The 72,089-nt window shown below is 37.0% G+C and overlaps 1 protein-coding gene across 1 annotated transcript; it reads right to left on the bottom strand.

The window, feature by feature from the left end:
- Window positions 1-26,888: 26,888 nt before the first annotated feature.
- On the bottom strand, window positions 26,889-50,238 carry LOC102005121 (cysteine-rich secretory protein 3-like). The gene is made up of 8 exons (XM_005377667.2): window positions 50,152-50,238; window positions 40,781-40,854; window positions 36,629-36,745; window positions 35,306-35,393; window positions 33,539-33,684; window positions 33,061-33,158; window positions 30,921-31,009; window positions 26,889-28,164 (listed from the first exon to the last, which is right to left on the bottom strand). The coding sequence occupies exons 1-8, from the start codon at window positions 50,189-50,191 to the stop codon at window positions 28,037-28,039; spliced, it is 780 nt and encodes a 259-aa protein (XP_005377724.1). The 5' UTR covers window positions 50,192-50,238; the 3' UTR covers window positions 26,889-28,036.
- Window positions 50,239-72,089: the final 21,851 nt, after the last annotated feature.

Here is a 72,089-nt window from a genome sequence, read left to right as displayed (position 1 = left end):
ATTATATCCTTTGTGTGTGTTCAGATTGAATTTATTACAGTTTATTGGAAGAAAGAAAGATCTACACATTGGGCAATATTCCGAAAGGACAGTTTTCTCAGTAGTGGGAATTGGGAGCTTTCATAGGTTGCACAGAAGGGCAAAACGAAAAACTTGATAGGGCACCCACCTTGTTTGGGCATGGTCCAGTAAGTCGGCTACATATGATCGCCAGAAACTAGCTACTTGTTATAGCTAGGTAATTTTGAATTTGTTTATGTGTGTGTATTTGTTTGAAGTTCATTGTACTGAAACCCAAAGTGTGGAGAAGCCTCCCCTCAAGGGCTTCCTGACTATTTAATTTGGAAGTCTTCAAAAAAGCCACATACTCAGCTGAGTATGTTTCAACACCTACAGGCTTAATATACCTTGATGTTACTTATGTTGTGTAGATAGGAAAAAAAGAATGTATGTCTCTTCAGTTTTCGAAATAGTATGTTTGATCAATACTATGTTTTTGAAATAGGGACACGGTGGCTCTGACATTAAACTCTAGATTGAATGACTTTTCCCCTTGGCTAATAATTGAAAAATATATTCTCAGTCTTTCTACTGTTAGTTTAGAATCCTTCAATTTGGAGGATTATCATTTTCTTTTTTTTTTTCCCCCCCACCGGTACCTGGAATCGAACTCACGTCCTTGCACTTGCCAGGCAGGTGCTGTGCTGATGAGCTAAATTCCCAGCCCGATTCTCATTTTCATTAATTAATCGATGCTCAATTTCAGCATTGCTCAGTATATCTACCTTTTTGATAGACTATGAGGAATTCACTAAAGCTATTACCTGAGTATTGTTAAACTTTAAATTGGCATAACTGGGGGAGTAGTTAAACAAATAAGTTTAAGAGTAAGGAAAATGGGCATATGATCTTATCTTGCATTATGTCTACATAGTGGGACAAAATATGCATCTTTGGAAACATTCAAATAATTTCCCTCTTTTATAAGAAAATCAGATCTGTCTCTATATTTTGAGATTTTTAATTTACATCTAAGTGCTTGGATATCACATTCTGAAAAGATCAAGCAAACCCTGTAACTGAGCCAGAGAAATCTGAGCGGCTACTTGCTGTTCAGTATAAAGATCCAGTCTCAAGTTTTCTCCCTTGCAGACCCTGGCCCTTGGAGTCTGATTCCCCACAAAGGCGCTTGTATCTTGGCTTCATGTTCAGGTCCTCTTGTGAGAAGCAGCATCAGATGATCTTCACATTGACAAAGAAGATTCTACATTTAACTTGAGCCAGTGCCCTTCACTAAAATTTGGGACTCGCTCAGTTCCTCCTACCCAGTATCCTCTCTCAACTACAGTTTTTACTTGCCTTTGCTAACAGCTCCTACGCTTTACTGTGACACATACTAAAATATATTTTTAATATTTGAATATGTATGCATATAATCACATATAGCATGTTTGTAATATCTACTCATATCATACTATATTATTATGTATAATATATGCTTATGTGCATAGCATATTCTCTTCCAGTTGCAGGCCCCTGGGCATTCCACCTAACTCCTTATCTCAGATCATACCAGGACCTTAGCTTTTCATTTCAAAAGAAGCTGAATGATTCCATTTAACACAACAGGGTACAGAAAAGAGTGTGAGCACCATCGGTACAAGAGGATCAACATTAGAGAAAAAGATAAAGTTATATTCCTATACAATGAGTGGGCAGTCTTTACTGAGTGTCATATGATGTAGGTAATGAGCGTTCTGCACACCGTAGCAGAGGGAGCGCTGAGGGACGGAGCTTACCAGGGCCCGTGACTGAGAGGAAGCTTCGAGTTACGCTATCAACTAAAAATGAAAATTGTTTTTCTAAGTAACAATAACAAAACTTTAACAAACAGAAAGCATATTAAGAATCAAAAACTTAATTCTTAATAAATTATATACAGGGCTAATCTAGATGACAACACAACAAAGAAATTCTTTCTGTCTCTCTAACTGTAGTGATTTTCTTAGTAGAAAATAAGTTGAAATTTATCAGTGTTTTGCTCACTTCTTATTATATCGCCTTCATTTATATAATTTTGTCTAAGTAAATTATGTAATGATCCTTATGTAACCAGACTCATGTGCATTCATTGCTGTTGATGCAGAATTTTCCCATTAATTTGGGGTGAAACTTCAAATATTCTGACACAATTTGTCTAAAACATTATTATAGAATTATTTTTGGACTAAAAAATCCCTTTTAAATAATTGCATCCAGTTTCTTATGTAGTTAGCTAGCAATTTCTATGATCTACAGAATACTATCTCAGTGTGCCACATTTATAACATAATAAATTTATGTATTACAAAATCAACTATCACAACAGTGGATCTATTATATAATCACCTTATACATTTATTTCACCTTGCTCCAAACCTTCTCTTAACTGTCTACCTTCCTTGCTATAAAATAAGCCAACTATCTTAAAGAAAATCATAATTTTCTTTTTCCAGATTAAATAGCTCCCTATCTTTCAACCATGAAGAATTTACTTTTACCAGACTTTGATATCTTAACATCTGTATCAGATAAATAGTTGCACAAAACTAGAGGGTAGCTAAGTGTTCTAGTTCACTCAGCATGAGGATCATGAGACTTTTGGTGTTAAAATGTTTATCACTCATACCAGAGCAACTGATCACCATAAAGATGACTTCTTTCAAGGCAGATACTGAAGACACAGTTTATCTTGAGGCTTGGCCTCCAATAAATGTGCCCCTGGTCACAGTTGTAATGTGTTTTCATCTTCTCTATTGACTCTCTTGAGGGCCCAGCCCTGTCTGACAGCCTGTAATATTTTTACCTAACTTAGCTGTCTATAATAGTAGCCTTCTTAGAGACTGAGACAGGAGAGTATTACGTATCGGCAGAGTCTGGCCAACGTAGTCATGTGGAGAGACCAATTGTCAAAAAATAAAAACGAGTCCTAATGAATTATGTTTTCTTCTGATTTATGGATAGATATGATAGCTCCTGTAGAAAATAAATAATTATTGTGAGACACACTTGGGAACATTGAAGGACATCATGTTCATCCTTCCCTCATAATTTAGCAACAATAGCACACAAAACATCTATGAAACACTTCTTTGGACAACAGTGGAGCCATTATAAGAGCCAGAATTGATTTTTTTTTTCCCTTTGGGAATTTAAATACACACACACTGAGGCCATATTTGGGAAGACATTTATTTCTGAACAAGATGTTTTGTAGGGTGTGGGAGACAGATCCTTTGAGGATTTTAAGAGCCTTATATTTTCAGAGATCCTTCAGGGTTTCTGCATGATGCCAGGGTTGGAGAAACCGGAGACCATGCCACGAGAAACTGGAGACTCACCTGCGTCCCCTCACTGACAGCTCTGCAGCGAAGCTTTGTTGAGGTGTGTAGGGAAAAGTAAATTGCTCGGCCTCAAGTTCAAAATGGTTAGCAATTTCAAGGCAGCAACAGTAGAGCATTAAAGCAAATGCAGCAGGGTTCCTTGGACTTGAATCCAGGTAGGATTCCCCTGCCACGAACCAGCCCTGCTCAGCCTTCCTTGTAGCTTGTGAAGCTCAGTTCATCTGCACCAGAAAAATATCTAGGAATTCACATCAGAAGCTGAGCAGGAGTAAAGGATTTGCTTGTGTACAAATCATATATTTGTACTTTTAGTAAAAATATGGAAGTGTTTAATGTCATATATGAGGTGAGTTAAAAGTATCCTAGTTATAGAAAGTATTCTTCAGTAGAAGTCTGACATAATCTTTGGAAAATAACTGAATAGCAAAATCCAATTGGACAAAAGTAGATACCAATAATGCCTTGGGAAGCCATATGACTTTCTTTTGTCCCATAAGGAAAAGAGTCATGTATCATCAGCTACATTATTTGGAAATTAATGTAATAGACTTCCTGTCTGTCATGCAGCTAATAGGCTTGTCATATCCACAAGTTCTGCAGCCATGGATTCAACCAGCTGTGGATTAAGAATATTTGGAGAAAATCACATGTACTTGGCATGCAGTGACCATTTTCTTCCTTACCATTATGTGTTAAGGTTATAGCTCAGTGACTCCAAGCATTTACTTGACTCCTTAGAACTTTACTTCCTTCTCTGGAAGGAAAGAGCAGAAATTAATGTTAAAAATGCACCACAGAGGATATTCAAGCAGTGATCTAAAGTCATACACAGTCTAGGAATCTTAATGATGTAGGAAGTGATGGAAAGTGTTTAGATTGTTATTCTGCAAAATTAACTGTCACTTGGCTTCTTTGTCATTAAGTTTGTAGATAATGTGCCAAATGCAGTTTACCAATTTGCCTTTCTGGCCTCTAATATGCTTGGATAGAAATTTACCCCCTGAAAATCACTTTTGACAATTGCTGTCATAAATTTGAATGTTTTAGAAAAATTGGTAAAAATAACCATTATTCTTGCTAATGTACCATAATCCTTGGAATTGACATATGATTTAATTTTTTCCTTTTCTTCTCTTTCAATTCAGCTTTAAATATAGTGTTATTCTAAGAGAAAACTTTTTTTTATCAATACTAACGGCAAAGCAAGATCAAAACCAAACAAACAGTAACTCAGTGATCTAGATTTCTATTGAAAAGAAATGACCTATGGTTTTAAACAAGGCAGAAAAATCTGGAAGTACAGTGCTTTGTTTCTGTATTTGAAAGCTTGTTTAACCCATGTTTCAGAGAAAATATGAGAGAATATCATTGGATGCAAACTAAAATTTAATAAGTGAGAGCTCTCTAGCTTCACAAAAGTAGAAAAAACTAAGGCCAACTAAATATACCATGAGTGAAATAATTCTACATGTGAAATTTATAGTGGGCACATTTTCTTGAGAGCAATAGATTCTTTTAGAAGATTTTATATGTATTATTTTATTTTCCTAACAATAGTGGAGGCCATAAAATATGTGGAAGATTATTTTGATAAATGTATAATATATTTGAACCTAGAATAAAAGAGCAAGTCCAGATTTCCCCTTTCTTCATTAGCATTTAAGGAACTTAAAAGTTGCTGCTCTGCCTACTTAGAAGCAAAATCATGAAAAAATAGAACAAATATCTAGGCTTAGCTCTATTAGAGAAGTAAAGACAAGGAAAATTGTTACTCCTAACTTGAACATACAGAGAACAACACATTACTAGAGCAAGAAACCACCAGCATACAGCACCATGAGAACCAACAGCAGAGGAGGAAAACTGGACCTGTAAAAGAGGGTGTCTAAGAGATTAGGGCTCCAGGGGGACCCAGTCTTTAAGGGCTTTCCCACACTTGCACATCTGGGCATCTGCCAGGTTCTTGCAGTGAAGATAACAGAATCCTCTGATGCTTGCAGAAGGACATGGGCAGGAAGAAGAGATTCTAAAACACAACAGAACACTTTGTTCAGTGTCAGCTTCCAAGGCATGTCTGCATGAGGAAATATCTTACCAGAACCGAACTTTTGGAATTTTATTTTATGTATTTTTTTCTTTTAAAGAGAATAAAAAAATAATAAAAAAATTAAAAACAATAAATAATTTCAAAAACCAAGATGATAGGAATTCATTAGTGGTTGTTATATTGCATATTGCTGTCTTCAAAGTAGTTGTTCAGATATCAGTAATGCTTGTACTGTTTTTGTGTTACTTAGTAAATATATGTGTGTTTGGTATTATATTTTTGTTTTTTTAGCTTTAAAATAAAAATGCATGCAAAATTGATCAAAAAAATTAAGCATTAACTGTTCCTTTCAATAAACTGATAGAAATTAATAGTACAATTTTCTTAGCTATCTTGTCTGTATATATATAGTCTTCCCATTCAACCCAGCTATTTCTCTTCTGGGTATTTTTCCAGAAGATCTGGAAACATCTTACCACAGTGATATATGTGCACCTGTGTTTACAGCAGTGCAAATTGTCATAGCTAAATCTTGGAATTTTAGAAGACCTTAACTCACCTAAATGGAGGGAAAGACCCAACCCCAGTGGCTGTCCTCTGAAATAGCGGAGAACTTCAGAAACAAGTTGTGGGAAACATTAACTGAGAGAGGAGAAAGAAGGTAAAGCAATATTTGCCTCATTTCCTGCCTGGGGAAAGTATTCAGCCCCAGTGGAGGGACAGGGGCCTCTAAAGTGAGGAGATGCCAAATAAAACATGTTCTTTTCATGTACATGTTCACAGGCCCTCCCACTTGTCATTTTCTAAATATTTCAACTTTAACTTTTTATTGGATAACTTCGTCTTCCTCTATTTTATGTAAATGCACATTGAATTAGGAATCCCAGACTTTGCTTGGAAGTCTAGACTTCTACCAACATAAAGATTAAAATTACTTTAAAGTGATGTTTACCAGATGTCTCTACTTTTCCACTTTTATTACGAACACACATAAATTTAGGGATCTCAGAGTCTGATGCAATATCTAGCAGATCACTAACCTCCTAAGATTGGAAATGATTTAAAACTAGAATTAATGAACTTAAGCCCATGAAAAATATCACCAATTTTATATTTTACTTGATTTCATTACAGTTTGAGATGCTGCTGTTGCTTGAAATAAGTTTCTAAAATTAAAATTATTCTGTTTAAAATGCATTGAAAATAAATGAATAGTCACATTGAACTTTGGGAGTTAAATAGTTAAATTTTCAACCTGTGCAAAATGATCCTGCTGGGGTAAACCAAAACTCAAAGCAATAGTGCCATGTCAGGGTAATGTAACTTTAAGCACTTTTTTATAATTTGGTTTTAACTAATGGAAAATTACATATTTTAATGCAGAAAATTATAATTTTTCATTACAAAGCTATTACAACTACATAAAATTTTATGTGCAAGTTGATTCATATGTATTATTTATGTATGTGAGCAGTTTTACTCAATATTATAAAATAAAATGCTGAATCTTTCCTTAGTACTTTTTATTCTTTTATTTACTCCTATAACACTATTTAACATTTTGTCCTAGTAACACTGGGTCATTTTATACACTCTTTTGTCACTTTATTTCCATTTCATTTTCTTGTCTTCTTAATTTATTTTAACTTCTATTTTTTTTTTTCTTGTGGGGTGCATATTTGTTCTCTCAGGTTTTTTTTGTTTTAGGGCAAATCATCTACAAGAATACGCTCTATATAGATTTTCCAAGATAAGGTAATGTTCTTAGATGATCTTCTTTTCTGAAGGAATTTTGACTTCACTCAGCTTCTGTTCTTCCTTGTAGTGAGAGCTCTCAGTGGGCCCAGAAACAGCCAACCAGAGAACACACTGCTCAGGTTCCCTATCAACTGGGTGTGATCCTATCACTAGGTTCAGGATAACAGCATATATGTAAAGTTCATGTGTGACTTTTAATGCTCTTCCTTAAAACTAGAAGGCTCACTCTGAGTTATTTTTCTCCCTGCCCAGGTGGCCTGAACACAACAGCTGACTTAGTCTTTCTGCTTTTAGTCAGTTGCAGATGAAGAAAGAGACTCACGCTGTTAGTCTGAGCCCTTGCATAAGCACACGAGGTATCTGTTTATCTGTAAACACCATGCAATGTCACATAAGAAAGAAAACATTTTTCTATCATCTTTTTGAGAACCTATATTCTTAAGATTTTTGTTAAGATAGTTCAGCAATATCGAAGTTTCTCAACTTCACCACTGTTGACATTTTTGGCTGACATATTCCGTGTTGTGAGACTCTGTTCTGTGCATTTGAGGGTGATTAGTAGTATCCTTGGCTACCACTACTAGATGCCTTAGCGTACCACTGGATGTGACAACTCCCCTCTAACTTTAAAAATTATCTTCTATGACACAATCTTGTACCTTTGAGAAACTGCTAGCCTATAAATTTACTGTAGAAATTTTCTTCCTGCTAATCCATCTAATCTGTTTTAAAAAGAAGAATGTTACAAAGGAATAGTGTTCACTTAAGGATCAGGTAGAAGCAAATAATTAAAGAGACAATGATAGAAAGTGATAATCAATAATTTTTCTTCGGTACCATTTGATCACACTGTTGCCAGTGCTATGGTAGAAAGTAAAACATATTTCTAAGGGCACTAAAATTTCAAGGTCGGTATTCAGAAGAGGTAAAAATCAGTTTTTTTGCTGTTAACGATGTTTTTGAAAACTACTACAAGAACGAGCACACCCAGGCAAAATTAAACAATTTGGATTACAAGTACACATGAAAGAGTATTTAAAGGAAAGTTAACTTTCTACAAGAGATAACCTTAATTTGGATAATAATGATACAATGTCAGCACTTCCACAGATGAAAAGCTAGCCACCTCACCCCCACAAACAGCAGGAGAAAGATCATCACTCATGGCTTTTCTGAAAGAGCTCCTACTTTGACTTGTTTTCCAAACATATGAGGAAGCCCCAGACATGATGAGGTACACCCTGCCTTTCTGCCACTGCCTACTTTTTCAGATGCCCATCCTTCTGATGTTAAAGACCAAGGTGGGTCCATCAAAAATGCTAATTAAGTAAAAATGGGATTTAGAAAGTTAAGAAACATAATTAAAGCAGAGTTTTTTCTTTTCTTTTTTTAGAAAGAGCTTCTGTTGTGTGGAATTAAATGGAACAGAACACTTGATTCTTGAGAAAATGAAGAAACCACTTCTCTGGACTTCAAAGGCTTTCTATTGAGCAATGCATAAACATGTAGTATTTGCTTTCCTACAAGTACATCAGCAAGGAAACTAGGAAAGCTGGGATCCTCCTGGCCCCAGACCTAAGCATCTGTTGCAGTAGGTGTCCTGGACTTTAAGAACCAAAGAAATTTCTCAATTAGTCCTGAAAGGAACAGTGAATAAGAAAGTTGCTCCCGAGAACAGAATCCATCTAGTCAAGGAAACTGTTGACTGCCAGGACAGGGAGTTCATGAAGTTCTGATTGAATATGTGTTCTTTCACAATTATATTAAAAGCAAATTTTGTTTTAATATTTTCGTTGTGTTTACTTCTTGATTTCCCATCGCTGTATATTGGGTGCATAGGGAGTCGGGGCTTAGTGGCCCTGAGAATAATAAATGTGTTTTTTACTTTGCCAGACTACTGTGCTCTCCACATCACACAGAAAATGTTGGTGCATGACTTGGAGATAGCAAGACTTGAATACGATGCAGTACCTAGACAAGAAATCTGGTTGCATCTCTCTTTTCTAAGAAGGGTACGTGGATACTTGGAGAGCCAGAATGAATGTCTGTTTGAACAGTAAAGTTTCCCACAGAACTTATTTTCCTCCTACTTCCTTCTAGTAATAGATTGTATTGATTTTTGGTTGAAACAGATATCCAGCTAGAGAGAAGACATTCTAAAAACTTCCTTGTAGATTCGACTTCAGCTCACAATTAATCACCCATACAATAAGTGGCTGTGCAATCATTTGGGTCATTTAATATAAAACTGATTGCTTTTCACTAGCTTTGCATCTCAGGGTGGCAATCCCATAGCAATATCTCAGACACTTTGGACAAAGAATGAACGTCCTTACTGAACAGTAGTAGATTTGTGTCTGTTTTTTTTTTTTCCTACGGGATCTCATGGAAAAACTTAACCTTTTCGCCCGAACTTTTATGTAAGAATTTGTGTGTGCTTTGTTTTCCTACAGACAGGATCTCATGGAAATAGCCTAACCTTTTTATCTGAACTTTTATGTAAGACGGTAATATGTTTTAAACTTGTTTTAAGTACAAGAGTTTCAGTTGTCTTTTTTAACCTATTTTGAAAATTGCACCTTAACTCCTATTTCTCAAGATCACTATGCTGTTATGAAAATTCTTTTAAAATATGCTAATATTTTAGTTGTATTAAGTTTACATTTGAAGCTCAGTTATTCAGATTATGGAAGCTATCAATTATTCAGATCATGGGAGATATAATGTCCTTAAAATATGTTAAAATTGTAGTTGAATCATGTTTATTTATGAGTGTTTAATTATTCAGATAGTGGGAGTTATTAGAAAGAACAGCCGAGAAAACCGATTCTGCATTATTGATCTTAATTTGCTGACATCACTGACCAAATAAACTCTTTAACTATGGTGGAAAAATATTCTCCAATCAGCGTTTTTGTTTCTTCCTTATTTATCACTTTATTTTTCTCTTTTTAATATAGCAAAGTTGTTATAGCTCTATATTTCTAACATTAAAATACTTATATAAAAATTTATATTTATATCTAAAAGGAAATTTTAGGATTTCTTGGATTATAGTCTATTATCAAATGATATGTTATTTAAAAGAAAACAATTTGATCTTCATTTACTTCCCGAGTTTAATCTGAAGCCCCTTCTCTAACAGAGCTAACTGTATTTCCTCTGGTACATCCACAGGCACATGGACATAATTCCTTCCTTTGGTTTAACAGCTTTTCTGTTTCTTCCAAATGCCAGGCTTTACAAAATATCTTTTGATTTATCTTTTTTCATAATTAGAAAGAACTTTTTTCTTAGTAGATTTCCAATGACATTTAAGATTTCTCCTGGAATCATATTTCTGAATATTTGAGAACTTTATCATTTGTCTGTCCTTTATCACATCTCTCCACAAAACATTTAGATTTTGTCTTATTCCCTTTCAAACTGAGAAATAATAACCAAGTTGGTCTAACATGAGAAAAGACATGCAGGTTACTCTACTCACTTTGCTCACACACAACATAAGCAGCTGTTCTTCCTGTGAAGCACAATGGTGAAGTTCAAATGTGATCCTGAGGAAAGTAGGCAAATGTATGCCAGAGCTAAAATAAATTGAGTTGCTGTGTTGCTATTAAGAGTTCATGGTTTATGTAGGGTACAAGTTCCTGATTTATGCTGGATTTCATTATATAACTGTAGAATTTGCTCCCATAGGTAAAGGTACCAAATTAATAGTTACCATAGTTTGTCAGTTTCAGGGTTGTGCTTGATGGTATTGTTACTGCTAATTGGACTACTTTAGCCAGCATGTCATACTTATTGTAATCAATTGTTTACCCTTCTACAACACTATGAATATCTGGGTCATATCCATCACAATGGTCAAGTATCAAAGGACTGTGTGTTGAAACAAACAGATAGCAACTTCTCATCCTTAATAAGTTGGGAAGGTAGGATCTTGGGACTGAAATAAAGACCAAGAGCAAGGTACACCTAGAAGAAATCTCTGAGGAATAGACATCCTCTAAAGAAGCATTAATACTAGTGACAAAGCTATGTTCCATAAGAAATTTACAAGCATCAATACAGAAAACACATCAAAACCTAAAAAAAAATAGAAAATGACAAGACACAAAAGCAAAATGCAACCCTAGAACTCCAGCCTACCCAGGACAAGTCCAGGAACAAGAAGATAGAGGAAGCCAGAAGCCATCCACCTAAATTTTCTGAAATGGTAGCAGAAGTAAAAACAAAAAAACAAAAAAACAAAAAAAAACCCAACCAAACAACAGCAAATGAGACTACAGAGAAAATCAGATCAGAAATAATCTCTGAGGTATAAAAAGAGATAATGAGCACACTGAAGGACTTGTTCAATGAACCTAGAGTACACACAGATAAAAAATAGAGGAGCTTAGGAAAATGGTGGAAACCATGAATGTTGAATACAGGAAAGAAATGGATTCATGGAACAGAGTCAAACAGATATCTAGGAGAATTAAGAATTCCACTGAAAGTATATGAAGCTGATTGAACCAAGGTGAGGACAGAATATTAGATCTAGAAGACAGTTGTTGTTAGTGATCAAGAAAATAAAGATTACCTAAAAATAGTAAAGGACCATGAAAAATCAATCCAACAACTGCAAGATCATGCAAAAAACCCAACAACATAATATTGATCAGAGTCAATGAAAAAGTAGGTGGTCTCACACATGCCATAAAGACCTATTTACAGAAGTAATAGAAACCTTGCCAAGCATGAAAAAAGAATTTGACACGCAATACATGAGATACAGAGAATTCCAATTAGCCATGACCAAAGTATGATTTTTTAATAATGGTAATGGGAAAAAAATTGTTTTCAACAAATTATACTGGAATAGCTGAGTATCCACAAGGGAAAAATAATTGGTTATCTCATACAGAAAAATTGATTTAGGATGCACCATAGAAATAAGTTACAGAGAGAAATGCAGAAAAAATATATAAGATTGCTTTATGATTTGACAATAGGAAAATGTTTTTAGAGAGTCCATATGAAATATTACTAAGAAAATAAAAATACAAATATGTCCATCAGGAATAAAAACATTTTATTCAAAAGTTAGCATCAAGAACACAGATAGGTAAGTCATATACAGGAAGTAGGTATCCATAAAATATAAATGTGACAGCATAATATTATCTGGTACATTTATTTTTTATTTATTTTTTTTTATTATCTGGTACATTTAATAAGACATCTGCAACTTGAAAATAAAAGACAACATAAAAGATGTTTATCTGGTCATTATTAATCTTAGTTCTTCACTGGATTGAGAGACATCTAGAATATTAATAAAGAACATTTCTGGGTGTGTCTCTATTTCTAAGCATGATTGGCATGTGGGTCAATGAATGGAGGAAATGAATACCTTCTGTAAATGTGGGCAGAAAAATTGGATATACTGGGTTCTGACATGGAGCAAAAAGTTTCAGAAGGAAGGAGCCTACCTGTGTGTCCAAGCTTAGTTCTTTTTGAGTGGGGATAATTTTTGATGCTCTCATTGCCCCAGGGACACCAGATGCCAGTTTCTTTAGCCTTTGTATATAGACTCACACCAGTGACTCTCCAGGGAGCTGCTAGGCTTTTAGCCTAGCACTGGGGCTGCATCCTTGTTGCCTGATTTCTGAGGCTTCTAGCTTCTTAAGCAGAGCAGTTAACAGTTTCCTCCATTCCCCAGCTCAGAAATGGCAATGATTGGATTGTTCACCTTCTGACCGTATAAGTCAATCTAATAAATCCCCTCTTATGATTACAAATCCATCCTATTGGTTCTGTTCCTCTAGAGAACCCCAAGTAATACACATCACATTATTTAACCCGATATTTTAAAAGAGAAAATTTAACTATATATTTCACCAAGATTTAAGATAGCTCTTGAAGAAGTGCACAGACTCAATAATATAAAGAAAATCAAAAGAAAAACCATGATGAGATAAAATTGTATACACTTGGGGATGGATAAAATTGAAAAGTATTATTAACGCATTGATTGGTCAGATTGTGAAGAAAATGAAACTTTCATTTTAGTGTCAGGAGTGTAAAATATTATAGCCTGTAGCTACATTTCTGAAGTAATCAACAGTGGAGGAGGCAGGGCAAAGTGAATAATTAGCTCACTATTAGCTGGAGCTAGTTTGTTTAGAAGGAGTGTCAAAGGTTGCTCAATATGAATAGGTTCTATGTGTGAGCACAAGACATGGTATACTCGAAAATGAATAGGTCTACTCTATTTGATACTTACACAATTTTTCATCATTTATATCACTATGGCACTGACACTGAGAGAATTTCATAGACTTTTTTGTCACTTATAAAATAGTGCATCTTGAAATCCATGGGATGTTCTATTAGATGTGGTATGGTCACCACTGCTATTTACACCAAGGTGATCATGCTTCAGGAGCACACATTTTGAAATAGTCAAGATTTGCATGTCTTGTGATACATGTTAACAGCAATACAAAAAAAAAATCTTTGCTTTCAAACAAAGATTATTTGAGTAGTCTTTATGATCCGAAAGCCTAGGTGGCCAATGTGTGTAGGATATCCACAAAGGACAGCCTCCACGCCACTTTCACCCCTTCATCCTTCCACAGTGCACCTCTTCCCCAATCCCTAGTTAGTACTATCTAAGCTTCTGTGCGTGAACAAACTTGAATTTTTTGTCAAAACCACTTCACAAGTATGGGTCTTATTTTTGAAATTTTAAAAAATTATGCAGCCTGCACTGGTCAGTATGCATAGGTTTTAGTTGAGAAATTATGTGGAAATGTTGTGTTACATGAAAATGGTGTGTTGCTTGTATAACTGAGGTAACTCCTGCCACAAATGGTGGTATTGATCAATAAAATAGCTAGTGAAGACCAAACATTATATTGATGGATTCTTAGTGATCAATATATTATTGGCCATGAGTTATAAATAGAGATATGAAAGGTAAAAAATAAAAATATGTTGTTTTGCTTTAGCATTTTTCTATAATAAAGACATGCAGTGCACTCTTGACAAAGATAAAGCAAATGACTTGCTTTAACTTCAAACCTTCCTCTTTCCCCATGTATCAGGATTAAACTGTCAGAGAGTTGTCTTCTAAAATTAAAATCCCAATGGTGTGTGTCACTTTATGCATGGGTCCACCTGAGAAGTCTTTTAACTAAGCCCACGTCTTACCAATGTTTACATCTTGGACAGCTCTACATTCTGCTACAGTTCTTGCTCATGTTTCCTAGATTTTACTTTTGTGAATGGGATCTAACAGCTTCTCTAGCTTTTCTCATGGCTGCTAGCCTGTTTTCTCATCCTCTTCCATAGTGGTGAGAGATTGAACTCTATTGTGGAAAGATTTCATTGTAGGTTGTTAAATTTAAGAGGTATTTTAAAACTGTTTGGGAGCTCCACAGAGAAATGTCTACTACTGCTTGCATTCTGCTCTTGATGGTGGAACACCTTAGCTGATAGGAATTTCTACCAGATGCAGCTATGCTTTATTTCTACTCAACAGAAGGAATTGAGGTCTGTGGACTTCTGGTTGACTCTTTCTCGCTGGGGTGCTCAGCCTAAGAAGACGTGGAAAGAAACTGCTTAGCATAAAGTGTGCACAAAACTGGTGGGATGTTTTCCCTTTTTCCTAATGTTATTGACTTGTTATCCATGTTTTTTTTTCACTATTATTGTATTTTTGTGTTTTTTTAAATCTTATTTTCCCCTGTTGTTGTTATCAGTTTATTTTTCTGTGGTGCTGGTGAATGTGTTCAAGTCCTCATGCACTTTGCCTTAGTGCTCTTCCACTGAACTACAGTCCAGCCCAGCTAACGCCACAACTCACTCATAGTTGAATCATTGTGGACAGAAGCAAATAATAATGAATAAAAGAGAAAACATCCCTGATCATCAAACCATACGCAAGTGGGCACACCTTTTGGCTTTCTGATGTGGATATCTTTGGCCTACATTGAAGATAAAATAAAATTTCTGTTCTCATCCTCCCACCTTTGTATTGCTCATCATGGAGCAATTGACCTAAAGAGGTTCTCACCACAGCTTACATCTAAGATGGAACAGATCGCTCATGAGGAAAGCCATCAGGCACAGAATGGGAACACACACAGAGGCACAAACAAGGAAGAGTCCTGGGTCTTTAAACACAGTACCCATAGCTGTTGCTATTGGGGAGCCCATAAGGAGGGTGCCTCAATTCTTTAGCAGCTATAAACTGAACACCAATCAGATTTGATCAGTGTGTGAGGTATGGTCTCAACATACAAAGCTTCAAGTCAATAAAGAAGTCTTCTTTCTTTAATGTCTGCTCTCATTTACACATTAAATTCTCCACATATATCGTATATGCCTCGTACGTGCTCAGTTTTTTATTGGAAGCTGACTAACTCCTTTAGTTTCTTTCCTGTGCTAACCTGTACTCATTAGAGATTTTCATATATGAAAAGTTGAATTCCTATTAAAGATGATTACTTTGTATAATCTTGGAAAAATTGTCTTAGAGGTAGTCTTTAAAAACCACAGGCATGAAGCAAGCACCACTAGGAGAGTATTTTTAAGGTTTATGGACGTCTCCTTCATCAACCAATACAGCACCTCACAGGCTAAAACTATTCTCCGAGAATGAGGGCAAAATATCTTGTGGGATTATTTCCCTATCTAAAATGATATACAGCTTATGGTTGCTAATGGACTTTTCACTGTGAGGGTTTTGTTTGCTGGCAAACTCATATCCTTTTGTAGCATAAACTAGTGAAAATGCAGTGCTGATGTGGACGGAGGAACCATCTAGGGAGGGGTAAGGGTGCTATACAAAGGCTTGCACTTTAAAGCTAGATCCCACCAAGGTTGTTAGTGATAGAGGGTCTAAAAGCCCACCTATCTTAGGGCAGCACAGTCTCAGATGGCCTTTCAAGCCTGAATCTTTTTCCCTAGGGGCATGTGTGGTCCCCAATTCTTAGACTGCCATATTGTGTTCCTAATCTAATAGGCTTTCCTCAGCTCTTTGAGCAAAGTTCTACCATACCCTAATGACCTAATCCCAAGCCGTTCAACTTTACCAGGATACCCCAGTGGGCTGAAAAGTCCAGGAACTAACCCAGAGGATACTCTGTAAGTTCCCACAACCTAATTATTACTACTCCTGCTCACAGATCCATCATGGGAAACACCTCATTTATTCTACCTGACTCTCCCCTTTGGTGCTTCCTCAGGTATTGTTAAAAATTCAACCTTGTCAGGCTCTCACAAAAATAAATTTTATGTTCCTGTGTGACAAGTCATGGTTTATGTACCTGCTTGGGCAAAAAATGTGTCTGCTCCCAGTAGCTGCCTAAAATATAACATCATACTCCAATGAAATGTTTTGTTATAAGAGACCTAAATGGTCAGAGGCATCTTATGTTCAAGCCTGCATGGTTTTCTACCAATAGTCTGATCTTAGATCTACAACTCACCCTTCCTCAAAAGCTGATGTGCTGAGGACGCCCTCTTGCCAGTTCCTCCTTCCCACAGACTACCTCCTTACCACTCTGCACAGTCAGTACCTCCAGGAGAGGAAGACAGTCTGCTGAGCCCACCCCATATTAGGTCTGAGTCTGCCTACTATATGGCCTCAAACATCATCTAACCCTACCAGGTGCTATCCCTTTTTTTTTTTTAAATTTTAAAGAGAGTAGTATATGAGACACATACAAACAAAAAATAGGACAATAGCAGCATAGCAGTAGCACAAACATAAACAAACCAAAGCAAGAACATTCAAAGTGATACAGGGTTTCAAGACAAAATAATACGAATCAACAGTGGTTGTTATATTACATATCATTATCCTCAACTGCGTTGCTCAGATTACCAGATGTAAGAATGGAAGATTGTTCAAACCATTAAAGAGGCTATCCCTTTTAGAAGGAGAAGGCATAGATGGTACACTCTGGGTTTGAGTCCCTTTGTCAATCATGGATACTTAACAATGCAAAGTGAAACTGGGTACATTTTCTGAGGACCCTAAAAAGTTTGCTGCCAAATTCCATACTCTGAAAATGGCTTTGATCTGACCTGTCAATATGTGCAGTTCATCATGGATTTTTGTTGCACAGCAATAGAAAGAGAAAGGATTATAAAAGCTGTGGGACAGGCTAATGATGATGCCTACACGGCAATATCCACTAATACTTAACCACTTGGTGCATCATTTGGACCCCCAGTATGGCCCACAGAATTATTGGCCTTCTTGCCCTCGTATGGTGTAGAGCATTAGTTAAGAGAATAAGTTCTGCCTCTTGGACTGAGATTGCAAGAGGGCATCCTCTTGCTTCAATGACATCTGTTGAACCTACTGTGGTGTAACCTGTCCGCCTAATGCATCGTTTACAATGCTGCCATCAGTGGTGGTAGCCACCACTCAGAAGGGCTGTTCCTTCAGAGCTGGCTGGATGCATGGTTCTGGGCAGTGCTTTGATCATATTTGTTTTCTACCTGTTGGTTGGTTGGGAGGAGAGAAACCGGGTTTAGCACTGTGCCAGACTGAGAGAGACATTTGCGTTTTCAGTCAGGATGGCCTCGTATAGAGTGAGCATTGATTCAGTCATCCACAAATGCAAATAAAAACAAGGACGATCTGATCTTTGTTTCCTCCAGAAGATTCAAATCCCTGGGAAAGTATTTTCTGTTTGCCCTTCTTTTAAAACTGCATAAGCTACCTACATCAGTAGGGAAGTACCTTCAAGTGGCCAAATATCATTTATTCATACAAAAAAAAATTACACACCGACCATGTACTCGTCTGGAACTGAGACTCTGCCACAGAGCCCGAGGGGCCTTTCAGGTTCAGTCGTGGTGCTTTGGGGTGTACAGACCCCTGTGAGGATTAGGGAGTTGAAGAGAGGCCTAATGGAGAGAAAGAGAGGGGGACGCCCTCAGGTCCTGATCTCAGCTTAGAACAAACTTTGGGACAGCGCTAGTAGCCCTGGAGTACCCCAGCCACAGAAGGAGAATTACAGAATTTTCCAGGAAGTTACTCCGAAGAGCAAGCACCCCATCCCACTCAGGAACAGGGGTAGCATTATACTTGATTATATAACAGGACTGCATTTAAACAGTTTAAACAATCGATATTCACAATGGCTAAAGGTAATATAACAGAAAAAAAATGAAATTAATGTATAATGAATTATGTCCATTTCAAACAATTAGAGCAGAAGACTTAATGAAATTGTCAGGTGACGTTCAGCTTTATTCCATGAACAGATTTGTGTTTACAAGAATGAGAATACCATAAACTATTCTGTACAGGTATAAGAAAACCAGGCACAGAGGCATGGATGTATGTTAGAGAAATGGGTTTAGAATAGTTAGTTAAAAACCCAGATGTATTTGTATATGATGAGAGAAAGAGGAAAATAGCTTTAAACTATTTAGAGCCAAGGTGACAGGATGAACAGTATACTGGCAAATTGAACACAACAGGAATGAGAACTTCTCACAAATAAGATCGATGCTGTCCATAAATGTACTCTAAGCACAATTTCTTACACTGCGATCTGGGTGTTAGGGAGCCACTATGCTTTGAAGTGATTTCTCTGAAAATTCCTAAGTTTCGTTTCCTGTGGTTGGGGCTCTCTGGGGTACACAGTGCCGTTCAAGCTTGCCCATGCCGGACAGGTGCTTGCGCGGCTCGCGTCCTCGTACCCATTTTTCCCTTTAAGTTGGGCCTCATCCCTCTACATATAGAGGAAAACCGAGTGGTGAAGGATGATGGTAATTAAATTTGGTATCTTGAAGTCCAGCACATGTCAAGGACACTTTCAGGCTCTAGTATTTATAATAAACTTGGAGGCCTATTTTACAAGAGGTGACAGGGACTATTTGAGAGTTTAAATATTTGTTAAATATTATATTTACAAAAGAAAATGCATTTGGATTGGCTACAGAGGAATAATAGCACAATGCACTATAGAGGAGCATAATAAAATAAATCTCTAGAAAATCTCCCTGTGGTGTTTGGTAGGCTGAAGATTTAAAAGTGCAGGTGGTACGCCACAAAATTACAAACATCTCCCAATCTCTTACACTATCTTTGTGTGGATGGTAGAATCAGTGATTCAGTAGAGTGAAGTCTGATTCAGAGTTATTCTGCTACAATATTTCTTATTTTGCTTTCAAACCCTGAGCTTAATTGAGACTGTTTGATTAGTAGCATGTTCTGAGAGTAAAATGTTTTTGCACTGCTGAAAAAAGAATACGCATCATTTTTATAAATAGAAAGACATGATTTTGTTTGCATAATTTGTTTCTACCCAAATGAAAATATCTTACAAAACAGTTAAAATGAGCAAAAATGGGAAATTGAGGTGCTAAATGAGGATATGATTATCTGCAAGATATTGTTCTAGTTGTTGAATAATGCTGTTACCAAGTTTGCAGAAAATTTTGAAAGGAGAAAGACATGAAAATTGTAGGTATTCATCTAAAAGAATGATTTATGTGTCTGATTTGTTTTGTCTTTAGGATGAACAGGAACCTAAGTTCATTCTTGCTATACTTGTTAAAGATACCTATAAGCCTGAAAGCTTGTTCCTTTGGATTTCGATAATGAAGCATTGTTCCTTTGGAATTTGATAATGAATTTTTGACCACACAAAAGAATTTCTCATGACTGTTCAATTTCATACTGTATCTGCCTGTTCTCATGTCTCAGTGAATCTGGAGAGAATTTAGAGTTGTTTTGGACTGGTCAAATTTGATACCTCCAATCTAACTGCTTGTACTGTTTTTGAATATCATTTGGTTTCTAGGACACAAATATCTATTACTGAAATTAAGTGACATTTCTGCAAATAGAAAGAGTCTCAAGCTGTGAAACTGACATTGCGACATGCAGTTCCTTCTAGCTTTATGTATGTGCCACAAATTATATTTAAAATAGGAAAGGAAGTGTAAATTAAGTTTCCTTATTTAGTATAATCGTGCTTTCAGGTTTGGTTAATACTATGATTCTACAAAATCATTGTGCAAGTATTCATACAGTGTGGTTGATTCAGGAAAGAACAGAATATTTCTATTAGTTTGGCCCTCTTGGATTCTGCTACTGAAATGTGTCTTATTTCCATACTTAAAATTGTGAATAAAAAACAAAGGCAATAATGACATTATATATATGTATTAGTTTTATTACAGTATTGTGGCTATATTGATCTTGAAGCGTTGGTGATAAAAATTAAGAAGAACCTTGAGCAATAAGTATCAAATTATCTAATCAAATATTTTAAGAAAACAAACATTTGACTGGACATTGCACAAAGACTTAAGGTAGCACGTGAACAAGTGCACAATTTTAGTGACACAAAGAGAATGAAAGTTAAAAACACAATGAGATAAAATTACATAGAACTGAGGATGGATAAAATTTAAAAGTGTTATGAACATAATTGGTCAGATTGTGAAGAAAATGACATTTTCATTTTATTGTCAGATTTGTTAAATATTATAGCCATCAGCTAAATTTCTGCAGGCATCAAAAGTGAAGGAAGCAATTCAGAGTAAAGAGTGAGCTCATTGTTAGTTTGAGGTAGTTTGTTTATAAGGAAAGTCAAAGATTGCTCAATATGTATGCACAACAAATTAGGTACTACGTATAAGTCGAAGATATCGTATACCAAAAAATGAATAGCGTTTACTTTATTTAATACTTAGACACATCTTTTTAATCATTTAAATCAATATGGCTCTGATATTGACAGCATTTCATGGATTTTGTTTTCTTTATGGTGGCTTACACAATAGTGCATCTTGAAATTCATGGAATGTTCTGTTAGGTGAAATGCATTCAGCCGGGGTATTCAGTCCAAGGTGACCGTGCTTCTGTAAGACGCACCTTGAAACACTAGAAATTTCCATGCTTTGTGATACATGTTAATAGTGACAGCAAGAAGCTTACATGTTTACCAAAAAAAATATTTAAATAGTTTTTTAGGGAGAACAGCCTACTTCCTACCCAGTGTGTAGAGTATACCCATGGAGGGAGGCCATCCTGCCAGTTCTACCCCTTCTTCTTATAAAGTGCACCTTTTCTCCAATCTCTAGTTAATATTTTCTGGGCTTCTGTCTATGAAGAAACTTGATCTTTGTTTTGTCAGAACCACTTCCCAAGTATAAGATATAGTTTGATATTTTTCCCTAACTATGTAGCCTGCACTGGTCAGTATATATAATTTTTATTTGTAAAATTACATGGAAATGTTATTACATGAAAATGATGTGTTATTTGTTCAACAGGGATAATACCTCAAACAAATAGTAGTATTGATCTACAAAATGACTAAATAAGGCCAATCATTGTGGTAATAGGTTCTGAGTGGTCAATGTACCATTAGTCATGAGTTATAAATAAATATATAAAAGGTCACAAATGGAAATGTATTGTCCTGCTTTAGTATCTTTCTGTAAAATTGACTTCCTATGGGATGTTGACTAAGTTAAACCAAATGACTTGCTTTCGCTTCATATTTCCCTATCTATGTATCAGGATTAAGCTCTGGGTGTCTCATCTTCTAAAGTTAAAAATCCCAATGATGTGTATCACTCATGCCTATGTAGGTCAACCTGAAATGTCTTAACTAAGCCCACCTTCTATCAGTGTTTTCACCCTGGACAGCTGTACATGCTCCTGCAATTTTTGCTTGGGGTTTTGAGAGTTTACTTTTGTGAATGGGCTCTAACTGCTTCTCTACTACCTTCTTCTGTCATGGCTGCAAGCCTGGTTTCTTGTAAGTGGTGAGAGATTGAACTCTACAGTGGGAAGATTTCATTCCAAGTTATTAAATTTACGAGATATATAAAAATCATCTGAGAGTTCCATAGAGAAACCGTGACAACTGCCACCCACATTTGGCTCTTCACAGTTCCCTTGAGCACCTTCGCTGGTAAGAATTTCAACAAGATGTAGCTGTGACTCAGTGCTGCTTAACTGAAAGAATTGAGGTCTGAGGACTTCTGGTCAACTCTTTGTCACCGGGGTGCTCAGCCTAAGAAGATTTGGAAAGAAACTTTGCATAAAGTCTTGCACACCTTTTCAAGCACAGAACCTGACTGGATGTTTTCTCCTTTTTCTTTTGCCACTATCCTGTTATCCTTGGAGTTTCTTTATGGTTTTATTTATTTTGTTTTTTTTTTTTTGTGTATGTTTTTCTTCTGTTTTCTGCCCTGTTGTGGTTATCAGTTTATTTCATTTTTCTGTGGTTGTGCTCAAGTCCTCAAGCACTTTCTACTGAGCTACAGCCCAGCCCAGCTGAGAGGAATTCGGTCCAACTCCAGCCACAACTGCCTTGCAGATGAATCATGGTGGACACTTCAGTTTAAAGAATAAAAAAGAGAAACAATCCTAGCCACGAGCCCTTACAAATTTGAGCGTACCTGTGGGGTGTCTCCTGTCCCATTCCTGGGCAGACAAGCCTACCTTAGCAGCAGAGATGAATCATGCAACATTTGCTAGCACCTCTGCAGTTCCCCTGTATCCCTGCAGCCCCTTTTCATCAGATCATGCATTACTGACATACTGGATAGAGATGCCACTGATGGGGCGCTGTGATCGTGGTTCCTGCCTTTCCCATGAAGCTCTGGATTGACCCGAGTACCTAAAATTAGAAAAGTTCTTCTCATACCCTACTGCTCCTTGTGTCTGGAGCAGCCGGTAATAGAAACCCATTCAAGTGCTAGGGTCAATATCAGTTCTATCTATGGGAACTCCACTGCCTGACAGAGGCCACCACTTCCATTGGAAGAGAAATGACAGGGTGTATACCTTATATATTCTGCTTGATACTAAGCTTGTCAGAGTTGTTAGTGTCCCATTCTCCTGAGACCAGCAGAGACAGTAGGTCTCTGACTCTGATATTGTGCTATATGCAAATTACCAAGATGAAGAAGCTACAGAGAGATTAGGCTATAGTGGCCACCATACAATTGTACACTAATGTGTGACTGCACAAACTGATACACCAAGATACTTAGTGAGAAGAATGCTACCCACAAAGAAAGCAGCCCATTACATTTGGAAGAGATATTTATCTTAACAGATGTGCAAATCTGCTCATAGAAACACAGGAGATGCGGAAAAAACAACTAAAGTAATGTGATGCAGGCAAAAGTTCTTAGAGCTCTGGTAACAGATTCCAAAGATACTAACGTAGATGTAATGTCTGATAAACAATTAAAAATGATTTGAAAAAGATCAGTGAAACCCAGGATTATACATATAGTTACATGAAATAATGAAGACCATGCAAAATGCTAGTGAGAAATTCAGCAAAAAGACAGAAATCTTGACAATGAACCATAAGAACTCTTGAAAAAGAAAAGCTCAAAAGGTCAGAAAAAAAGGAAAAATAAAGAAAAGAAAGTTGTTGAACAACCTACCAAGGCATCATGCTATCTTAGAACAACAAAAACAAACTAAGACCAAAATGTGTAGAAGAGAAGAAATAAAAAAAGTTCAGAGTAGAAATAAATGAAATAGAGAATAAAAGAATAATACAAAGAACCAAGCTAATAGAATTGGTTCTTTGAAAAGGTGAGCAAAATTAGCAAATCAAGAGAGAGTATGTGTGTGAGAGAGAGGAGGAGAGAGAGACAGGGACAGAGAGAGGGAGAGAAAGGGAGGGACAGAGAGAGCAAGAGAGAGGACAGGACAGAGAGAACCCAAATAAATAAAATCAGAGGTGAAAAAAATTACAACGGATACCTCAACATTAAAAGAATCATTAGAGATTATTTTGAAAAACTATTTATAAGAAATGGATGCATTTCGGGGCACACATGACCTACAAAATTGAATCAAATTTCTTTTAAAAACCCTGTTTATCTCAGTAACAAGTAATGAGGCTGAGCCAGTAATAAAAATTCTCCCAGCAAAGAAAACCCCAGGATCAGATGGCATCACTGCTGACTTTTACCAAATGTTTTTTTTCAAAAACAATCTTACATTAATGTTCCTCAGGCTATTCCATAGAACTGAAAGATAGCGAACCCCTCCAAATTAATTCATCATGACTCTGGTGCCCCAACTTTTAAAGATAAATCAAGAAAACAACAAGAAAAAAAGAAAAGAAAAGAAAAGAAAAGAAAGAAGATGTGTGAAAAAAGGGAGGGAGAAGGGAACAAAGAAGGCAAAGGACGAATGTGGACTAATATCTCTGATGAACATAAATTCCAAAATCCTCAAGAAAATACTTGCAAATGGCAGGGTGAGATCAGAAACATAGGAACGTTTATATAGTGTTTGTGGGAATGTAAATTGCTGCAGCTCTACAGAAAACAGCATAGAGGCTGTTCAAAACATTAAACTGGAACTACCATATGACCCAGCTCTGATACTAATCAGTATGTGGCAAAACAAACAAAGCACCGAGGTCAATACACAAAAAATACAAATAGCAGCACAAATAAAAGGTATTTACTGTGGCACTCCTCACAATAGCTAACATATGTACTCATCAGCATATGAATGGATAAAAAGTATGGCATGCAGATACACTAATGAGCATTATGCAGTTATAAGGAAGAATGAAATCCAGTGCTTTCTACGCAAATGGACGGAACTGTAGGATATCATGCTAAACACACAAAACAAGCCACCCACAGAAAAAAATGTATCACATTTTGCCTCTCATATGTGGAAACGAACAAGAAACAAGCAAACTTCCTGATCTGAAAGTAGTGGAAGACTTACTAAGGACTGGAAAGAGCGTTTGGGGCAGGAGAGTAGAGGGATGGATGGACATGGACAATGTACCAGGGTTGTGTGTAAACATGTAGCACAGTTGTCCTAGTTACTTTTCTCATTGCTGAGACTAAATACCTGACTCCCACAGTTAAGCAGGAAAGGTTATTGAGCTCACAGTGTATAGAGGTTTCAGTTCAAAGTTGTGTGGCTTCAAGTGTTGGAGACCACTACAAAGTGGCTCTGAGCAGGATTTAATATTAACCGATTGGCTTTTCATGTTTACTTGTGAATTGTCCAAAGCTTAGGCACCTTGTCTAAAGACGGGCAGGTGACCCATAGTAAGTGAACCTCTATGAGTCATTGGTCACCGCTGAGGCCTGTATTGGCCTGTGAAGCTGTGACGCCTCAAAGGACAAGATAAGGCCACAGCTGAGGATGTCTGGCTCCAACCCCAATTAACTACAAGGAGACTGCAGCTGCAGGCTCCACACTCCTACAATAAATGTCAACCAAAAGATAAGGTAGCTGTCCTGACTGACATAATTTACTACTTGGGAAAACTCTCCCACGGTCCTGCTAGATTCTTGCATTTTCTTGAGTATCCTCCTCTTTTGTTTGTAAACCAAATAAATACAGGCTGCCCAGAGAAGTCTTGGTCTAAACCCAGAGAACATCAAAGATGTAAAAGAGTTAGTCCCTCTTGGAGCCCTGAAATAATTTAAATTGTCTCATTTATTTAAGCCTTTGCCATCCACTTGCACGTGAGATTGCTGGCCTGATCAGCCCACAATAACTAAGGGTTTTTTAACCCGATACCAAAGTAGGGTGGCATGGCAGAGGGGCATCATAGAGGATACACAATCTATGGAAAAGCAGGGCAGGCAGAAGGCAGCAAGTATCAGGCAAGTGACACTCAACAAGTGACAAGCAACTGCACTAACTTTCTTTTTGTCTCTTTATTTTATCCACCTGGGGTGGGGCACCCTTAACCCTACCAAGAACTTTTTTTTTTTTTGGCTTTTTTCCGGTACCAGGAATCGAACTCATGACCTTGTGCTTGGCAGGCAGGCACTGTGCCGCTGAGCTAAATCCCCAGCCCCTCCTACCAAGAACTTTGCCAAGACTATTAGTGACTGATATAGTAATCACACACACTTTATCCCAGCATCACACACACTAGATCCGGCCACCTATGAAAAGCCCCACTTGTGACTGCATGAGGCTTTGGGGGGACATTTAGACACAGGCCATAACAACACTGAATCACACTAATTTGTACAATTAATATGTATTAATAATTAGAATTTAAAATTATTTGTAAATTGACATTATGAATATAAAATATTACTTCTAGTGAGGCTTTGGAAAAATTTAGGTTAGCATTATTTTATCTTTCTATTGTCAATGAGTGTAAACTATGCCTTCCAGTGTGCCATGAAGTTCTGGGTGAAGAAATGACCAACAGTGTATAGTATGTGAGTTCTTGTGTCATTCACACGAATAAAAAGTAAACCACTTTCTCCTCTTGTGTTTTAATTGTTTCTGAATTGACAAATTTGATTGATACAAGCAGCAATCTACTCTGCTTGTGTTTGAAAAAAATATCCCTGAGCATTTAAGATCATTCTAAAAGACTTGGGGTAGGGACATCATATGTAACTTTTTACACAGTATAGAATTTTTTGAGGAAGACAAATGATTCCTATGCTAACTGTATATATAACTTAGCCCATGCATACATTTTAAAGTATACCTTTTATTTTGTATTTCATTCTGTATTTTTCTCCTTCTGTTTACCTATTAGTCTAACAGTTTAGCTGCATAAATTTGGAATATATTTACTGTCTTCATTTTTTATAATCATTATTTAAATTACACCAAAATCATGCAAATATGCCAAAATTAAGTTGCGTAGACAATCAAATCACAAAGAAGTAGTTTCTTGGGACTTTTTGTCATTTTCTACAGTTTTTTTATTGGGAATTAATTGAGATACACATTAAATAGAACAAACTCATGATGTGAGAGCTAAGAAATTTAATGCTATTGCAACATGGTTAATAAGACATGACAAACATTAAAAGATATCATTTAAAAAATCATCAGTTCAAATTAACATTGAGAGGATGTCCAAATTGTGGGTGCATGCACCCTGAACAGGAAAACTGAACTCTAAAAGTTACATTTTTTAAAAAATGTTATTTCCAAAGAGAACAATTAAAATCTTAATGAAAAAGACTAGAACTGGGATTACTTGGCTAAGATTGTACACGTTATCTTTCTCCAAAATGACTATTTGTTTTTGCCTTTCCAATGTCTACTGTTGAAAGTCAGTCACTAAGTTCAGTGCAGACTCAAAAGCATGCTGATAGGAACAGCCGGGCTGAGCTGAGCTTTCGCATCTTGAGGGAGAGTCCATACATGTACTATTTTGAATTCTTTACTAAGGAAGAGTTAAGGAAGAAAGATTTCAAAGGGAAGCTGTGATCATATGCTCTGTGAAATTTGTACAGATGAATGACGGAAGTCTCCATTGATTTTGACACAATGAAAGCCGGTATTTCTTTAAGAATCACAGCCGTAAGCTAATAGCAAGGATAAATTCCAAGCCTGGGAAGGAAGGGTGTGGTGAAGAGGAGTTTAAGCCAGCACATGTGAACACTGCTTTGGAGATGCTTTACTAGGCGGGGCTACGCAAAAACACTATAGCCCAAAATTCACGTGACAAGGATATGATTAGTTGTTTTATCTTAGTAATCTTAGTTCTCATAATATGATTCTCAATTCCTGTCCAGAGTTCCCATGACCCTAGTCACCGGAAAACACAACTTTTAAAATCCTCAATTTGATTAAATTCATTGAATTTGAATCACAAAAGATTACATATCAAAATTGAAAGTTATCATAGTTTTTTTTTTTTTTTCTTTTTAACCCTCTTTATAAAACAGATTTCTGTAAAATAAGAAGCAGACCCAGAAGATTCTCTACTGTTTGGAATCATATATGTAGATTCTCTATGGATTGTTTTCCTAGTAGTATAAAGCAAATCTAAGTAGAGGACGTGGCCCACCTCCACGTAGGTGAGCTCATGGGCGTTGGCAGTTAATAAATTTTGCCTTCACAGTTGCAGGAGGCCTGGCAATTGTTCTTGACCATTTCATGATCACAGGTTACCGCTTTCTTCAAACTTTCACAGTTGGAATATTTATCTCCGTAATCACAACTATTGGCTGAAATAAAAATAAAACAATTAGTCACCACATCACCGCTGTTCTCCACAGCAACCACAGTAACAATGAATTCCGTGGGCGGAGGAGAGAGATTGAACACACAGATTGACATTATTAGACGGTGATGACGTTTCGTGACTTGCACAACATGCAGGTCCCTTAATGAATTCTCTGAATGACCTAGTGCTTCTTTTTAAGTTTGAACTTTTTGAAATGTTTCTAAGGTGAACTGTCTTACTTTCCTCTCAAAAATGGTGAGTAAAATTAAATGCATCTCTCTAGAAATGAACTGTCTAAAATAGCAGCCACCAGTTGTGTGCTCCTTTTGGTTAAAATTTAATTGAGATTAAAATTGTATATCCTTAGCAGCACCAGTTATATTCCAAGTGCCAGTGTATCTAGGAGCTTCTCTATTGGACAGTGAAAACACTGAACATTTCATCACTGTGGAGGGGTTTTTAAATAGCATTGCTCTGGAATAGTGTGGCAAAGTGATGGTACATGTGCCGCCAGCGGGCAGTCATTCGAGTCGAGGCCCCAGCCATGCACCAGCAGCTGAGCATCACATCCTCTGGTTTAATTGCATCACTGGCACTTTGCGATAAATAAGAATGTTTTAACTTGGGCACTTGTTCTCTAAAAGGTTTGCCATCTCTGCTCCAGAATCTAGACTTCAATCCCACCAAGGGTTCTCATAAGTGATCTTATGGGAAGACAAATATGTAGACACATTTCTTATACATTAAAGGTGGAGAGAGTATCAACACGATTATTGGATATTTATACTTCGCTGCCTCTCAGTGGCCACAAATTGAACAAATCTCAGCCTACATTCATCATCCTACCTAAACTCTTGGCATTTCTTTGATTCCCAATTGCACAAGGCTCACTGAATCCACCCAGTCTCAAAGAAATGGCATTCCCAATTGCTAAGTCATTCAAATCGGGTACTAAGAACAGCAGAAGCTTACTTTTTCTTTGCTTTTGTTTTCTGAAATGGAGCTAAGTATGTTGCCCAGGTTGTTCTTGTACCCCTGTACTCAAATGGTCCTGCCCTTCATCCTCTCAGGAGCTGGGACTGTCGGTGTGCACCACCACGCCCAGCTCTGCCATTATCTTGGCACTCATAAACACAGGGAACCAACAGTGAATTTTCTACTTTCTTCTTTTCTCTCACACCTTTCTTCTCATTCCTTTCACGCTAATGTAGTAGAGCTGCCCATTTATTTTTGAGTCCGTGTTTCCTACCTGGCTTTCATGTAATTCTTTCTTCCTACTATTGGAGGCATCTCTTTCTAAAACACATTTCTGACCTCACCAATTCTGTTTGAAATCTTTCAACTGGTGATTCATTACTAATAGGATAGATTCCAAATTGTTTTTATCCCTCAAAGCGGTGTATTCTTGCCTTTTTCTTCCTCAGTTAAGTTATAACTTTGATATAACTTATGTGCTTTTTTAGTAGTGCATGTGAGCACCACAGAATGAAGAATCTGATAGTGGGAAATTAGTACAGCCTTCTTACACATGCTGATTGTTTTTAACCGCATCATTCCCTTTACCTTTCCTCAGTGCCTCCTCCACATCCCTGTCTTTAAACGTGTAACTTCTAGTTTCTGTTGACTCACATTAGGTTTCTTATAAAAGAGAAAATGTGGTATTTAACTTATAGGGTTTGACTTATTTTATTTAATTCAATGGTCTCCAGTTCTTTTTCCTTGCAAAGGACATGATTTCACTCTTCTTAATCACTACATGATGTTCATCCTATGCATAACTTTCTTTATTCATCCACCCACGGATGAATATCTTACCTATTTCCATAGCTCAGCTATCATGAATTGCTCTGCTCTACACACACACACAGGTTTGTATGCGCTATGGTAATATGCTCTCTTTAAAACTTTTGAGGACATATCAGGGACAGGCAGAATTGAATTGAATGATATTCATACTCTTTGCATTTCTATTCATAACACTGGAAATAAGACAGTATGATATTTATTTTATTTTCTAGTTTTGCTGAAACATTTTGAGGTTTCTGTGAACAATAATATGTGCAAATTTAATTTTTGACCTTAAAAACGTATTTATAATGACCAGCAATCAGAAGTGCCCATGGTTATTAAACTTGGTAGTTCCGGCCACAGCATGGAGGAGCTGAGAAGCTCGTTTTAATTTATTGCTGTGCAATGAATTGCAGCATTTGATGTGTCTCTCTGCACTGAGCCATAGTCTAACATCTCAAACAGTGAGGATTTTGTTTTCTGTTTTAAAAACACCAGTTTTGGCATTGTCCTTGGTGATAAGAAATTTTGCATTTCATTACAGTGAATTATTTCCCCAAAAACGTATCCATAGCTGCCGCAAGGTAAACGGCTCAGTATCATGAGAAGTATAAATGAATCACAGGTGCTTCTTTCCCCTAGACAGAGACTCAGGGTTTTTATTCCAAATAGTACAGCTATCAGGAAGAGGGTGAGATTTGTACAGCACTTAGGCTCCAATATGTAGAATTTATCTTTTGCTTGAAGATCTCTTTTAAACTGCTTAAATTCAGAAGATTTTTCTAATGCATAAAAAACTCCATCATGTTATTTAACGTAATTAATTAATTAGTTTATTTATTTATTTTTTGGTCCCAGGAATCGAACTCATGACCTCAGGCTTGCCAGGCAAGCACTTATGCTGCTGAGTTACATCCCCAGCCCCATCGTATTATTTTATGAACTAGGAAGTTAACCCGTTACACTTACTGCACAGTCCGTCCTCACAGTGATCAGGGCAGCTGGCACAGGGAGTTCCTTGCTTGTAAGGCGTGTACAGTTTTGCTACATTATTACCACTGAAATTTGAAAGGCAAAACATTAAATATAGTATTTTCAAATTTTCTGTTCAGTCTGCATGCATAACCAAATGTGTATATATATATATATATATATATATATATTTATTTATTTTAAAATTTTTAAAAAATGTTTCAACTGATTACAAATCTATCATTCCCAAAGTGTGTTCAAATGACAACATCAAATAAGAGAAAAATTCACAGACTTAGTTCTTCACTTAATCATGATCTCAGGACCTGAGTGACAGAAATAGGATAATTGGAGCCTAACATTTTCAGAGTGTATGTCAGTGTGGCTAAAGATTCTTAATTTCCCAGTAGACTTGGTCAAAATGCTAAAATGGCACATCAGAAAGTGCTTGCTAAGGATAAAACACCTTCCCTGCACAGAAAGGAAATGATTCTAGGTGACAGAGAGATACAGTAGAAAAACTAATTAATGCTTCATTTAAAATTTAATTTTATAGTTAAAAATGGAAAAAATTCTATAAGATGAAACAGTGTAAATAAAGCTTCAGTGAAATTTTGGCTTCTAGGTAGGAGTGACAATCCTTCAAGTGTTTTTGGTATATGTTTTAGAAAGGGAATTGTGTTTGCACAGGTTTGGGAATATCTAAAGGTGCTGTGTGCCTCTGTGTGTGTGTGTGTGTGTGTCATTTTCATGTCATAAAAAGGCAATTTTTTTTAAAAACTAAAAGGGTTTTATTAACAGCAGTCTGCACAGTGTACTGATTTTACATGTTCAGCTTGTCCTTCCCATAACTAGTGTACTATTGTTATTTATCATCTGAATATTCAAGGGAGTCAAATTCTTGATTCCACCAAATTGGGCAAAAGCCCAAGGAAATGCAAGTATATTTTCTCCACAAAGGATGTGCGAGCAACTATAAAAGCTATGAAATAGATACAAAAGTGTTGTAGAAATTCTCTCTCTGTTTTTTCTTTGTTGTTGTTTTGTTTTGTTTTTTTTCACTTTGACTCTACTTCAGATGTACTCAGTTTTTGACCAGGCATTCCAGTCATTCTGTTCGTGTCATTCAACTCTTTCTGCTTAACACCAAGAGGACTTGCTGAAAATGACTTCAAAAGTCATACTTCTAAAATACTTTTAAAAACTCCACATCATCTGGATTATTTACAATTTAAAAGTGGATCATATTGAGACCCTACATTTGGTGAGGTCTTCTGCCTCCACTGGTAAAAACATACATGGATGGGAAAAAAATTAAAACTTACAGCTTGATTAATATAGCTTCATTACATTGTAAACTATTATGGGAAAGTTCAAACATGCTTTGGGGAAGGTATGAGCTTTTGGTTATAAATCATAATCTTAATGAATGGTTTCTTCAGAGATTTTTTTTTATACTAAATTGTGAGAGGCACAGGCTTAAAGAGATGTCTTTTCTTGAACTTTTGAAATAAAACTTTTCAATGGATCTATTATGTATCTATTAAAAAGCTGTAAAGCCCAAGATTTAATCATTTCTTAGCAGCCAGGGTAACAATTTAATTATGCAAGAGGACAAACTCTGGAACAGGAGCTGGTAGAATCATGAAATTAAGTCATTGCTCATTTGCTCACTCACCTTTACTTTGGTCTAACAACAATATTTCACTTTCTGTGTGAACTCAGACAACTCAAATATGGAAACTGCAAAATGCATGGACCTCACAGGGTAACCCTGAGTCCAGATAACAGCAGTTAAGAAGGAAAATAAATCATTTAGCCAACAGGAAAGAGCTTCTGAAAATAACCTTGCAACTAAAAAACTCATCTTTCAAAAAATTTTGGTTTGGTTTTTTTTTCTGGTACCAGGAATCGAACTCATGACCTCACGCTTGCCAGGCAGGCACTGTGCCGGTGAGCTAAAACTCCAGCCCCTTCTTTCAAAAAATTTGAATAAATATGCCTCACCTTAGAAAGCCTTTCTAAAGATTCATTTCCTTCTCTTCTAAAAATGTTTTGTAGTCTTTTTTACAATGTAATTGAGAATTATTAACTTGCATTTTGCATTATTGTCAGTAATCTCTAAGTGGATACTTACGCGGGACAGTACTGGCAAACCATGAAGTATTCCAAAGGTGACTGGCTAGGACAATGGGCATAGGCGCATCCGACGGAGAAAGAGGAGTACCAAACAACCTGCGCACCACAAGGGCAGATAAAGAGTAGATGGGAGGGAAGGGAAATATAACAAAAGGAATGTTAGAAGGTATATTTTTGTATACACCTTATACATAAATTACTGAATCAAATAAAAATACTTTAAAATATTACATTATTCTGTACATTCACTCTTTTACTGTTTTAGATTATTAGAGAAGCACAGAATGTGTTACTTCATGAATAAGATATTGTTAATCACAGCGTATTGAAAAATAATAGCTCAAATTCCCAAAGAATGCCAAGACTATATCCAAGAGGATTTTCCACTCAGATTTGATTTTGGAATCAGCCAAACTTTGGACAAGTTTTTCTTTTAGGTTGTGTGGGGCAGGGAATATTTTATTTCTTTTTCTTACCTGTGTATAGTGTCCTACTACTCCATTGGGCGACAGTGGACCTACACCGTACTCAAAATTCTTGCTCTCGTCGTACCACTGTTGGATTGCAGATGACCACGAAGAGGGAGCGGTTGACATAAAGAGATTCTCACCACAGCTTACATCTAAGAGGTAACAGGCACTCATGAGGAATGCAGTAAGGCAGGCAACGGCACACGCACACACGCGCACACACACAAGCTAAGCAGAGCTCCTTCTCTGCAAATGCGGCGTCCATAGCTGTGGAATGCTGGGTAATCCCTAAGGAGGGTGCCTCAGGTCCTCATCAGCTATCAGCTGAGTAGCAGCCAGATGTGCCCAGTGCCTCAATCTACAAAGCTTTCAGTAGATAAATAAGTCTTCTGTCTTTAATGTCTGCTGTCCTAGAACGCATTCATTTACACATTAAATTCTCACATAAAATGTATATGCCTCATTCGTGCTCAGCTTTTTATTGGAAAATTACTAACTCCTCTAATTTCTCTTCTGTTCTAAACTGTGGCCATGAGAGATATTCATATATAAAATCTGCATTAATATTAAAGTTTATTATTTTGTATAAACTTTGAAAAAAAAACTTACAGTGAGTCTCTAACGTTCCCCAAAACCAGAAGAGAGAGTAATTTTGAAGTATACAGTTGGCCCCTTAATCAGTCAATCAATCAGAGCATCACAGGCCAGATGCTCCCTCACAATGAACAAAGAAGTATCTTGCAGCACAAAATTATTCCAATATTTTTCAAGCTGTACAACTATTATTTTTATTTGGATGTTAAATGTAATATCTACGTGTTGCTTAAAGAAAGATTAAACTCCTTCTTTCTGTGCCTTTTAAACACGTGTATACTTTAAGAGAAAAAGCAAGAAACTAAGATTTTTACAGTAGACTGAGATTTTAAAGACCAATTCTTATGATCTTCTCTTAACTACAGACACCCATCTTAATTGATTATAATTATTTAATCAAAAATATAAACAATAATGAAGGCATTTTCAAAACAGATTAGTTATTTATCACTTTTCAATTGGGATTGACTTTATGACATTTTGATATTCCATATGTACTTTAAATTTCATTTATACTATATTTTGTCATTGTTTTGGTGTTCTTTGATGTAAAGTTTATCTTTTATAGGTTAACTTTTACTTTAAAATAATGTGCATTGCAGACATCCAAAGCGTACAAAATTTGTCATCAAAATTAAAAAGGAAATAAAGATAAATGTTAATTTTAACTATATTTGAGAAAATTCATGATCAATATGTTTTATAAATCCCAAACTAGTTTTTAGTTGTTTTTTTCTCCGGTACCGGGAACTGAACTCATGACCTTGCGCTTGCCAGGCAGACGCTTTTGCCGCTGAGTTAAATCCCCAGCCCCCTAAAACTAGTTTTTAAAACACAAGCACGCTATCTAATATCACAAAATGGTGAACGGGTTAAAGTCAGAAGTTCTAGTTTTTTAAAATCCTGCATGTGATCCTAATTGCCAATCATTTTCCTCCAGGTAAATTGTTTTCTAATCTTTAGAGATAGAAATGATTCACCCTACTTTATTCATGAACTGCTTGGGAGGTACAAAGGCGATACTGTGTGAGATAGCTTTTACAAACTACAACACAATACACACAAGGTGGTGATTCTCAGAATTACTGTACGTCTACACTCAGAGCTTCTTAACTGGGAAAAGGCAACCCTAGAAGCAATATTTATTTACAAAGCTCTGATACTCGTTGATTGACATACTGAGCTTTCGGTCCTCACTGGAACTGTGACTGTACGTGCACTTGCTCGCCCAGGCTTGCGCGTTCTCTGCTGCTGCACTGCTCCATTTCTGGGGGAAGGAAAGAAGAAAAGACGTTCACTCAGTGCTTGAAAGTCAAGACACAAAATGTACATCAGATTGATAGGTTGGTTTGTACCTCTGTGAAATTTCTGTAAGTGAAGGTGAAATAGTTCATAGTTTCTCCTATATGAGAAAGCCAAGGTCTGAATGAACAGCGGAATAAAAGAAAGATGCCAAGCTGCAGGGAGGTAAACAGCGGGGCTAGGACAGGAATCTGAGGAGAGGAGAACACTGGATGGGAGGAGGGCGAGGGAGGGGTAAAGAGGATTAAGATTCCATACCGCTCCCCATACCAATACCCCATTGTGAATGTACTTATTATATGTCCCAAACGTGTCAATAAAAAATAAACGAAACACACTTTCTTCAAAGGTACTTTCCAACTTTTTAAATCAAAAGCAGATTATATCTCTATCTCTATGTATCTTTATCATCCATATCTATATCATCTATTTTATATCTGTATCATCTATCATCATCTATGTGATTTTTTTTTTTTTTTGGTTTTTCTCCGGTACCTGGAACCGAACTCACGACCTTGCGCTTGCCAGGCAGGTGCTTTTGCCGCTGAGCTAAATCCCCAGCCCCCATCTATGTGATTTTTAATAGTATGTTTACCATAGGTAACTAAAAATCCAAAATAGTTATGGTTCAATTATTTTATTTTATTTTATTTTTTAATTTATTTTTTGGGGGGGCGTGTAGCAGGAATTGAACTCACAACCTCGCGCTTGCCAAGCAGGCGCTGTGCCGCTGAGCTATATCCTGACCCTGGTCCAATTATTTTAATGGCACAGTAGGCACAACTAGTGATTTGTAGCAATTGTCCCACTCCAAATACTGTATCACCAGTCCCCCTCCCTTATCCAGTACATGTGGGAGATGTTGGCCATTGGTGGTGGAACCAGAGCACTGCACTGTTAAGGACACTAAACAGTACCAATCCTCAGGGAGCATCTTCCTGGCACTAGATTAGGAGATAAGAACAGAAAAATACAAACACGGTTCGTTGGATGCCTGAAGATATCCTAGTTCCATTGTCGTAACTTAAACAGTCCATTAAACTTGACGTTATTTAAGCATTATCAAGAGAAGTTGAGAAACTCTGCCCTGACCATCAAACAAATCAAGTGCAAATTCAAGGCTCAACTTCTTAGGCAAAGTAAGATGCCCCTTGCCAGCTGCCTGCTTCTAGCCCACCTTCCCTGCATTACGGCCCTCACCATCTTCAGCATGTCACTGGCACTTGGCGACACTGCTCTCCTCAGCTCATTGTGTTTATTTACAATCTCCTCTTGGACTTGCGGAAGGGTGGTTGACAAAACAGCAAACGCTGGATCCTAGGGAGAAATAAAGTGAGGTTTATTTTTAGTATATTTGAAAATTGTAAGTGAATAAGTCTTTGATCTTTCAAAAGATCAAAGACCATTTTGAAAAAGTGTTTAGTTCAAGCTAATATTATTTGTTGAACAGTGCCAATTATTATAAGACAAATCTATGACTTTTAAACCCACAAGTGGTAGTCTAAAGCTTTGAGAATAGGGATGTAATCAGTGACGGCAAACTAAACTCTCCTCCTAGGCCACAAATGCTGCTTTTGCTTTCAGAGCAGTATTACTATGATTTTTCTAGATGTAATGTACTAGTGATAACACTGTACAATGACAAAGGTACATGGATGGAACTAGTAAGAGAGTCACACTCAATTAGCTTACAACAAGGGACTGTGAAGGTCCAGGCACATACTGTACTGTGGACTTAAGTGGGATCAGTCTTCTGAAACAGTATCTGATATCTAGAGAAGGAATGCTTAGTTCTGGTGCATGCGCATAGTCCATAGCCTAGTAAAAGAGTGGTATGTGTTAGGTAGCAGATTTTATGGAATCACTCATGGAATGGTTTTATGATTAAAAAAAAAAATCCTTAACACAATTTGAAGAAAAGAAGTCATTAAACTAAGGGGCTCTTGCTGACTGTACCTTTTCAAAATGAGAATGGTGAATGATAAGGTACTAACTCAGATGGTAATATTGGAGCTTATGCTTTTGTGCCTGTGTCGCTCTGGAGGGTTAACCTTGGTTATGTACACTGCTGGCACAAGAAAAATAAGGGAATTAGAACGTGTTATATGCATGCACCAACTCCACACAAGAAATGTGAACGTCTTGTCCTGCAAACATGTATAGAACAAGAGAAGGGGATTATTACGTCTTATATCTAGTAGGAAGGCAATTGTTGCCTTATATCTAGCACTGTCCTCAAAGCCTCATGTATACATAGGTGCGGCTTTGGGCAGGTAATCGGATCATGGGTGTGTGATACTGGGTGATGTGTGATATTGGGTTAGTCCACTGATGGGTTTATCTCTGGCAGTGATTTTGGGAGATGAAACCGAGTGGGAATGGCTTGGAAGTGTGCATATATCCCTCTAACGGCCTTGATGCCCACTGTTCCTTGCTGCTGTGTCATGAACAGTTTCTCCTCCGCCATGCCCCTCTGCCGCCCTGCCTTGGAACCAGCCAGTCATGGACTGAAACTACTATGAGTTACAATAAACCATTTTTCCTTTAACTTTGGATGTTGGGTAATTTGTCCCAGCAAGGGGAAGTAACTGAGACAGGAATCAAGAGATGGGTGGAAGGGAGGAGGGAAGGGAAAGGAGATGAAAAAAAGAATTAAGGGGTATTACGTACGTGTATCAACTTCCCACAAGGAATGGAAACACTATGCACTACATATATGTACCAATAAACAATAATAATGATAATAATAATAAAATATGGATTAAAAAGGATGAGTATTTTATTGATCTAAATTTATACAAAATATGCAGTTTTATAGTGAGAAAAAAGATTTTATACTATAAGTGTAAACTGGCAAGACCCTTGTAAAATTTGTCTGAGAACCTGGGAAAGTTATCTGCCCCTCCCACCTTACTGAGTTCCCTCAGGACTACTAATACTGTACTTAGAGGTCTGACCATGATGCATTAACATTAGCTACTGTCAATTTCTTCCTCTTGTTTTTAGGTTCCTAAGAACAAGGATATAGTGAGTCCTTCCGAGTGCTCGGCATGGCCCAGGAAGTTTGTATTTGTAATCCCATGAAAAGTTATTGGAATGCTAGTGAGTTAATTCCAATCTACCCCTTCCAGTGCAACCCATGATGAGAATAAAGACACTAAGGCATATTTGTAGTAATGGGGAGCCAAGGGGTTCTAAGTCTATCCATGATGATGGCCATCCAGAACAAAGGCCTCAACCCAAGGCTGAACACAGGTTTTATTCATTCATGAAGAAGGGAGTGGCTTGAGGATGAGTGACTGTGAGATCCGTGGGAAGCAGGTGAGCACTGTGAGCTGGGCTAGGTAGGAGGCCTGAAATCACCTATGCCAAATGCAGAGCGAAGGATCTGCAGAAACAGTAATCTGCATAACACAACTGAGATAGTATCTAATGTTTTGGGGTTGGTGCTTCAGCTCTGATGTGTAATCTTTGAAGTGCCAGGAAGTCAGAGCCTCTATCCTAAGGCTGGATACCAGCCAACAGTGTGGAGCATTGGCTCACACATCTCGCCTTATCCTGGTTCACTTGTGGGAGCAAGAGGAGGTCAGGGAAACACGCCTGCCATCTCCAAAGATTACCATCAGCACCTTGGGTAGACTGATATGCATTGCTTAAAGCCAACTAAAGGGGTAAGGAAATGTCCCAGCCAGCTCTGTACATGTCAATACTTGGAAACAAGGCCAGGCTCTGCCAGAATGGAGACAACTGCTCCTCTTTCAAGGAGAGTCACCTAGGTGGTCCTCCACACAAGGACAATTATTAAATGTCCAATACCATTAGATTTAGCACAGGAGGTTGAAAAAAGGTAGATGCTAACCATCAATAGTGACGGAACTCTGCATTTCACAGAAGCTAAAGTAATATATCTAGATATTTCCTACTGACCTCAAAGACCCACTTAAAGTAGTTTTATTTCAAAACACAGTCAAGTTGGTTTGTAAGAGAGAAGTAGTGCTTTTCTGCTGTTTACATATTTATTTGTAGATAAAAATTCTCCTGAAGAAGAGGTATATTTGGTTCATTTTTAAAATGAACATCGATAAAGGTTTATTACATGACAAAAATATTAAAAGTATTGAAAGTAAAATATAGTGTATATGTTCAAGAGATTATATTGGATTGGTACATGACATAATTAATCCCAATCCCAGGTAGCAAAACTGATCGAAGGGATTCTATGTAATATAGAAGTAGTGGTCAATCGGAGATGTTCAAGGTCATAAAGGCTCAACAAAATGTGATTATAGATCTCTCCAGTATTCAACTTTTAATAAATTTATCAATAAAGCTAGGAGACAGACCAGAGGATAACAGATGAAAAGGGAGGCCCACAAATGGATTCTGTAGAAAAGTATTTGAAAAGAAAACAAATTACATGAATGAAACCCTAAGTGAGGAATAAATTGTCTCCAGGTTGATAATTTAATTGTGGTAATATAATGCCTACTTTTCTGTAGACAAAATTTTAGCCGAGTGCTGGAGTTCTCTAGTGCAAAGAAGCCTATCTACTGTACGTCCAAAGCTGAAGCAGGGTGTGGTAACCAAAAGCAATGCCCTAAATTTCTGACATTCAGAAGTTTTCTGGACAGATGACAAACACCTTCCTTGGGCACTGCACACCCTGTCTTTGAAAAGGGTGATCAACCTTTTTCCAGAATTATTTGAGGAAAATGCTTACTAGAGATAATTGGAGAATGGTCAAGGTATCTACTTAATAATTTTAGTAAATTTTCACTTAAAAACAAGTATAATTGTTTTCCTATATTGTCCATAAAAATTAGATATAGCAATGTCTGTGAAGCCATGATAGTAATTTGCGATTATATATCAATATATTGTTAATTTTCTGTGTGGATCATGTTTAAATGAATTAAATAAAACCACAGCAGCTCTTAGGGCAGGAGAAATTATATTAGCTTTAAACTCATAGACTTGTGTCCACTCCTCAAAACACAGTTCAAATACCACATGTAATCTCAATTTTAAGGTGGCCAATTTAGAAATTAAAATTATTATGAGATAGTCTGTCTCTTTTTGTGGACTATCTTTGAAATCTTCTGTGTATTTTAAACATACGCCATGTTGATTTAGATAACCACGTATCCGCTGGTGAATACATTCACATGGCGAGGGGCCACCACGCTCGTTCACCAGAACTGTGAATGTGTGTCAACTGCCCAGCGCTTCCAATGAGTACTTCGTGATGTACCAGACACTCTAGCCCTTTTCAGTTTTGAAGGCTGATCTTGCAGCTTGCTCTCTCTCAAGGTTCCCTGAGCTGTCTGAAAAGATTTTCAAACATAACCTTACCTCATTCCCATTTACAGGGAGAGATGGAAGCAGTACAGCGACCAGGAAGAGGATCACTGGGAACAATGCCATTGCTGGGAAAACAAAACACAGGGAACAAAGACTGCATTAACCTGTTTCATACCTAGAGGTGGAGGCCTACAAAGCTCCACTATCCAGATTCACAACGTGACAAGAGAAGAACCACCACATGGAACAGCAGAAGGATGGTGGCCTGGGCTGCAGCAGGACATCTCCACAGAGGCAGTAACAAGTGGAAGCGCTAAACCTGAAAGCAGCTCCGAAGCACACCTCTTGGTGATGAGGGCCTAATGGCCTTTCTTCCCAGCACTGCGCTCTGATCATGCAGCTGCTCTCTTTGGTAGGAGGACTGGCACCTTCACCTTGCCCATTCAATAGTAATATCTCTGTTATGGTTTAGAGCTAGATGTCTCACAAGAGCCTGCTGCACTCATAGGGGAGTATTGGGAAGGAGATTGGATTACGGAAGCATTATAGCTGATTTGCTGTCGTAATGTAGTGTCCAAGCAGGCAGGTCGTTAAGAAAGTATCATGGATGTTTACCCGCCTCCCTGGATCCTTTCTTTACTCTCTGCTTCCTGTCTCCATGTCCCTGTGACGTTTGTCTTGCCTTGGAGCCAGCATACTGTGAACAATAGTTGAACAAAAATAAATCCTTTTTCTCTTAAACTGTGCATGTCAAGCATTTTGTCTCAGCAAAAAGAAAGTGACTAAGACGAACTCCCAGCCAATGCATTGTAAGTCCTACTGCGTTTAGCCCTTGCTGGCTACTTACAGCCCTGTCTGTATCCTTTAAAATTACCATTTCCTGCCAGGCATGGTGGTGCACACCTGTAATCCCAGCACTCGGGAGGCTGAGGCAGGAGGATCGTTGCAAGTTCGAGACGAGCCTGGGCTACAAAGTGAGCTCAAGGCCAGCCTGAACTGTATAGTGAAACCCGGTTTCAAAAAGATCACACACAAAAAATTACCATTTCTTGAAATCAGAAGATAGCAAATGACGTTTATCTTACATCAGGGCTCTAGTTTGTTCTGAAACAAACCTTCTGAAAACTGTTGCTCCTTCTTCTGAAAAGGATCTGCTGTTTTTCATACTTTTTAACCAGTCTGCTCAACTTTATTCACACAGTCAGGGCTGTGACTCATTCTCTGTCAAGACTTTGTCTTTAGTACCAGGCCTCAAACTCCCCCAAACCTAATCTACCAAACAAACAAACAAACAAACAAACAAACAAGAAAACCACAATGTTCTCCTTCTAGATCATCAAAGAAAAGGTTATAACTTGATTGATCCATTTTAATAGGTTGCTAACAACATCTTTATGAATATCTCTGATATGTTCACAAAATTTGTTTTACTACTTCACATTGTTGTGCTTCTAAGAAAATAATGTTTTGATGAAAGTTTGAGGCCTTTACATTGAGCTACACCCTGAGACTTTTATTTTGGGATAGCATTTTGGGAAGTCACTAAATTGCCTAGCTTGGGCTTGAAATCGCTATCTTTCTGCCTGAACCACCCAAAATGCTGATAAATTTTCATGATATCATTACATGTAAGGATAAATGCATTATTAACTAATGGCATCTTCAGAAATGGATAGATAAAATGCCTAAATAAATCAGAATACTTCCCCTTATTGAAGCATATGAGAAATAAAAGCCACTATACATTGATGGTAGTTCTGTAGCTGAGAGAGTTAGGCTTTCTGTTAAAAAACTGAACATTAAATTGTAAGTTAGACCTTTAGCCTGTTGTTATGCACTGCATGGGTGGGTCCCTACCACCCTCAAATTCATACGGTGACTCACCCATCCTGGATGTATTTAGATGAATCCTCTGAGAAAGTACTTGATGGTCAATGATTTCATAAGAGAGGGACCCAGATCCAATAGAATTAGTGTCCTTATAAATGATGCCAGACTGTTCCCCCTACCGACTGCCACACACGCACGTAAACAGAAGAGACCATGTGAGGACACAGTGTAAAGATGGCTATCTGCACACCAGCAGGAAAGCCCTCACTGGGAAATAACCAGGGCATCTTGATCTTGAATATCTAGCCTTCCCAACTGTTGGAAATATTTTTTTCCTTATTCAACCATGTGTTGCTATATTGGCTGACCAAACAATAAACATTCCCCGCTTTAATATTTGAAACCTAGGTTATTTTGAGTGAGCTCTGTGAGATGGAGCAGGAATAGCAGGGCTCCATTCTGGCAGGTGGGTCAGAGCCAGGCGTTGCAGGAGCAGGTTGCAGCTGAGGCTGTCTAGCACCCAGGTGTCAGGGAAGCTGTGATTTCTCTCCTTTGCTGGACCCCAAGAACTCTACGAGAGAGAGGTGCTGTGCTATGTGTAGGAAAGAGTCAAAAGGTGTTTTACTGCAAGGTGATAGTGATTATTGTAGCATATAAGGCAGGCTGGAAATGACATATTTTGATTCTACTGGAGAATAGTCTTAGAAACAGGACCTCATCTCTTCCTCTTATGAAATTAATGATCAGACAAAATGCTAGGCATAGAATGAAAGAGACTGAGAAGAAATCTAAGAGAAATAGTTTATCTTCATGTATAAATGCATTATTTTTACCTAATTTCAAAAATAGGGCAACATTGCAATGCAGTGATTCACAAAGGAAAAAGTTTTATAAAAGGAGATTAACTCTTGGAACTAATCCCGACTTTGCAAAACTAGTTATTTCTGTTACTTTTGCAACATAGTGAAATTTATAGTTTAGGTATTATATGACTTCATGGTTTCATGGCTATTTAGTCGATTGTAGGGAATGGAACCAAGTATTTTTTAGTCTCAGTAGTCACTGCTTGATAATTATGTCATACTAATGCTTTTGATCATGTTAATTCTTGGAATTGATAATAGCTACAGCCTTCAACAACATGTCTAAGTCCCTCTCCTCAAGGAAAGTAATAGGCTAATTATAAGAACATTTGTCCCTGGATAAAAGTATTTAAAGTCTACACAATAAACTGCATTGTGTTGAATTTTTCATATCAAAGTGCAGTTCATTATCTCTACAAATTTGTTCATGTGCATTTGGCTTTTATCCATAACTATAACATACTTTATGAAAAAGCACCATGGCTAAGGAGTATTCATTTTATATGAGCCAACTGGTCAACCTACAGAGACCCTTTTTGTACATCTCCAAAAGACTTGCTTTAGCCTAGTTCCTCTGGGCAGGAAAATCCCCTGGCAATGGCTCCCTATAGGTCTCTTGATCAATTTGTTAACAAAAAAGAAAAACAGGTTCTTCTTTGTTTTCAAATCAGAAATAACAAGGCTAGTATTGTCCTTGTCTTTGACAGTTTTGACTGTGCAAAACCTGACCATGTTTTGCATACTCCATTCAGGATAGCCTTTTAGTCATTGCTGAGCATGATCATGTGAACAAGACACAACATCTCCAGAACCCTGGCAATCATTAGGGAGCCTATCATTCACATACCCACACCTGAGATGTTGAACTTTCCCCATGTGTGCAAAAGTGGATGATAAAGTTGTATTTTTTTTTTTTTTTACCCTGATCCATTCTAGTGCTTTCTAGAGAAAGATGTTGACAAATCTAAACTACTTGGGGTCGAGGAGGTAAACATTTCAATTGTGGTGAATAAGACAAAGATTCAACAACATCATCATCATCAAAACATTTAGCTTCATTACACCTAAGGGCTTCCCTAAGTGTTGCTGTAAACAGGAAGTGTACATGTGGGGGAGAAATGCTTTGGGAAGAATTAGGAAAAACAGCTGTCTGTAATCCTGTCATTCACCTGATGGAGGCATTTTCTAAATTTGTGGAGGCAATTTCTAAATTTGTGCAGTTACACACTTCCTCTACTATTTCCTAGGAACAAATTGTGGCTGAATTTAAATCCACTTATCTTAAAAGAATTATTTTGCTATATGCAAATACTTTAACTTTCCATTCTTCCTTCTGTACTTTTCCTTTTTTAAAAACAGTAGAAATTTTCATATGTGAACAGAGAAAAACCAAATGCAGAAATATCAAAGATTTGCAATTTCAGGTTCTTATGATTTGCTACTATTTAATTATGAATCTACAGTAGAGCAAAATCTGTCTTTCTAAATGTAAATGTATGCAATTTAATTAAACTGCAGTATATACTACTTACTGATGTTAAGACCACTATTGTTGCAGCATTTTTGTGAAAATGAAAAAAGTTTTCTTACATGTTATCATTCTACATTAAGTGACAAACACATCCACAGAAATTTTACAGGTATGTCTTGTCTTAGAAGTCCATTTTGTGGAAATAATGGTTTCTAAATTATAATAGGAAATTTTTTGTTAAGTTGCTAAAAGAATCACTCAAATTATTTATTTAAAAAGTAAACTTTTCACATGTCACTATAGCAATACTTTTTTCCTGGCAACAGAATTAACTTCAAGGAATTACAGAAATAAGAGGGAAACATGGATTAAATTAGTACCAAAAGCTAGCAAGAAAATTCCATGGCCTTTGGTATGTGTAGGTATGTTTCTCTTTGTGTACTTGCATATGACTATATGTGTGCCTTACTTACTTTCTCATCCCTGGGACAAAATACCACAATTTAGAGGAGAAGAGGTTGACTTTGGCTTACAGGGCAAAAGTGTCAGTCCATGGTCTGCAGGCTTAAACACAGAAAGGCAGGGCGGAAGTGTTAGGATGGATGAAACATCCTCACCTCACGGCAGCCAAAAAGCAAACAGAGGAGTAAAGAACCAATAAAAAAGGTACACTCATCCAGGCCACGCCCCCAGAAGCCTGCCTCTCTGACCAGGCACCACCTCCTTATGGCAAGTCAGCTGCAAAGACCCCGTGATTCCATCCTCGCTTATGAGCACGGGAGGCTCCTGGGAGCTTCTAGATATAAACCCTAACAACATGGGTGCTGAAGGTGAAGTGAAGGGGAGTGTTACGTCATGGGGCCGGGGCTGGTGTGCGGATGTAATGAAAATAATGGTTTTTAATTCCTGTGCTTACCTCAGGACAGTTGTTCCCTTTTTATTCATGGAAAAATCCCGCAGCAACAGAACAAACACTGTTGACATTTAGTCCTGATGCTAAATGTCAACATGATAATATCCGGAAACATAGGAACCATTGTGCATAAAGAACTAAGGAAAATCAAGATTAAGAAGGTCATCCGCTGAAAGAAACAAGGATACCTGTAGCGAGACTCTGGGGCTGCTGCAGTTAAATCTTTTATCCCTCCCAAACATGAGGGCTGTGTGATTAAAAGAACCTGTGTATTTGCCGTTGATTCTTAGTATATATTGCTACCAAATTAATGATCTCTTTTATTCTGGTCTGGTTTTTTTAAAAAGCTGTCTGTAGGGACTATATTTAATAATGTCTGTTGCATGATTTCTTTATTAATGTTAAAAAATGTACCACTGTGTTTTATCATTCTGAATTATGCTTGAAACCTTGGCATAACTCTGTTAGATTACACTTTTACCATACATTTGAAATTATTTTTTTGTTAGGAATTTTTGCTTTTCATTTATCAAGTGGGTCTATTATTCTGGGTGTGGTAGTGCACGCCTATAATCCCAGCCTTGAGGAGGCTGAGGCATGACAGTTATGAGTTGAATGCCGGCTGGGGCTACACAGCGAGTTGAAGGCCAGCATAGATTACTTAGAGCCAGTGTCAAACAAGCAGGCCAGTTATTACTCACTATTTCCTCATCTGTTTTGCAATCAATCCCACCTCTTTTCCATTACTGCCATTCTTCAGGTCACACTTTATGTGGAAGGAGTAGTGCTGGTAAGCTACAAAGTGGGAGCAAGTGCAAATGATTCAGACTGATCCCTGCAAAAGATGAGGATGTCATCCAGACATCGTTTGGCCGCACAAAAGTTCACGTGTTGGGAGCTTTGCTGCCAGGGTGATGGTTTGGGGAAGCATTGTTTAACCATTTTGAGGTGGCGCCTGGTACACAGACCTTAGGTAAGTTGAGATCACTTTCCTCAGAAGGGGTTAGGTAGCCCCTTGGAATTCTTTGGTACTTTTCAGAAGAGAGTACACAAACCTAAGCCTGGCCCTACCCAGCTCTCTGGTGTCCTGTTCGGGAAGGTGACTGCTCCATCCTACAGGGGGTCTCAGCATTATCACCCACCACACTGTGACAGAGCTGAGGTGTCCCCAGAGCTATGTCCTTGAGCCTCCCAAACTAAGAGAACCTCTCTTCTTAGTATAGCTAACCTGCTCCTGGTATTTCAATGCAGTAATGGTGAGTTAACATGAGGAGCAGAGTATTTGATTCGTGGGTCTATTTTATAAATACAATGCAAAAATTCTACCTAAGCTCTGATTTATTTCAAAACTGCATTAAAATAACATGATCCAGCATAATCATAATAGAACTGTAAAGGGGATTCAATGTTAGAAAATGCATTAGTAAAATTTGTCACATTGGTAAGCTAAAATAGTGTATAAGAAAAACATGTTATTAAATCCAATCCATACCTGTCATTTTAAAATAGAATAGCACAGATAATTAATTTGGTGTCAATAATCTACTAAATATCTGTAACAAGTAAATGGTTATTGAAAAACTCCAGTTACATCCCATTTAGTACTGTGTTGGGGATAAAAAAGAATGACTAATATTTTTACTTAACATGTTTCTGAGAGATGATAAAGCCCTTAAAGGGAAAGAATATATGTGATTTTGGTAAGTCTTGTAAGGGAAAAGGTAGAATTATGAGTTTTTAAATATGGTCAACTGTCTAGAGAATACACTGTAATGAATAAATTTGCTGCATAGACTATTGTCTTATTGTGGAGAGCAACACTCAGGCAGAAAAAAGATTTCAAAAAACAACAAATAAGAGTAACAACACCTTAAAGTGTTCAACAAACAACAAAAAACATCTTTTTAAGAAAACTTAAAACACTCCATTAACAAAAAAGACCAGTAAATTAAAATTTTTACATCTTAATTGACAATGTACTAACATGATAATTAATCTTAATGGAACTAATTTATAGTTACTTACCATTTGAATAAAAACTCAGATTAGTTCATTAATAAGTAAGTAACTTTTCAAGCATGTGTTAGCACAGGTCTGTAATACCAGCACTCTGGGAGACTGAGACAGAAGGATGACAGATTTGAGACCACCATGGAGAACTTGCTTACTCAGCAAGGCCCAGTCTCAAACTGACAAAATAATAAAGGGGAGATAGCCCAGTGGGAAGGCTCTGGGTTAAATCCACAGCAACGGGGGGGGGGGGGGGGGGGAAACAACCTGAACAAATTTCAAGAGAAGTAATTGAAGCATCTTTCCCTAGTTTTTCATAGTGGTTACTAAGATAGATACCAAATGTTTGTCGGTGAAATTTAATATGATTGTAGAATTTAGATTTTGAAAATGGCCTGATAGAGGTGATTAGAAAGTGTCAGTGACAGATCAATCAAGGTAGCATTAAAAAGTGGCAGGGCAAGGACAGATTATATAGCATATCATGTTGAGAAAACTGGCTCCTTATAAGGAAAAAAATTAATTATGTCCTTTTAAGCATTGTCTTTAAAGGTAAATATATTTGGATTAAATTTATAAATAAAATAGGTTACGTGCAAATTTCATGGCAAAATCCCTTTACCATAATTTAGCTATACATTATAATGCATACATAGTGATTTTGTTTTGTGCCAGGCACTGTTACTCTCCATGGATTTATTTCCAGGTCAAGAAAGCAACATGGCAGACACTGTTACTCAGTACTACAATTTACCAACGGCAATCCTAGGATGAGAGAATCAATAGAGAGAAATCATAAACCTTCGAGTCCAGAACCACCTGATCAGCCCAGCAAGTTTGGTTTCAAAACCCTCACTCCTATAATGAATAGCACAGGAAAATTTAAAGGATTATTCAGATCAGCAAATGTCATTGAAAACACCAGCACATGCATGCAGAATGTGTGAATTATATCTATGGACACGTTTACAGACAAGTCATAGCACAGAAAGGTATCAGACCCAATATTTTCTAACTGTAAACGTAATATTAAACCTTCATTCTGATCACTTTCGTCTCATCAAGAATCTATGAGGCAGAAAGCAGTCATGCAAATATACAATTTGTAAACCTGCTAAGCTTCATCTGTAAGAAATCTGGAAAGCTATCTAAATAAAAATGGCTCCCTTGGCAGTTCTTGAAAAGCATTTTTTTCCTTTTCGAGAATGAAAGCCTTCCCTGTAACTGGACTTGACTAAACAGTATTTCTGGTTTTCTTAGCTGTATGTGACTCACACTGGTTGAAAACTCTCTGAGCTCCATCCAGGGGCCACAATGCACCTCACAGAGCAATATTAAAAAGTAGCTCGCGGGCTTGAAACGCCTCATCAATTTAACAGCCTTTGATCCACCTTCAGAAGTTTCGTCCTACAGGCAGACATTCCAGGTTCGCGTTTTAACTAGCAGAGACCGATGGTCTCTGGCAAGATGTGAGTGGTCCTAGAGCTCCTGGATGGCACGTGGCCACAGCAGTGAGAAGCAGGAATAAATACAATTTAGAAGTAAACTCTTCCCTCATGAGTATACAGTGCCTCTCCTCTTGCCTTAAGGTAGTTCTGTGGTATGCAAATAGTCTCTAGTATTGTTTTTAATTTGCCATAAAATATAAAGCTCTCTGTGGAAATTGTTTCCTATATAAATATACACAATGAATACTGCATTTAAATTACCTTAAAAAAAATGTGGGAGCCTGAGCAGATTGTTTGACTGGAAAACTTCTAAAAATCCTTGTTTCTTTTTCAGCATGTATACATTACACAGGATAAGTTATATCTCATGTTGGTGATCATTCATACAATATTTTTTTAACCTCAAAAGCACCTCTATAATTTTGTTTTGACAAATTAAAAACTACTAGCAAGCATGATTTCTCATGCTTAATCTAATAATGTCTGTATTAAGGCATTGTCCTATATGTTATGATTAATAAAAATTACTTCTCAATAGAGGCAAATTTTTCATTTTTCTACTAACAATAATCTAATTGTTCTAATACACTGTAACATATAATTCTAATATAATCTTTTGGGCATGACAATTAATTATATTGTTGCTTGTATAATAAAATATTACATTTAATTATCAAATTAGATAAAGTGGTTTTCCAAAAATGTAGCTACTTACATGTTAACTTCTTTACTGAAAAAATGTTTGTTAAGGTATTTTCAGCACATAAATCAATAGATTTTTGAAAAGCATATCTATGTATATTAAATGTATCATTTTGCTCCTGTCCAGTTATAAATATATTAGCATAGTGAAATGTTCATCCCGAAGTGAAGGAGTTGCCACTTACCACCGTTGGATCTTAGAGCAGGGTGAAGTATTTGTTTCATCAGCTGGAGGAATGCAGGTGGACAGAGGGAGAAGGTCAGAGCCTTATATATGTTACACCTATTTCCTGTTTAGCAAAGTCTGGTTGTTCAAGTAAATCCTGGTTAACAATGTCTGAATCAGGAGTTGTGATACCAATGGTCTCAAATTTCAGTGCTTGTCTAACTGAAATGTTGCCACTATTTAATTACTGTCCACCTAGCTAATAAAAATAAATTGCTATACATTTTTCCTGTTGAATATTTGTTCTTTGGAGCTCTAACATTGTAATCATTGGTCCATATCTTCTCCAATAAATATTTTGCAAATGCTTAGTTCTGATTACTTTCATTCTAGCCAAAGAGCTTTCAGGACTACTTTTATAACGATAAAGCCAGGAGGGCTGTGCATGGTGCAGCACACCTGCAAGCCTAGTACTTTTGGAAGTTGAGGCAAGAGGTCATAAATTGGAGCCTATCCTGGGTAATTTAGGGAGAACTTGCCTCAAAAGAAAAAATAAAAAAAGACTGGACATGCAACTTAGTGACCAAAGTGTGTAATAACTTGTGTCTATTCAACAGACACACCATTTATTTCTACTTATTTTATTAAATTGTGGTAAAGCGATAGTATATGTGGAAACTTCCTGCTGTGTTATAAAAAATTTTAAAGTATTAGATCCTTTCTATTTTATGTGCTTCTTTTCCGTAGGGTCCACTCCAAGCTGCCCCTACTCTTGTCAAGTATGGGACTGCAATGCATCGCAATTCTGTATGGGTATAGATTCCCTATGATGAATGTGATCAATATGTATGACAAATATGTACTAGTGAAAAAAATAAAGTTAAAAAAGTATGGAATTGCGCTTGCGCTTTATGTGAGATGACTTAATCAACTAAGCCATAACTGGTTCTGTGAGAAATTCTTGTGAGAGGTGCATTGAAAATGGATCTTGATGTTGGTGATCATTCATACACTGAGAAGCGCATTGAAAAGGAAAATACAATTATTTGTATTTTCATACAATGAGAAGTACATTGAAAAGGAAAATACAAAAGGGAAAAATACAATTGTTCACACTTAATAATTTTTCTCTAATTGTATATTTTATGATCACTAAGTACACCAGGGTATTTTGCTTGTCAGATGTTAGTGTCCTGACTGGTAAACTAAATGAATACATGTGGACACTGAATCACAAAATACCATACTCATAGTCAACCAATGGAATGACCTCAATCTTCTGAAATGACTGTTTCCGGCCAATTTTGTTCCTTTATTACCCACTATTTATTTTTTTCTGCACTAATGATTAATACTGTGAGCATTCTTGGTCATTCATAACCTTTGCTTCCCAATTTTAGACTTGAGTATCTTCCAGCTGTGTTTTACTTGGGTAACTTTACTCTTTGATAAAAGGGCAAGTAGATTTTGCCTATAAACTATCAGCAGTTCAACTAATTTTCTAATAGAATTTTAAATGAGTCTGTTCATGTGCTTTGCTATTAAACATTGCATCCTGTTTAAGGATGGCACTTCTTTGTCATGCTTTTAAAAAGTATTCGTAAGCTAGGTATGTTGGCACATGCCTGTAAGCCCAGCTAGGTGTGTTGTCACATGCCTGTAAGCAATCAGGAAGTGAGGCAGGAGGACCACAGTGAGTTCTGAGCCTCCCTGAGCTACACAGTGAGTTCAAGGCCAGCACGAATTATATAAGAAAATGTTGTATCAGAGAGAGAGAGAGAGAGAGAGAGAGAGAGAGAGAGAGAGAGAGAGAGAGAGAGAGAGAGAGAGAGACAGAGGGAGAGAGAGAGAGGCAAAGAGAGAGAGAGAGAGAAAAAGAAAGAAAAGAAAAAAGAAAGAGAAAAAGAGAGACACAGACATGAAGGCAGAGATAGAAACAGATAAAGACAGACAGAAAAAAAAGACAGACAGAGACAAAGAGAGAAAGAGAGAAAGAAAGAAAGAAAGAGGGAAAGAGACACAGACATGGAGATGGAGCCAGAGACAGAGACAGATAGAGATAGAGACAGAGACAAAGAGAGAAAGAGAGAAAGGGAAAAAGAGACAGAGACATGGAGACGGAGATGGAGATGGAGACAGAGGGAAATATTCTTATAATCCTGGGCTTTGGCTGCTATAATTTAACCAGTATATCTATAACAAGAACAAATGAACTGTATTTTTGACACACAGTAGCATCTAGATAGTGCCTTTTTGACCTTTTTTGCTCACCACCAAAAGCTGATGAGTTACTGCAAGGGTAACTGGGATCCCTGTATCAAAGCTAACCTCTCACGGCCTTGCTTCCTATGATTTCTACATTTCAGTTACCAGTGAGCTGTGGTTTTCTGACTAAGAGTACAGTTTTTGGAATACATCAAGTATGCAAAATCTTCAATGCGCTGCAGTTTTTTCTTCTCTAAAATATGGATTTGTGTTTCATAGCTTTGCTTCAATGATTTAAATGCATACTGTATGTACACTGAATATTGCTGAAGCAGTGCACTTTAAAATTAGCATTAATTTAAGTATGTACCCAAGAATGGCTAGTAGGGTTCCAAGTGAGTTGTGGCTTTGCTAAATTATCCTTTAAAGCACTAGTTTAATTTAATGATGTTAATTTACAGGAAAAGGATCGTCTGTGTTCATTTAATTGCATTGTTATCTAGCTTCCTATTTCCCTATGGTTAGTTCCCTTAATCCCTTTTTATCACTCATTTACCTAGTTGCATGAACAAAATACGGGCATTGTGAGTAACTGAAACGTCTTATTCTTGTTTGTGAGTCATTCGTTACATACATTCACACAGGTATACGTCCACAAGCACGTATACAAACAGTAGGATTTGTGTCACAGGATTGGATTGCCTACAGTTTGCTGTGCAAGTGACCTTCAGAAAAAGACATAAGGTAGGCAGTGAATCAGAAGGAATGGCAAAGCTCTAAGGAAGAATGCTGTCTCAGGTGAAGTATGTAGCCTGTGACCAAAGTAGGTGTCTCAGTTACTTTTCTCTCATTGCTGAGACAAAATACCCAACACCCTAAATTAAAGAAGGAAAGGTTTATTTAGCTCCGTTTGTGGAGGTTTCAGTCTGTAATCAGCTGGCTCCAAGGCAGGGTGGCATAGCATAGGGGCAACAGTTCAAGGCAGCTGGAAGACAGCAAAAGCAACAAGGGCCAAAAAGGGGGGAGAGCAAAGCCTCTTGTCCTCCTTTATATCATGTGAGTTATCTGTCCTGGGGCAGGTGTAGCACTCACACCATCTTTGTGCCCTCCTCTTGCACAGGCTAGGGATGTTTACAAAGTGAGGACCCCGGTCCCCTGCTGAGTCACTTAGTTAACCTTCTAAACTTCTCAAGTTGGCACAGTGTATGAACCATTACAACATCCTAGAGCGTAAACAGACACCCCAGGATATGTCTTTTATACCTTAGGATGAGGAACTGCTTAATTACTTAGTTAAGCTTCTAAACTTCTCAAGTTGACACAATGTATCCCCCATTAGAATGGGGACTCCTCCTGAAAGCCTTTAAAAATTATTCTATTGTACAAATTTAAGGGGTCCAGTATGGAAATCCAGTATATGTATACAATATTTAGTTATTAAATCAGTATACTTAATATTTCCCCCCAGATTAAACCATAGTAAGTATACATAATGTGACATAGGGTAATTCACATTGCCACCTTTCTATCATTACTTTGCAGTTGAACTTTTGAGTTTCTCTTTTCTGGTTATTCTTAAAATACATAACAGGGTATTGTGAATCACAGTCATTCCCCTGTGTTGTGCAGAACACTGGAGTTTAGTGTTTCTGTCTGTGTCATGGTACACGTTACACATCCTTCCTCTACTGATGCCTGCAAACCTCCCAGCCTCCAGTACTCACATTTTACACTCACATCGACTCTAACACCCACATACATATTTTAAAACCTATACTCAATTTGTCATTAGTAGCAGTGTGGAGATGAGTCCCTTTTGTTGGCCAAGGGCAAGTCTCTTGATGGGGGCAGATGTAGGTATTTTGCAGTCAAATCTCACAGTATCTGGGCAATAGAAAGACCACCCCAGGGATGGGACCTCTGTGTGACAGCTAAAGAGAAAACTTACCAGACTGTGAGGCATTTGTGCTGCTATAATAGTGCATAGTATAAAAGTGAGGCAGAGAATAGTTAAGGCATTTATCTTCTGCAAGACTCATCTGAAAGATGAGGGGGCAGAGGGTGCTTTTATTCACTAACTCACTGGCTGTTGTCAGTCTTAGTTTTATCTAGCTTCTAGTTTCCTTTCCTGTGAGACAGAGATGTACATATAGTGCTTCCATTTTATCTTTATTTTCTCATTTTTTCTTCCTTTGGAGAAGAGAGGTAAAAGGGAGGGGAGGGGAATGGGGAAAAATAAGAATCGAGGTATTTCATGTACCAGTACAAGTTCCATATGATGAATGTGATCATTATGCATATCTAATCTGCAGCAATGAACTTAATGATAAAAACTCTGGGCCTTCATAAAGTTAATAGAACCAATTGGATTATACATGTTCATTTCCCTTAAAAAGGAGTCTAGTATGAGCCAAAGATATTCTTAGTTTCCAGCTTCTGCATAGAAGCTTGACAGAGCTTGAGAGAGAAAATTCATCCCTGGGCCTTGAAGGTTTGTATTAGATATTTAAAGGATAGGTCAGTTGAGAGGAAAACGATGTGACACTGCGTACATAATTCATTCTAATGTGTCTTGATCTCTTAAAGGCATTATATTTCTTGGTTAACTCTCAGTATTAATTCTGTTTATTTGTTTATTTAGCATGATCAATCTGTGACAATTTCATTGCTCCATAAATATTCACATTAGCTAAAAATTCTTTTCATGCTGTTTATTTTGTATAGGTCTAGGAGGGAAATCACAATTTCATAAATTTTCATTAGAGCTCTGTTAATTCTCAGTGCTGTAGAAGAAAATTTTAAAATCTAACCAATGAACCAGTGCTAGAAATCAGTGGAGTTTTAGGAATGAGAATGTATAAAGGGCAACAGAAAAGTAAATTCCCTATTTCTGACAAGTACAAAAGGAATTTAATCATATCTTTGCAAATCTTGATATTTGTGGTAAAACTAGGTCCATAGTCATATATATATAATTATACTTAGTTATGCTACTAATGGTTAGATATACAGAAATTAATTCCATCCACTGTGTTACCTTGAACTATCAGAAACAACTCTATCTGTGTATGTGTACAATGATCAAAGATTAAATCTTCATTGTTGTGTGTGTGCATGTAATAAGTAAAGATTAAGCCTTCATGGTTGGGGGAAAAACTATGAGGAAGGGAGTTCTACCTCCTTTGTTACTTGAGGAGGAAGTTAGCAGGTTGGGAATCCCTTGAAGAGTTAAAAGATTAGTGGCATAGTTTGTAATGATGTCATATTTTACCTTTGGGAAATAACGAGAACAGTGCTTACACATGAAGAAAGCATTTTAAAAAGCCCCAACCATATAAAACTAGTGTTCTTCTTCCTAGTAATTTTCCCAGATGGAGACAGCCTTCCGGCTTCAGAATCCTGTGGCTGAATGCCTAGGATATCTGGAGACCAAACTCAAGAGAGAAAAAGTTTTTGAAACCCCGAAGACAGTGTGAGGTCACTACATATACTTATCATGTAGTATATCTATGTATACTACAGAGTCACAGGAACAAAACAGCGTGGTTTTGTCATAAAAACAGTACAATGGAGGACCCAGAAATAAACTCACACAATTACAGCTGCCTGATTTTCTACAAAGGTGCTAAACTCACACACTTAAGAAAACAAAGCCTTTGGTACAAATGGCGCCAGTAACAATGGACGGCCATAAGTACACAACTGAGATTATCTGCTATCACGCTGAGGAAAAATTGATTCCAGATGGCTAGAAGACACAAATATAATTTCTGATACTCCCTGCCACAGCTCCTAGGGAATAGTTAATTGCAGTAAGAGCATTTCTATTATATTAGATTATTTAAAACTATTAAAAACATCATATTCCTTGAGACTTTCTTAGGAACTCTAGAGCCCCTTCCATGATTTCAGTCAGGAACACTAACTCTGCTCCTGTTTTTCTCTCTCTGAACATTTTGATATCCATTGCTTTTTATATCATGTTTTATTATTCATCGTCATAGCCTACAACAGTAGTTAAAAGTGTCAGGAAGTGCATTTCTCCTACTGTTACCCCTTCAAGTTCCTCATGACCTATTCCAGGCTGCCCTCGTTACTGCCTTAAGAATGAACACGCGTGGTCTTTCCCTCAGCTGCCCACAGGTAAGGCTATGTTTGGCATGACAGTGCCCTTTTATATCCAGCTCCAGTGCTATCTCTTGAAAAAAATTATAGCCCTCACTGCCTGTGTTGTACATGTTAGAAAATATTTTTCATAGCTGCCCAAGAATACATCTCCTCTTTAGAGTAACAAAACGTTTTGTGTGATGGCTCCTTCATACCTTATCCACTCTCTGGCCCAACCTCTCCCACCCAGGCTCTTTCCCTTGCCACCTCGCCTTTGCACCTGCTTCTTGAAACTTTCCCTTTTATCTCACTGTCTCCTGAAGTCCTACACTGTTTTAATTCAGTTTAATGAATATTTTTATGACAGCCTTTCCTAATTCTTGTAAAAAAGATTTGAATACTTTTACTACATTCACATTTCTTTTCTAACGTATTTTTTACTCAGTAATGAGTATTTAGTTTAAAATTACACAAATAAACAAAAAATGTTTAAGACTTATTAGGAGGAATTCATGAATGTGAAACATTTCGAGCTCAGCACTGGAGGGAATAGTGGATATGACAGAATAGAGACGGGGTTGTTTCACATTTCCAGTGAAAGCAATGACAAAACCAAAGCCCAGGAAGAGAAATGGAGATACTTCTGGGCGGAGAATGGCAATATTTAATTAGTAAGTGGATGAAACAGAAGAAAGAGAATTACTTTTTAGCTTTCATCCTTTTATGCCAGTTTGAGGAATTTAGAGCTACCCTCCTGGAACCAGTAAATCCCTGGCTTTATTTCCTCACAATAATCTTGAGTTTGTAACAATAGACAGTTTGTTCCTTCCTGGAGATGGTTCCAACTCTATACAATATCACCACCTGTATCACAGAGAGATGCAAATCCATGCTAAATACTCACTAATCTCTCTGTACAGATACCATCCCGAGCTGTTCTTGTCCTTCTCATATAGGCCAGTTATGGCTGCCTTGGTTTTCTAATTTATCAACCCTTAAGCATGGAATTCTTTGCCAAATGTTAATTCCCTACAAATGAAGGTTCCAGGAGTACAGAAATTGGCTCAGTGATGTATCTTGTTGTTGAAACAGTTGGCTATAGCACCTCCGTCTTTAACATGTGCCCTTTTTATGTTTGCTTAATAAGAACCATCCAAACATTATTCATGACTGGGCGTGAACCAGGCCTTGTGACTGGTAAACTTTTAAAACTCATTCAAGAAAAAATGTCATTTACCTTTAATGTACCACTTGTAAATTAATTATAGTTGTCTCTACCAGTTTAAAGTTAGTAATTATCTCTGAAATCTTCAGAGAGAGAATGAGGGGAATCTAGCCTTCATCAAGTTGTTAACTTTAATCTTGGGATTTTATTATCTATTTCAAGTTACTGAAACATGAAGGTGACCCATGTCTATTTCATTGTTTTCTTAAGCCAAGAGCAGAAGTTTTAATGACATGCTGGGATTACAGTATCGATTACAATTCTAAGTTTGTACACACAGATCCATTTGCCTGGTGTCAGATACTGTTTGTTGAAATGATATTGTCCTTGGTGAATTTCTTTCCATTAGGAGGTATGGAGATGTCTCTTCTGCCTGCCAGGCTACATTTTAGATATAGTGACCCCATGCTGCCTTCTCGGTTTCAAAACTTTTTTTTTTTTTTTTTTGAGGCTACCTGTGTAAATATTCTGGGCATTCATTAACATACTACTATTACTTAAAGGGTATTTCTCAGCCCATGGAATCTCCTAAAATGAGAACGCTACTTCCATATGGACAATTCTGAAGATTAGTTCTGAGCCAGCTTTAACTTACCCTTCGTTTGATTACTTGGTAAATTCTTTAGACTTCACCTCTACCTTCCCTGCTGTGTACATGTGCTCATTACTATTAATATTACCTAGCGCTCCTCAAGGACATCACAGTCCTCTTCCTTGAAGGTGATGTCCTCACACATTGCTTGCTATCATTTGGCATGAAAGTCCACCCCCACCGCAAGAGACATGATACATCTTGTTCTTCACTCTCTGCCAAGATTGTTCTGACTGGTGACTACTAACCTCATAGCTTTATGGTTAGTTTCCTCATACCTACTCACGCTCCTATAAATTCTTTAAGATTTTAGCTCAGGTCTTTTGCAAATACCTTTGTTTTTTTTTTTAAAGAATTTTCTGACTTATAGATCACATTGCACGTATAAGCTTATCACACAGATTTGTAGAATCCAAAACTAGATGAATTTGTTATCAAACACATAATTTGTGAGCAAATGAAATAATGCTGAAAATACCAGAAATGCATATGTAGCTGAGATGAAAAGGCCAGAAACAGATACATTAGCACTTTACAGTTTATACCTTCACATAATTATATATTTGAATTTTTTTCATGTTTGTTAGGAAAATGTATATCTATTCTGTAGCATTAGCAAAGCTAATACTTCAAGGTCACATAGCTAATAAATAGGACAGATTGGAATTATATACTTGTATCTAAATATAGTGATTTTTCCTCTGATATTTTAGAGTTCTCTGACTTAATTTGAGGTTAGTAACAAAAGATGTGGTAGGTGAAATGTTAGCATCATTAGATGAATGATGTTAGTAACCAGTTAAGTAATTTTACAGATATTCATATATCTTCCCCTGATCCAGGAAAACAAAATTAACTTATGTACAATCCTACATGCTAGTTTTAAATTAACCTCTTCCCAGTTATATTTTCAACTGCTAGGTTTCTGCTTTGGAATTCTATCCATAAATGAGAATAACTATGGCATATATTTAATAAAGAGGTTGTGAGAATTAAATTAAATTACATCTGTAAATATTTAGAATAGTGCCCATTACAAAGTATTGCTCAATACATAAAACTGTATTGATTATTTTTATTGTTATTAGTACTATTAAACATACTTAATAAAGAACCTTTTCTCAAGAGAATATTAAAAGCGTAACATAGATGACAGATAGTTTTATCTGTAATTGTTTGGTACTGCCAGAGTTAATTGCACAGCAGAGGGTTCTTTCTTTTACTCATTGTTTTGGTTTGCTTGTTCATTTTTCTTTCTAAATTTTATTCCATTAGTACATGCTTACAGTGTATTCCTTTTACAGTGGTCATAGGGATCTGGGACAGGTACATAATAGAACTTGTTTCTTTTTTAATCCTCTTCCCTTCCTGCCCTTCCCTTCTCTGCCAGGTCCCCTTTCCTCCTTTTTCTTCTTACTAATCTTAGTTCGTGTTTATGCCATATAATGTCCATGTTCACGGTTGTTTTCAGCATGTAGGACTGCACATAAGTTAATTTTGTTTTCCTGGAGCAGGGGAAGATATTTGAATATCTGTAAAATTACATAACTGATTACTAACATCATTCATCTAACGATGCTGACATTTCACCTACCACATCTGTTTTCAGGACCCTGTCCATGGGCTAGCTTCACTCTACCTATTTCCCCCCCTTATAACTTGGAATGGTGTGGCTTTTTCCTCAACACTTTTCTTGGTTTCCGTTACCCTTAAACAAGAAATGTCAGAATGAATGCGTCTTGGATGAAACTGAATTTGACCTGTAACTCTAAGTTTAAAGAGGGTCTTAATATAAAACACACCAGAATTTAAGAAGAATAATAATATTTCAATGATTAATAGCTATTAAATACAATCTGGTTTCTAATCTAATCCCATAACATGAACAAACACATAGTTCTTCATGCCCCTTTACAATAATTGTGGAGAATTTAGAAATTTCTTGCACTTGGCAAGATTTGATATGCTTTATGATTTGTTTTAGCCGGGGTTTGATTTCTTCCCTCTCTACATAGCTCCAAGGTAGACTGTGCTCAGGGCTACTGACTATATACTAATTATATTTTTAATGCAGAAGTTCCTCACCAGGAGCTGAGGTTCAATGGCAGATGCTAATACTGTAGGTAGGAAAGAGATGGTTGGACAATTTCCAAAATTTACCTCCATTTGCAAAGCAATTGATAGAAACTCTTACTGGGAAGAAGAGAACAATCACTACATTCTCCTAAAACACTTTCCATGTGGAAATGTCTGCTGGTCTCTGACTTCACCTGTAGTCTTTGTGAGATTCCTCAAATAAAAAGTAATGCTTCCTTATGATTAGTCTGATACGGCAGATTTCAGTACTACCAGATGTAACGCTTTGGTCTGATCATAGATTTTTAAATACATTCTCCTTTTACTATTCTGGAAATGACAACAAGAATACTATGGTCTTTGTTTTCTTTGAAAGGTGAAAGTCCTTGAGAAAATATTTTCTGTTTCCCATTCTATTTAAACAGTTTAACTCACCTAAAAGCAGCAGGTAAGTACCTTCTAGTGGACAGATATTATTGACCCTATAAAAAACAATTTACACACTGACTAGCAGAAATAATACCTTCACCTAGAGCTGAGACTCTGCCCCAGAGTGGGAGACACATTGTAGGCTCAATCATGGTGCTCTGGGGGCGGGGGTGTATAGACCATGTCAAGATTAGGGTGTTGAAGGGAACCCTAATGGAGAGAAAGTCTTGATCACAGCTTAGAACTCACTTCTGGGACAGCGTAAGTAGCTCTATATGGTCCCAGCCACAGGGCAGAGAAAGTATTTTCAAAGAAGTCACTTCAAAGAGCAAGCTCCACACCCTACCCAGGAACAGGAGCATGCTACTTGACTATATCTCAAGACACCATGAAAAATATTTTAAAAGGTTGACCTTAATAATGTCTAAGTGCAATATATCAGAGAAATAAAATGAAATGTGTAATAAATTATGTCTATTTCATAAAATCACACAAGAAGATTTAATGAAATTGTCGGATGATTTACGCTTTTCTCCCATGACAGATTGGTGTTTAAGAGAATAAGAGTACCATACGTCATTCTGTATAAGTGTAAGAAAACCACACACAGAGGCATGGGTAAACACTACAAAAACAGGTGTAGAACAGTTAGTTGAAAACCAGAAATATTTGTATATGAGGAGAACAAGAGGAAAATAGCTTTAACTTCATTAGAGCTAATGTGATAAGGTGAATAAAATATTGACAAACCACAAATAAGGAAGAACTTCTCACAAGTGAGCTCAGTCTTTTCTGTAGACACTCTATTGACACAATTTCTTATGCTATGATGTGGGGATCAGGGAGCCACTATGTGTTGGAGAGATTTCTCTGAAAATATCTGTTTCCTTTCCTGAGGTTGGGACTCACTGGCGGACACAATGCCATTCAAGCTTACTCATGCCCAGATAGGTGTTTTCCTGGCTCATGAGTCCTGGTATTTATTTGTCCCTTTAAATTATACCCAATCTTCTACATAAAGTGAAACTATACCATGAAGGATCACAGCAGTGAACGGTTGTCTTGAATCCACCACACTTCAAGCACACTTTCAATTAGAATAAACTTGGCATCCATCTTTTACTAGAGGTGATGGAGACTACAGGAAAATTTTAAAATCTAAAAGGCAATTTGGCTAGAGAGACCATCATGCACTATTAAGGATAGTATGAAAATAAGGCTGAAAATCTCCCTCACCTGTGGAAAATCTCCCTATGATGTTTGGTGGAGAGGTTGCAGGAGGCTGAGGACTTACAAGTGGCGGTAGTACGTTGCACAGTTACATACACTTCCCGATTTTCATACGTGGTCTGTCCTGGTAGAGTCAGTGATTTGGTACAGTGAAGCCTGACTTAGAGTTAGTCTGCCTTATTATTTATTTTGCTTTCAAACCCTTACCTGGGAACTGCTTAATTAGTATTAACATGTTCTGAACGTATAAAGTGTTCAGCACTGTTGAAAAAAGAACAAGCATTATTTTTATAACTAGAAAAACATGATTTTGCTTCCATAACGTTTTTACCCAAATGAAAATATTTTAATAGCCATTAAGAAACAGCAGAAATGGAAACCAAGATACTATGTAATCAGAATGTGATTATTTACAATATATTATTCTAGTTATGGAATAGCTATAATACCTACCTTATTGAAAATTTTGTGGATGAAATACACAGAAGATAGTTTGTGCATGTTAGTCTAAGACAGTGATTTATTTGTATGATTTGCCCTATTTGTTTTAGTCTTGAACATGGCTCTAGTGTCATTCTTTCCCCCACATTTAGGGATGCCCTAGAGCCTGAAACTTCATGTGTCTTTGGAGCACAATCATAAATTTTTGACCATGCAAAGCAGTCCATTATACACTCGAATAAAATTCAGTTTTATCCCTCTTTCTGGCTGTTCCCAGATGTTAACGAATATGCAGGGAATTTAGAGTTGTTTTGGAATAGTCACGTTTGCTACACCCAATCTAATGAGGTATAGCATTCTTCTATATTATTTTGTTTCCTTTGAGACAGAAACAAGGCCACAAATATCTGTGATTGAAAGTAAGCTACATTTCTCCAAACAGAAATGTAGGGAGTGGTTGAAGCTGGAAATCAATCACACATGTGGGACTAAGACAAAACCAGCTGAAAACAGAGAGAGCTTCTCAAGCCTCTTAAGCAAGCTGTTCCAGCTGGCAAACAGGTTGCTAGGCAGAGAGGTTGAAATTGACAGCAACCCCCTGAGAGTATAAATAAATGGGTCTACAGCGGTTGAGCAGCTCCTTTCTCTCTCAGCCAGAGAGAGGACTCCACCTGACCTCAGCTTTTATTTCTTATCTTTATTTCTCAATCTTCTCACCCTCCCTGCCCCCCACCCCCAGGAGCATCAAGAGCTACGTGGGATGCAGCACAGAAATATTGTTTCAACTACAAAACTGAAGAGATGATACCCAGTTCAGTCAGCCTTATGTGTGTAACACTGATTAAACTGGAAGCAGGAAAGGAAGTGTAAATGCAGTTTCCTTGTTTAGTACAGTCATGTTCGGAGTAATCCAGAGGTTCTGCAAAATCATTGTGCAGGTATTTACTCAATGTGATCGACTCAGGAAGGAACATAGTGTTTTCTTTAGTTAGTTCCACTTGGAATACTATCATTACCGTATCGTGGGTACGTTTGTCTTCAAGGATTGGGGATGCAATTTAAGAAATAAATTCACACATTATTCTGAGCTACACCACTAGTGTTATCTAAGAATTCCTATCTCAAACATTAAGAAGTTAAGAATAAATGTTATGACTTCTTTATTAATCATATCATTTCCATATATAGTGTACTTTATTTGCACTGACACATTTGATCCTTTTGTAGTGTCCCTGTAAACTGAAAAACAATTTCTTTGATTCATTTCCTTAGTTCCACTATTTTCGCTAAGTAAGGTAAGTGATAGCTATGGGTGTTTTATTTTTAATACCTTAAAGAAAACAATAATTTTAGCTATTCCCTCCTTCAAAATAGTACTGTCTTGCTAGCAAGTTTTTCTCCTAAATACATATAACTAAATCCTCAGCTTCAGATTGGAAAACCACACACCTAAAACCTCAAGTCTATATTAACAATACTGTTTTTCCTTCCCAGGAAATCTAACTCATCACAAATTTTCAGGGCCACAAGGAAATATTCTTATGAAACAAGTGGTAGTTAACATTAATCATTGTATTAGTCAGGGTTTTCCAGAGAGATAGAAACAACTGAATATGTATCTCTAGATACATGAGAATTAGCTAACATGTTTATGGTGGTTGAGGATGCTGATGAAGGTGCTTTGGAGGCTAAAGACCATAGATCCTGGCTAGGGTGACTCAAGCTAAGGCAAAAGGCCTTGGAAATGGCAATACAGATGTGGTAACTCTCAGCTTGAGGTTGAAAGCTCTAGTAACAAGGGAGGGAGTTGATACCGTAAGTTCCAGAGCCTGTGGACTGGCAGGCCTGGAGTGCTGATGCCCACGCAGGAGATGAACATGTCACAGCCTTGGGTGTATGAGTGTACATGCCAGTTCTGCATCTGTGATTCGCCCCAGGCAAATGAATGCTGCCCAGCCTCTCTGAGGAATGGTCTTTGCTACTCTATCCATTCACACTAAGACACTGAAGTCCTCTGGGGACACCTTCACAGATACACCTGATACAATGCTTTTGGCTGTTTCTGGTACTCCTTAATGAAGTCAAGTTCACACCTAAAATTGACCATCACAGGAATTTAAAAACATTTCAAATAAAAAATTAAATAGTAATAGTTCATCTCACTTTTGAGGGACTAATCCTAATATCTCAGGTATCCTCCACATTTTCCACTGGGAAGCATCATACTTTTTCCTTCAACCATTTTTATAACAGTACTTCTCCCAATCCATTACTTTACAAGAAGATAATTTTGGGGTAGGGTCCAGCTCAGTGGTAAAGTATTATGTATTATGCACAAAGCCCAGCAACAAAAATAATAAATGAAAAATGGACGAACAAATAAATAGGAGGAGCCTGATGTCCACCCGTTTTTTTCCTTTAGTACTATGTGGATATGCTGTACAGATTTTCCAGTCTCCTTAGACTAGCACTAGCACTTTGGCTGTATTGTATTTAGTACACCATTACTCTATCATTTCTGTGCCTAAATTTTTAAAATAAATAAGTGGGTTGTGGGATTTCAGTAAAGCACATATGAGTATAATCGCATGCAGAAAAAATAAATAGCTCCATTTGTTTTATTTACTGTAGTGTTTTCCAAATGGGACAGTCACCAAGGGCTGCAGACAAAATTTCAAGGGTATTGCGGGTCCAAATGGATTAATGGAAGTCACCAAATTCTGTGTCTCTACCCTTCCCTAAAACTGACTATCCAGAGAATATGTATATCACTTTTTTCTTCATTTTTGCACTTTTTCATATTTTGTATTAATTACAACTCTGCTGCTTTTCCTACTACTCCATTTATGACTGGATACTTCCCATCCCACAAGAATAAAGCCCATGCCACACTGATGGAATCACTATGACCTCCAGCTACAGAACCCTCAATAAAGGGGCATTCTGAACCTTTGGTGTGAGAAGAAGCTTTTTAAACCTAAAGTCTCAATACCCCATTTTAGGAATTTAAATTTTTGTCATGATCATATTGTACCAAGAAAAAGTCATGGTATAAAGACAGATATTTAGGATGCTTTGAAGTATTCTGAATTTTGATATAGACAGTGGAATTATTACAATTTTCAAACAATGTTTTATATCTGCCGTCCTCAAGTTTTGTGAAGGAATACACTGATCTTGAAGAATAGTTCTCTGTGAAAAATGAAGTAAGTTTTGGTAAAAATTATAAAAATCTAAGTGATGAAAACAGTTTTCCTAATTTTTCCTTCTGCACTGCATAGCAAACTTAGAATTAAATATGTAAGATTTATTTCTTAGATGCAACGAATCTATTCCTTGCTATATTTATCGCTTTCATGAGAAATAAATTTGTGGGTGTTCACTTTAGTTGGTGTCTCCACTGCACATTTTACTTGATTTCAGTGGGAAAGAGGTAACGTTCTGGGGTGCTGAGGCAGGAGAACTGAAAGTTCAAGCCTCTGCTGAACCAATTAATGAGTTAGCAGAATCCTTTCTTAAAATAAAAAAAATAAAAAGGTGCTAGGGATGTAGCACAGTGAGCAGGCACCAGAAACAATACCCAGGTCAACAAAAGTATGTGGAAACAGCGACATGTCCTGCATTTATACTTTTGATTAAAGAAAATATATACTAAGGTAGAGTTTTATGTATTTGAATATTTATAGTTAAGTATTAAATAATATAATTCTACATGTGTTTGAATTTAAGCTAAAGTTTCTCCCTCACACTAATATGTTTATATAGAAATTATTCCAAAAGGGACTAGGTTTTGTTTTTCAATAACAAATTCATTTTTCACATGCAAAGATACTCAATAAAATAGTAGCAAATAGAATTCAGCAAATCATCAAGAACATCATCCACCCTGACCAAGTTGGATTCATTCCAGGAATGCAGGGATGGTTCAATATTCACAAATCACGCTTCAAAATTATTCTCAAATTGACAGTGTCTTGTTGGTAGGTGCTTTCTTTTATTTTCTATTTTAAAGTGAAAAGAACAAAAACCATTATTAATTTCCTATCATCTTTCTTTTCATGATGAAGAAGTTTGACTTTCACTGGTACATATAAAGAAAAATAATCAAGTATCATCAAAATGAATGAAAAATTATTGGAAAATCAAAATTTGTATATCTGGGAACATAGTTTGCTTATTTTCTCTTTTGTGATGTCTCTGTCTTACTTTCTGAAACAGTATCTTGGAATGCAGAAATTCAGAAGGTTTCTGATGAGAAAGTGCACCTGATAGTTACATCTCAAGGGGTGAACAGCATTCATTACCCAGCCTGACACAAATTCTCCTCATCTCTCTCAGCCTTAGGTGTTTCATTTGTGAATTTTTTGGGATAATTCTCCATCATGGTGCAATTGTAAGGATTAAGTGACAAACCATTGAGAAAATGCTTATGCTAAAGGTAATGTAAGTTCTATATAAATGGAATCTATTACTAACCTATGTGAAAAGGACAGGAGGTAATAATTTCTCACTTAAGTAATCAATTAGTTCATTTAATAAGAACTTTTTGAGCTCCAATAATGTCTTAATTTTTACATGTACTGGATGCAGCAATGGGTAAGATATGGCCCACCTGTTCAAAAAGTATTGTCTTGAAAGGATGCATAATCAGCTGAAATATAGAACTACACTGCTAGATATCACTTACACAGGTATTTAGTGAACAAGAGCAGTCCTTGCTCATCCTATGGTTGTAAACTAAAGTTGCACCATTCCTTCAAAGTAGTTTCTTAAAACAGAGGGAAAGACTACACATTTCAAAACTTTAGTGGTATTATATTGGCCAATTTCATTACTAGGGAAGAATAACATTAAAACTTTAATAGTCAGTGCAGGTTTTAGCTATTTATAAAATGACTAGTTCATTAATATGTGGTCAGTGGAGTATAGAACCCAAATTTTGCTAAGCATGCAGAAAGATTGCATGTAAACAAAGGGCTTGATAGACATTTTATATGACAGACTTACATTCATATAAATGCTTTCTTATAAATATTTCTCCATGTATGAGAGAGCTCTGATTTTGATAGTACGTTCTTACCCATGTGAGCAGAAGCACAGACAAACTACTGTTCCATTTTTAATAATAGGGTGATTACAAATCTTTAAACTTTGTACCAAGCACTCTGTAAATAGTTCAGAAAGATTATATCCTCTGGGCTTGCACAGATTTAATTTGGCATAGTTATCTGAAGAAATATCCATATACTGGGCAGGGCTCCGAATGAGATGTTTCATTAGTAGTGGGAACTGTGAGCTTCTGTAGGCTGAACACAAAGGCAAAACAAAGAATCTGACTGCGAAGTGCCTACCTTGCTTGGGAATGGTCCAGTAAGTAGGTTACATATGATTGCCAAGACTGGCTACTTGTTATGTACCCAGCTCATTTTGGGTTTGATGAGTGTGTTAGTTTGCAATTCATGATACCAAAACTGAAAGAGTGGAGAACTCTTACCTCAAGGCTCCCCTGACTATTTAATTTAGCAGTCTTCATAACAAGCTACATGCACAAATGCATACATGTCAACAGCTACATATTTAATATACTTTGATGTTAGTTACATTTTATAGATAAGAAAGAATGTATGTGTCCTTATTTTCCAAAGTAAGCAATTTGATCATCATTACTGTGAAGTTCTGAAGCTTAAACCTAAACTGAATGATATTTCCTCTTGGCTAATAAATGTAAAAAAGCAGTTTCAGTCTTTCCATTGTTAGTTTACAATACATTTTTTTTTGGTACCAGGAACTGAACTCAGGACCTTGTGCTTGCCAGGCAGGTTCTTATGCTACTGAGCTATATCCCCAGCCCTTATATTTTTCATTAATTAGCATATTACTAATTTCAGCATTATGTAGCATATCTACTGTTTTTCTTTTTTTTTTGTCTTTTTGAGACAGGGTCTCACTATGCAGTTCAGGCTGGTGTTGAGCTCACTTTGTCGCCTAGGCTGGTCTCAAACTTGCAACGATCCTCCTACCTCAGCCTCCTGAATGCTGGGATTACAGGTGTGAGCCACCATGCCCGGCTGTTTTTCAATAGCCAAAATAATCCCACTGCTTCTAGTTATTTGACAGACTGTGAGAAATTCAGTAAGATTATTTACTTGAGTACTGTTAAATTTTAAATTGATATAAATGAGGAGAGGTAAAACTCATAAATTTAAGAGCGAGATGAAAGAAACATGGGCAGGTTTTCTTACTATATCATGTGTTTATACAATGGGACAAAGTATGCATGTTTGGAAAGAGTCAAATAATTTCCCTATTATATAATAAAACCAGAGTTATCTCTCTATTGTGAGACTCACTGGATCCAAGTGCTTGGGTGCAAGGTTCTTAAAAGGTCACTCAAGCCCTGTAACTCAGCCAGAGAAGTCCGAGAGGCCACATACTTGTTTGCTGCTTCAGGTCTAGTCTCCACCCTCTCCGCCCTGCCCCCTGATCTTGGAGTGTGATTTTGCACCAGCGCTCTTATATTTTGGCTACATGTTCAGTTCTGCTAGTGAGAGAAAGCGTCAGGCAGTCTGAACGTGGAACAAGAAGATCCTGCATTTAGTCTGAGCCACTGACCCATACTAAAATTTGGGAGTGGCTCTGTAGTTCCTGTCCAGCAGCCTCTCTTCAGCTCTAGATTTGTTTGTCTTTGATAGCTCTCCCTTTCTTTACTATGGCATATCTTAAAATACACTTTTAATATTCAAGTATTATGCATATAAATATATATTATAAGGTATATAACATTTTTACTATCTTTCATATATGTTTATATAAGTAATATATACCCTTCCAAAACTAGACCTTGGGCATTTCATCTAACCCCTTAGCTTGAACCACACAGAAATTGCATCTTCAGTATCTGAAGTATCTTGGAAGACGTCATCTTCCTTAGGGTGACCAGTTGCCCTGGTGTGCATGGCAGTCATTAATTTACTTTAATGCTGAAACTCTCATGTTCCTCATGCTGAGCAAACTGGAACTCTTTGCTACCTTCTATTTTTGAATAAGTACTTATCTGATACTGATGGTGAGATACTGAAGTCGCTGGTAAAAATAAATCCTTCAAGTTTGAACTAGGGAACTTTTTCACCTGGAAAGACAAAGTTAAGATGTTTCAAGATAGCTACCTTATTTTATATCAAGGAATGTAGACCATTTAGAGATTTGGAACAAGAAGAAAGAAATATTTACTATAAGAATATGACAAATGCTGTGGTAGTTGATATTGTGGTAGTTGTTTGCCATGGCATAAATGTGGCAGATGAATGCAGTATTAAGTTATGGTAAATACCAGGTAACTACACAAGAACTTTGGATATGGTTGCCTAAAAGAGAGTAATTACTCTACAGACCATTCTACAATACTATTTTAGACAATCCATTTATGTCATCCTATTATAAATATGACCCCCAAATTACTTGAGAAGTTCTGTATGAACAGCAATGAATGAAAGTGAGTCTTAATTGCCTTTAAGACATTCCATAAAGACAAGTCGCTGGTTATACAGGAATGTAACTTGCTCTTTTTCTCAAATGTTGATCCTCCTGTATCTGGGTTGCTTAGCTTCTTTTCTGTTCCCTACTGTGTTAAGTGGAAGGTTTGTCTTCTTTTGAAAGGAAAAGATACCTTCTTGGTGCTGAAAATGAGTTGGTGGTAGGTAGCAACGTGGACACCAATCCATTTCTGCTCTTGCGGTACAGCTCACACTTACATGTCTCCCCATCCTGTGCGCTGTACTTTCAGTGTAGGAAATAACAGTGGCCTCTGTAATAACTCAGTGGACCCTACTGTGTGCTGAATATTGGGCTAGGAGCTGAAGTCAAGATTTAAATAAAATCTAATTTCTTACACTTGGAGATGTTGGAGGAGAAATAAGAAATACCTTAATAATGTTAATAAGTGAAAGATGTGCTACTCCTGTGAATTCCTCCGGATGTTTGCATTCGGAGGCAGGAAGCTGAGGTAAGACTTCTTGAAAGAACACTATCTGGACTTAGATAAGTATGTTTGTCTCAATTGGGAGATTTTTGACCACATTGGAAAACTGATTAATGCATCAATTTACACTGTATAAAAATATTCAATACAAACCGAGACTCTTTCCCACTTTACAGTTCATTGAATTTGCACAAGCAATCAAATCATGACTTCCAATAACCCAAAACAAGCAAACCACCAAATAAAACCAAAGCAGGTGTTTCACCATGTGTTCCATTGACTATCCATCCTTTCTTACTAACTCTCACTTACAACTCTGAACTCCCTCTGACTACAGTTTCTTCTCTACTAGTGAAGATTTTCACTTGCTTTATTTATCTCAGTCCTTCTGCTAAGGCCCAAACTAGTTAAATTCATTTCATTTCATTTCATTATTTCATTTCATTTCACTTCTTTCTATAGTATTTCTGTTTCTTTAATGTCTGCAGCTCTGTACATTGAGTTTGCTTTTATATTTATGAACTAAAAGTCAAGTTGTAAAAGAAATTTATATTTTGTCTTTCTTCCTTACCATTTATTTTACCTTTACCTCCATATGAAGTGTCCTTTTTTCTCCAGGGGCATTCTTTCCCTGGACTACCTGTCAGGTAGACCACCTGTCCTAGCAGATCAACAGTACAGCCAGTTGTCTCAAATACAGAACCAGAGTGTTAGAGCCATGTAATTTGATATGTAGAGGTAACCTCAGGCAGTATGTAGATGAATATATAACTTTACCAAGAAAACCACTAAGAGATGTGAAATGATTTGCCACGCTGTACACAACGGAAGAGTGGAGGGACTTTCACTACAGTCAATACCTGTTTCTCTTTAATGTGGTCCCTGTCCTGTACCCCGTGTTCCACTAGTGTAGTTGCAGCAGGAACAGCAGAAAGTTTGCTGAGTTACAAGTGCTGGGACCCTCTGGTCCTGTGGAGGGCACAGCGATCTGCATTTCTAATGAGTATCTGCATGCTGCTGCACACGGAGAACCTTGCTCTGCAGCAACTTCTTGAGGCCTCTGGTGAGAATCCTTCGACCTCAGCTCCTGATAACTTTATAGTAGGAGCTTCTTACTGTGAATTTGTGTCTCCTTTTCTCCTGATGGTCTGTGTCATCTCTTTATAGTACTCTTAAGAGCTTTGTTTGCAAACAACTTAGTCTAGAACCTGAAGATTTTCTCTGAACAATGATTTCATTATTTAATTTAAAATCAGTGAATGCATGCTTCTAAAAATACTAAATAATAAAATATATTTTTATCAGGTACCCTGGACATTTTCATAGACCTAAATTTTACTCCATCATCATTGATATGTTTTGCACTCTGTCTAATTAGGCAACAAGGTCTATGAATTACTTTGTCACAATTACTAAGCCTCTGTGACCTGTTACCCCTACCCCCACCTACCTTTCTCTTGTTTTTTTCACTATCTCAGTTCAGATGGACTCACCAGAAGTCTCCCTTTAACCCCAGTGATCACACTTTTCCTCTTACTTCACAGATGCATACTTATGCAAATTATCTTGCTTTTAACAAAATTGAAATTTCTGAAATTCCCAGTTTTTGTATAATGCAAAAAGAAAAATTAAATTATTTGAGTAAATGTAACTGTTGTATTGTTCTTTTAAAAA

This window comes from Chinchilla lanigera, unplaced genomic scaffold, assembly GCF_000276665.1.
Source record: "Chinchilla lanigera isolate Chin_1 unplaced genomic scaffold, ChiLan1.0 scaffold00010, whole genome shotgun sequence".
NCBI lineage: Eukaryota > Metazoa > Chordata > Mammalia > Rodentia > Chinchillidae > Chinchilla > Chinchilla lanigera.
This window is presented reverse-complemented; position numbering and strand designations above follow the sequence as displayed.

Bases quoted from the DNA above. Each gene is read 5' to 3' on its own strand.
- LOC102005121 (XM_005377667.2), bottom strand. From the start codon at position 50,191: ATGAAACAAATACTTCACCCTGCTCTAAGATCCAACGGTG. The intron at 36,746-40,780 runs GTAAGGTTATGT...ATTTCTCCCTAG, and splicing joins TCCCTGTAAATGGGAATGAG to GATCCAGCGTTTGCTGTTTT. The intron at 33,685-35,305 runs GTATGTCAATCA...GTTACCTCTTAG, and splicing joins CAGTGAGGACCGAAAGCTCA to ATGTAAGCTGTGGTGAGAAT.